This window comes from Tympanuchus pallidicinctus, unplaced genomic scaffold (genome assembly GCF_026119805.1).
Source record: "Tympanuchus pallidicinctus isolate F22 unplaced genomic scaffold, pur_lepc_1.0 scaffold5, whole genome shotgun sequence".
NCBI lineage: Eukaryota > Metazoa > Chordata > Aves > Galliformes > Phasianidae > Tympanuchus > Tympanuchus pallidicinctus.
Genome location: NW_026294769.1, coordinates 51,923,838 through 51,995,506, shown reverse-complemented (window position 1 = coordinate 51,995,506; position 71,669 = coordinate 51,923,838). Strand labels below are relative to the sequence as shown.

Sequence of the window (71,669 nt, the reverse complement as noted above, 5' to 3'; positions counted from 1 at the left end):
TGTTGACCAAGCCATGGCTTGTCAATGAAAGAGAAAGATGGCATCTGTGTCAGGATTGTAATCTCCATCCAGAATCATACAACAAAAAGAATCAGAAATAATAGTCTTACTAATGACGCATCAGGAAGAGAAATTTTCAAAGCTGTTTTTTAACCACTGTTTTCGTATAATTTCTGCTATAAAATTTAATCTCATGCTTCAGCACACGTTAAAGGCCTCAATTGCTTCTGAATCCGATGACTATCTTACATTTGCAGATTAGTTTATTTTGTTAAAAGTCTAATCTGATAAAGGTAAAGCAGATGCTACCACGTCAAACATCTTTTGTTGACTGTTGTATTGTTTTTAATGAGTAATGGAGAACCACTCCTCAAGTATCTGCTTCCTTGAATAAGCTCCCTGTTTGAAGACGCATATTGGGGATGATTTGCACACATTTTCAAACATTCATTTGGATCCATCGCCTTCACTTTTCACCCTTCTTTAAAGGAAGAAGCAGACATCTGAATTCCAGTATAAATGCATGTCTACAAGCATCATCTTGTGCACAGATGCATTTGTATTCAGCACTGAAGAGAGAAGTAATTTCACAGAGTTGACAGTGTTATAAAAAGGGGATTAGATTAAAGGATCAACAATGATTGTTTCAATGCTACACTACACAAAGGTGGGGAGCTTAAAATAAAAGCTTTCAGATACTCACTATCTACTATATCTGAAAGACTATTTCATTCTCTTTTTCAGTGTATTCCAGACATCAGTTCTGAGCTCCCCAGAAAACAATGATTTAAATGTTAACGAGGTCAGACATTCCTCCTGGGGAGGGTCAGACTCCTTAAATAGAATGGTAACTGCCACAAGTCAAAGAAGGAACTCAGTAGAGAACAATATGGAGAGATGAAGAGATGACATTTGGTGGAACCTACAGGAGTGGCACACAATGGCACACACAGTAGTACCTCAGAAATAGGGACCTGGAAGTGATCGTAGGGTGATGGCTTTTCACTGAAAGGAATGCTCTATCAACCAGATAACATAGACTCCTCTCATATCTTAAATATTTATAATTATACCACCATCTTTTTCTTTCCTCTCCAGGTTCCACAACACCTACAAATAATTCAAATGCCTACTGCCTCCAAAAAATATGGGGAACTGGAAGTCCCCCAAAACCTAAACTTTGTGGAATTGAAACTTTTAAGTATGGTTTTTAGAATAAAATTATGAACTTTAGCCACCATCTTGCCTCATGTAGCCTCAGGAACCTTTATGGCTACAGAGCTTGAATTTAGTTCCTCAATGAATAATCATTGGAAAGGACCTGTTGAACTCTAGGCAGGTACAGCCATTCTTTCTGTGCCTATTAGTAATTCCCACATGTCCCCACAGAGTACTGAGCTAACTACACCAGTGGGTTAATAAAAACCACTCAGCATATTCTCAAGAGGATCAACAATTGCTAAAGACACTAACATATCACAGAAAAAAAAAAAAAAAAAATCCTTCTGATTTCTTAAAATAAGTGCTATTTCTTGCTTTGTTGACTTTTTCTCTACTAATATATATTTTGTGGATTTCAGATTTCAGCCATTAATAAATAGCTGTAATGAGACTCCTTTTGTTTTGAATGATGTACTATGTGAATATACAGAACCATACACCATTCACACATCGGTCTCAAAACCACACAATGCTACATGAAAGCTGCAGAAGTCCCCTGTTGCAGGGGAGCTGTACTAAATGACTCTTAAGGGTCCCTTTCGACTCAAACTATTCTATGATTCTATGATTCTATGAAGTATTTAAAAAACTACAGTCACTGACTATGTGGTGTCATCAGATGTGCCTGAGCGAAGAGTGCCTTGGAGCAAAAAAGAAGTCAAGTGCCTCTGAAAACTGCACTCTAAATCTTCCTTTTTAACAGTGATCAACTTGAGTGCTGTACTCTTCTGAATTTTTCAATGAAACTCAAGAAATCTCATCTCTTATGTTTCCTTAAAATTTAGAACACGTGAAAAAAGAATCTGTATTGCCATGAAAATGCATCAAAAAACTTTTCTAAAGTCAGACTCTTGCTGTAAACCTCAGGGAATTGGTTTCAGATTAGAAGATTCCTTTTGGTAGATCCTATTGGTGTCCTTTCATAGCATATGGTGGACACAACTACCACAGACTTTAGCAGGACCTCTGCTGGCCTGAGGAATCCAGTACCAAATCAGGCAGGTAGAAGTCTCAACCTATTTCACCTTATCTTTAAAAACACAAAAAAGTCAGAATTATTTTGTGGAACTGTGGTTGTTGTTTTTATTATGTCTAGCCAATTCATTGACCAAAGGCACCAGTCTGTGGCCTCTGGGAAACTCAAACTTATTTTCTGTAAGAGGTCATGTTGGATTTTCTGCTCATGCTTTTCATTCTCTGTTCACGTAATCATCTTAACAAATTATTTGGATAACAGCTTTCTTTATCAAGAATGGTGTTAACTGAGTTCATTTGTAATCTGAAACATGCCCACTTAGCAATCATTCCTAAGAATGATGCATTAAAATTCCAAAATATTGTATTCAAAATGACATCCAAAATGAAGCAATCAAATCAACACATTTTGTATTAAAAATCATACAGTCCTCAACACAGATTTCATTATAGACGATCCTAAAAAAAAAAAAAAAAAAAGCAAACAAAACATTAACAAAGTATTGGTATTGGTTCATATCAGGCAACATGACAAAATTTACATTTTCTTTATTAGATAAACTCTATTTTTATATGAGCTCTTTTTAAACAGCATGCACTAAAGCAATCCATGAACACCTATAAAAATACAGCTGCGCTGCCCTCTTTTATGTAACCGAGCCATGGTAACAAATTCCCTGTGGCTTTTGATGGAAAACTCATTAATATTTTTACTTTTTTGCAGGTAGTGTCTGTTCAAACTGTTGTGTCCTAGTGTGGGATCAGATGTCAAGAATGTAAAGCCACGTCTGAGACTCAGTTGGAAACCAGCTGCAGATGCAATGAAAAGAGGGCCTGCAATAAAATATGGTCCCCACCTAATCATCATTTTCTATTCTGAAATTAATTATTAGTAATACTTGCTGGGCAGATTTCTGCATTACACCTTCTGCTGTCTTCATTTTAATGAGCCTGTTGGTATCAACAGAAATTTTCCATAAATAAGCTCTGAGGACTAAAATTCTGAAAAAAATTCTACCACTGGCAGCTTCAGCTAGCAATATTTGTGCAGTTGCCATCTCATCCTTGCTTCTGCCCATGGACAGGTTGAGAAATAATGTATCTATCAGATTATATTTCTTATTTTAAGTATAATTAGGGTCCGTTGATAGGTGTGGACAGTTCACCTGGCTGTGTGTAGCTTCTCCATTACAGCAGTGTGGTGCTCCTGCTAGTAAGTTCTCCCAGAAGGCATTGCTTTCAGAAGTGACCAGACTTAAAGTCTGACAGCACAGACTGTGAGGAGAGCAAACACTCACCAATTTCCCACTGCCTAGCTGGATATATCACTTTATTTGTCTATAGTGACACAAGATGCCTTATACCATGCATGCTTTTTCTTTCCAGGTATTGGCAAAGCATTAAAATTGAGAATGAGTAGAGTAATATTATAGGAGTTTCAATAAGGACATCTTTTGAAAGCCTAATGAAGAGCAAGACTCAGAGGTTGATGAGTCTGAGAATCTTTACAAAAAATGATGTTGCTTAGACCAATACAGTTCTATACGAATGAAGCTTTGGCAGTATTACTCACTAAAACAGTTCTGCAATGGTGACTTAAGCACATATTTTGTATCATGCACATCTGATTTAATTAAACAGGTTATGCTCTATCCTAGAGGTAGTTGGCTTTGTTATGAAGCTGTGATTCACCACTCAGTGTTTTAGCTGCACTTGCACATTATATTTTCCACTGCTCTCTGTTCCAATTTGATAGCTCTCCTCATTGAATACATTTCTAGAAAACTATTGGATTCCTGCCTTTTCTACCAAAGGAAGGTCTGCGTTCAAGGAAAAGAAGTGTTCGCTTAACACCAGTTACTACCAACTGCAGATCTGGTGATTTAAGCTGACCTCGGTTGACTTTCATGAAACAACAAAGGGGCTGACTGGTAGGAAGAGCCTCTCAAAGCTGCTGGCTCCCAAAAGGCTCAAAGCTGCCAGCCAGCAGTTCAGCGGGGTCAGCAGCTTCTTATGTTTCTGCACAGGGGAGCAGGGAAAACGGGGATGCAGACTGGGAGAAGAACTCAGTGAGAGCAGCTCTGTGGAAAAGGAATTGGGGCTTCCTAGTGGATGAAAAACAAGACAGCAGAGCATGATTGCAGTCGGAAGTCCAATAGTATCCTGGGCTGCATGAACAGAGAAGCGGCTAGTAAAGCAGGGAAGGGATTGTCCTCAACAATTCTGCCCTTGTAAGGCTCCATTTGGAGTATTGTGTCCAAGCCTGGGGCCCCCAGCACAAGGAGGATGTGGGGCTGTTGGTGAGGGACCAGAGGAGGGCCATGAGTGTGGTCAGAGAGCTGGAGCACCTCTCCTATGAAGACACACGGAGAGAGTTGCACTTGTTCAGCCTGGAGAATGTCCCATCCATGGAAGCACTCAAAGCCAGGTTGGATGGGGCCCTGGGCAGCTTGGTCTGCTGGGTGGCAAGCTAGGGTTGGAAGTATGTGATCTTTAAGGTTACTTCCAATTCAAGCCATTCCTTGATTCTATGATTTACATACAGAGTAGTAGCAACTGGAGCAAGATGTACTATTTATTTGTAAATTATTAGGAAAGTATGTAATATGAACCTGTTTGAGCAATCTGCACTGCTCAAAAGTAATCTAACAATTTTGGCAACTAGTATATTTTTTGGCTAAAGTAACTAATGGAGCACTTAATCAGCAAGTACAGACAGTGTTATAATGCTATAAGAATAACTTCTTTTATTATCAATTTGAATGATACATATTATTTAACTTTTCTTTTCCAGGCTAAACATCTTTTTACTTATGAGGAGAGAGAGCAATACTGTCAGACTAGTCAGTTGAAAAGCCCTGTGATTACAAGACTATGAGATTTTCCAGTTACTTGAGTCATATTAATCATAGCTCAGCTGATTAGCAATTTTAAAAGGATCATCCCGCTAACAATTTAAAAGAAATACCTATGCACAAAGAAATAGTGTTCTGTTTGGCTCCAGTCTTGATAGTAAGAAATAAAAGCATCTATTGTGTGAAGGTGGGGAAATGTCTCATCTGTAGTGATAGATTTGTTTCGGAGTGACACAGGCACAGTTTCTGTTTTCTCAGTGTATTGCAGGGAACATTTGGTTTTCTGTTTATGGAGAGTGAAATTGAAGGTTAGAGCCTAAATTATGTCAAAATGCCTTTTGATCATCTGATGTGACAAGGCAGCTGAGCTGTTCGGGGATGTGTCCCAAATGCCAAGAATAGATGGTTTTTAAGGGAATGATGTTGGTGCACTTTTTGTTTCAGTTTACAGCTCAGATTTCAAAAATAAAATGACCAAGCAGCACAACTTTGAAAATATTGCAATATTTTTCTAACATGAGAAATGCTGTTACACTAGCACATATAGATTGCCATAGAAAAAAGTGATTTAGAAGGTGCTGGCTTGATGCCTCATTGCCCCAAGCACTGTGATGGCTTTTATAGATGCTATGAAGCATTTCAGTTTGCCTTGGATAAGGACACTGGCAGTGCAGATCTTGTGATACCAGCCTCAGCAAAACATTCTTTCTCTTTGGGATACAGCTATGGAGTGATTTTTCCTAGGAGATTTGATGAATCTAGCCTGGGCATCTGCAACACCTTTTTTCCTCTCACATAATAGAATGCTTTTAATCAGAAATGCAAACCAAGCTAGTAACAGGGGCCCCTACTGGCTTTCTCAAATCAAAAATAGAGAAATCAAAGCAAACAAAAAATTCCAAAGAGCCTAAACTGGCTCTCTGTGTATAACTCAAAGAGAAAGAGCTCTATGTGCCAAAAAGAGATTGTAATCACATGTTCAACAATGATTCTAAAAGCAACTAAACCAAACAGTTGCTGTTGTAATGCTATCCCAATATCACTGCTGAATACTTGTTAACCTAACTTCAGAACCACTAGTTTGCAACCAGCAGCACTACAAGCACAGCTCCTGGCTTCCAGGGAGCAGGGATCAGGCACTGTGAAGCAGTGAATGACGAAACCCTCAGCTCCTTGGTCCTTAAGCAATCCCAGGCAATTGTGAAGTTAGTAGACTTTGTAAGTGAATGCCAGAACAAGATATACAAATAATATCTCGGCAACTTCTAAGAGGAAGATTTTGGAAATAAATTGCTTTTCCTGTTAATACAGTGAGAAATATATACCTATATGAAAATATATGCATGTATGATTTTTGTTTGTTTGTTTGTTTGTTTGTTTCCCCAAAAGCTCTGTCATTATCTGCCATTACCTGTGATAAGACCTCTCTGTCATACTGAGCATGATACCTGTTACTGATGTTGGTAATACCATGGTATTAGAGGCAACATTTGGGCTGGGGGGTCTGCCAAAAATAATGAAGAGTGCTGTTGGTTTTTATTCTAGTTGAAATGACATGCACAATTACATTCTACTAAGATAAAAAGATAATTTCCTAACTTGATTAAATTCTCTTGTTCCCAGCTGAAGCATTTCTAAACCGTACGTTAGATAGATCATGATGAATAAAGGCAGTGAATTAGCACAAACAATAGGAAAAAGAATTCATGTAGGAAAGAATTAAACAAAAGAATTTAGTAAGAATAGAGGTGATCTGAACACAGCTTTCACATGCCAGGGGTCTGAAGGAAGAAGGGTCAGAGAAGAGGATCTGCAGGGATGGAACAAGATTTGAAATCATAGAGGAGGAAAAGAGTATAATTGACTTCTAAAATTAAAGCAGTATCATAATTATCTTCAAGCATTTAAACCAAAGTTATGAACAGCTGAGGGTAAGTGGGAACTATTTTTTATGAAGAACATAGCTTAGGAGCAACAACAAATTAGACCAGATTAGATGAAGCAACTTTTGGAAAACAAAGATATAAGTACTCATTAGCTACTAAATGCAATACGAAATCTGCTTTTCATGCTAAGAATTAACAAGATGACTAATTTTAACTGTAACTAGTGATTCAAACTCAGAGAAAAAGTAGTCACAGAAACAAAACTCAAATCAAGCATTGCTTTTTCTCCCTATCCAGGTTATGATTTATTTTATACCATCTTTAAGTGCAGAATTTACAAGCATGAGCCATTCAGGAATCCACGGTGACCATCAGTACAAATAAACAGTATGAGAAACAATCTCATCAGTCTCACCCAAATATATGAAAGCAAAACTGAAATTTCTGCAATTTGTATTTTTTCAAGATGAGGTTGCTACTATGGACTAAAGGAATGTCCATGTCTGCCATTCCACAAACAGTGTGGAAGCACCAGGGATATATATTCACATCCTGCATCCCTGAGTAGCTTTAGCTTATATGTCCTGAAATGCTAAATGCCTGCAATTGTTTCCTGTAGACCAGTTGGCCAGCCTGTAGAACAGTTAAGCCTTTATTGTTACTAGACTTAACATTTTCAGCAAGGTTGAATAAAGCTATTATCAGGGAGTCTTTTGCCTGTTGTTTCAGTATTGTAACATGGGGCTTTTCAAGCAAATGCAGAGACCTGTACATATTACTGAGCACTGATCCCAAAACAAAGTTGCACCAGAAAAGCTAAGCCACTTAAGAACACACAGAATTACAAGCCATGCTTGCCTCTCTGCCAGTTACTCACCTTAACTTGTCCCAGTAAATTTGATTTTCATGCAATCACACTGAGGAGCACGATGACTTTCTTTCCATCGAGTGTTCATACAAAAATATACTTTGAAGATTCAGATCAGTCCATTCAGTCACTAGCAAACTATGTTTGACTCCTGAGATAAATACAGTCTGGGGACATAATGGCAGCTGTTCTCATCTAGAACTGAATGCTGCTTGTTCATTTAAAAGATTACTATAAACACGTCCCTGTATTGCAGTGTTCCCCAGGATTATAATCCAGACTCAAGTGTAACAGTACCATATGCTGTACAAAACAAGAAGAAAATACTACCACTCCCTCAAACTGCAGAATTCAGTACTTGACTGACATGACGAAGGATAGAGTGATGAAATTCATTTTATAAGTACTGGAATAAATCATATTTCTCATGAGAATTTTTGAAGTGTTATTATTGAATATCCACTACATTTGGATTCTGTACTTTTTCCAACAATAGACTTGTCTTCTGTTAGACAAAGCTGATAAGGTGAAGCAAGTCTTACTGTTGTGTGGATTCATTTTGCCAAGTTTGATTTGTATATCTGATTTCACCATTGCTGTGTTACTACAAAATGCAGAATTATACAGTCCAGTTGAGGCAGGGTTTATTTCACTTCCATGGTTGAATAAAGCAGGAAAAACTACATAAATGAAATCACAGGTTTTAGTCACAAAAAAAAAAGGAATAGGAGGTGGCCAAATGTTTAATTTTTCTTTTTGTTCTGCCAAAAAAAAAAAAAAAAAAAAAAGCCCACAAGATTTCTGTTGTTGAAACAGCTAATTTTGGCAGATTGCAGTGCTTTTTGAGAAATATTTTTATGCATTACTGACCTCAAGGCTTCTAAAGAACAGCATTTTCAAGCTTTCTGCATGGAATTGATCATTGCTATCGCAGATGGTCTGGTGCCCTGGTCTGTCTTCATTTTATAAAACATGCAAGCCAGCAGATACTGTCTGAGTTTCCATTGTCTTAACAACAATGTGGTTTAGGTGCATTCACTACTACTCATGTTCGATATACATATTATAACATATTGATTACTACATATTATAACATATTTGGTATTACATACTATCATACTGGGTAGAGTAATTTGGTTTTAACAGGCTTTGTAATGCAAAAGCATGAAGGAGACTATGGACCTGAGCCAAACGTTTGTATTTACCCTGAAAACATGTCCTTGAAGTCATAATACATTATATGTTATAATGTGATTATGGGTTTTGTCTCACATGAAGTAAAGATTAACACCTGCATTACAATGCAGTAAATACAGCACATCCTATACAAACTGCCATTGGATTTACAGCAATGATAGGATAATCACACATTCAGATAAATAATCTTTTAGCCCATGTACAAGAAGTCAAACAGGACAAGAAACAAGAATAAAATAAAAAAAAGCATAATGTACCTCAGTGGCTTGTGGAATAATTTATTTATTCTCAGATAGAAAAGCATGGAGGTAGCGTTTATTTATGTGCTTCCAGCTACATGTTTTCTCAAATTGGCCCTTAAAAATGCCCATCTAGGACACCACATACATTTTAAGTAAAAACAAACAAGCTACAAGTACAATCAGTACTGGCAAATGCTTCCAAAAATGCTGTCCAGTTACCTCAAGTCAAATCCCATTCTGTCTTCAAACACACGTGAAACTAAGGGCAAGCTGCACACCATTTCTGTGGTCTGAAAAACAACACGGGACACAAAACAAAAGCTTAAGTGTCAAAAAAGAGTGAGAAATGTCATGATCAAGCAATGTTATAAGAGGTACGATAATACACCTGAGACACAACATTAACTGACATTGTTCTTTCTAAAGCTTTCTGCAGTACTTCTTCACTGACCAGCTTGATTATTTTGACCAGATTTTGTCTTTTTCAGGACACACTTGTCTCATTTGTAACACACATACTATGACTAATCTCATGCTTTGTTTCAGTATATAAATCCCACAGTTCTTGCAGGATTCTGTCTTTTACAGATATGAAATGGTTAATAACTATGACAATTAAAAAAAAAAAGTGGTTTATAAATTGGAATTCATATACAACCACAAAGTTTGGTCAAAGCGTAGTTGCTAAGGGGGTGTAGCTGTAACCAAGCTGTCATTGGGTACTGTGCTATTCTTAAATTTTAGAGATCTAACATTTAAATGATTAAAACCTTTTGTATAGTCATTTTTGGGGGTTTCCTTTGATATCTACTGAAAAGCAGGAAGTGTGATAAAAGCGTATGATGTATTTTGGATAGTGTGAAAAACGACTTCTGCTGATTTTCAGCAACTGCATCTCCCATTCTGTGACATAGCTGTAAGTCACTGGCAACACAGTGAGAAAAATGCATTTGTGACTATCAAATATTTTTGGTCAGCTTTAGGAAATGAGGGTGTCAGATTAAAAATAGAGACCGATGTCACAATCATCCTGCAGCAGAATCAAAGAAGTACTGACAGTCTTATCCACACTAACTGTGAGATTTACCCCATGCAAGTGATTAAGAAGATAACTGAAAAGCCAAACCAGTTGTAAGTATATTTTTCACCAAAGTATTCTGGTCATACAGTCTCTTCTTTCATTCTCACTTACTGACTTTGGGTTACAGAACAAGCTGAAAGCCCTAATCAGAGCCAAGGCTCCAGCATGGAAAGAGCTGCCCAAACACACTGGCACGTGTTGTTCTCCTAAGAATGCAATCAGAAATAAAACGCTACAAATAGCTGTGGTGGATAACAAGAGAAACAGAAAAAAAATCAATGCCAATTCTAAAACCCTATGCATAATTACATTGCTCAGTTCAGTGACTGAAAGCTTACACTTTCCTTTTTTTTCCAAATACCTTTAAGAGCTATTCCTGAACACCAATTTTTCAGTACTTAACACCATTGTTTTGATGTTTCTCACCCACTCCCCCCTTCACTTCCCATTTGGGCAACACAAGAAAAGTGTGATTCAAAGAAATGTGTGAAACAGCAGAAGTATTAGGACGCTTATGGCAGCTGCCTTTTGAATAGATTAAAGGGGGAAGGAATATAGAAGTCACAGCAAAAAGAAACAGGTTGGAGGACATTATGTTGCCGCCTTTTGCAACTGAAGAATTTCAGCTTTTTTAAATAATGTGTTTTTGTCTGTTTGAAAACCATCTTCATTTATATTATGCTCCAGATACCTCGCAGCTCCATGCACGGCAGCCCTGACCAGTGTGCTTCTCTCACAAGTTTCTCCTAGCCCTTGTAGAACATCAGTGCTGGTGCACGTCAGTGCCCCCCCCAAGGATTCAGCACTGCTCCTGAGAGGTGCAATGTGACTTTCACAAGATGCAGGTGCAACCTCTATTTCGTAAGAGAAGAATGGAAAAACGTTAAGCTCATGATGAATTCAATTGCAATTTTGACATCTTTACAAGCATGCTATTGTTTCCCCAGCTTCCCCCACAACAAGCTTCAGGGTGTGCTGCTGACTGAGAAGGTGGCATGAGACATGCACTGGATACTGTCAGGAACAAGCAGAATGCTGTCACATTTATATAAAAATGCTGTTTGCATCATGATGCTATGTCTAAAAGAAATTAAAGCAATGCAATAGGAAGCTAACTTGAATTATATAAGAAATTATGAGGAAGACAAAATATACAGAGTCAAAATTCATTTATCTTAAAGAAGTTACATTTGATAAAGTTTTGGTTTTGTTTGTATTAGATGTGATTGCGTTACATTTTTCAACTATATATATGTGTATTTTTTCAGGAAAGAGGATTAGAAGCAACCATCAAAATAATTTGTGTCCAGGAGCAGGACACTGGTAAAATAACAAGCACAGAGAAAGACCTGGCAGAACTATGAGGTGGGAAGTTCTAGTTTACTAAAAAAAAACAACAACAACAACAACAAAAAAAACTTATTTATAAATGAAAACCCATGTTCTAAAAAAAAGTCTGAGGTAACAGGAAGTCTTTCCTAATTAAAAAACACAGAACTGCTTCCCCAAAATGTGTGTGCATCTGGATATATGATAGACAGTGGATATATGACAAAAAGTAGCATTACTATTAACATTACCTTTAAGCTTAGAGGGGATTTCTTCCAGAATAAGACTTTCAAAATAAACAAAATAAGAACTATCAATTGTAGGTGGAGTGTAGCTTTGCTGAAAGGCTGCCTAAGACTGGAAGCACAGCTGCATTGCATGCAGGTCAGTGCTGAGCTCCATCCAGGGCTTCCACAGATCGGCAGGACAGCGGGCACGGGCATCACAGCAGGATTGCACCAGTGGGCTCAGTAATGGCAGCTTCCAGTACTGGGAGTCCAGCCTATTGAATATTTTGATTTCTCTTCATGGAGAATCTCGTTGTTACAGAATGGCCATTTGGTATCACATTCCCTTTTAGGACAAAATAAAACATACTGTGTGCTACCACAGAGAAGAAGGATAAATAACTAATGCGGACCAAATACTTATTCTCCATAATACCTACCTGAAGAACAGTAATGCAAACTTCTCAGGAGAGTGACACTACCAGAAGACTGTTTCACTTTGCTGAAGTGACCAAGGAGCTTCACAATTCTGGCACAAACACGTTTTAAAGATTGTTTGATAGCAACATGATTCAAAGCAAGTCACTGATCCAAATTTTAAATAGCAGGGACCCGCAGTCATTTCCACTCCAATGTTTCCAAACCTGCTCCCACACCACAGCATTTTGTGTTTCAGATGAGCTACATGAAGTGTTTGAATTTTTGTATTTTTTTGTGCAGAATGCTTAGTCATTGCTATTTTTCCTCAATGTAAAACAAAAATAACCTAAAATTGGAAGGGCAGATGTTCATTTGTGTAGATGAACACTGAAAAGGCTCTATTCTTTTTTCTTACAAACAGAAAACAAACAGCAAGCACACTTTGTGCTTGCTATCAAAAGCATTTAAAGTTATAGCGACATCCAGGAAAGAGTCAGAGCTGTCTGACTGCTTGGACAGAAACAGTGCACTTGTATTAGTAGAAGAAGCCACATAACGAATATTTTCTATGAACTCTTCTTTAGCCAGCTAGGCCTAGTTTTATGTCAGAACAATTAAAAACATAAATCAAATATATCCAGGCATGATAGCTCCTATAACGAACACAAAAGACAAACAGGGTGATACAAGAACAAAGGTATGAACTGGTAATTTATTATACTTTAGGCTTAGAACATACATTTGGCCTGGTCCTGGTCAAATAAATAAAATAGATGCAATAATATGCAACAAACAGTCAATGTTTTTTGTGGAGCAATTGAAAATAACTTTCACATACATTCCATTCGTGTTTGTTACTACACACAGAAGGCTCTTTCAAAGTCATAGCAGACAACTGTAGAACTGCAAAAGGAAACAGAGCTTCCAGACTAATTATATTTACAAAATACCACTGGCATATTTTATCAACATCTGTTTATTATTATAGAGAAGAGTCAACAGTTTAGTTGAGAAAGAGAAAAAATTCTAAATAAAACCTCATATTCATTACGGATAAAATGTACTAGATAATGTGCTAGTTAAATATACACATCCATTAGAGACACAGCAGGACACAATCTTTACTTTGCGGGATACTTACTCTTACTCACATTACTTTACCACAGATAATGTGGTACACTACAACCAGAGCAGTTCACGAATCCAAAATGCAATACAACCTTGGTTTATCTGTTCTAATACTGAAACAGTTGCCTCAGGGGTTAAATTGATTAATTGCACAGAACATGTCTGGAACATGCCATAGGACATGTCCTTGGTCAGAGCTTCCCACACATACAAACATACTCTTGCAAACAAATCTACAGCAATTTTGAATATTTTGCCTTAGTTAGAGATATGCTTTAAAACTTGTTGCACACCTTTCAAGATGCTTACTTCCGTACATTTGTTCTAATCACCAACTTCTACAGTTCTCAAAGCTTTTAAATTCTAGTCCTACCACTTTCACTAGTCTGGATGATGCCTGCTCCTTTCTACAACTTTTTTTTTTTTGTATCAAACTCCTTCCCAGACTCACCTAATGGTAACCAAAAGCCTTCTGGCTATTCTCCCTCCTAATGATGTCATTCTGAAACCTATCTGAGATGAACCATTGTGGCAAAGCCATTAACAAATTCCTCCGAAGACTGAAAGATGATAAAGAACATCCATTTTCCTGAGACTGTGGTTTCATCGGTAGCCCAGAGTGGCTCATCTCCAGCGCTCGGTACAAGTGCGTGCAGCTGCCCATTCATATCAGCCATGGCTGTGAGAACAAGACAATAGCTGCCAGTTGGGCCTTTGCAAGAGACTAAATAGGTTGTACCATCTGTAACTGGAAAATCTGACATTATCTTCATAATTAAATGCTTTTTTTGTTTTGTTTTGGTTTGGTTTTTTTGCATTTTTCTTCATCCTTCCCTTTAAGTACATGTAATCTGATTTCTTTTTTCCTAATTTACCAAGTTTTTACAAGTTTTTCTATTAGTAGGTTTTTTCAAGCATTCATGCTTTAGGAAGCTGATTTTCAGCAAACTCCCTAACAGTAAAGCAATTTGAAGAAGATTCTGCAACATTCCTATTTCTTCTAAAGTAGCAAAACCCGTAATTACTTTGCTACTATCTAATAATGTCTGCTTAGAATTATCGTGCAAAAGATCACCTTCATTTTCTCCAAAAATATACAGAAGGAGAAGTTAACTGCTACCATGGAGGTTTGGATCTATGAGTTCTTATCCTAAGTATCGACAAGACTGATGCCACCAGCAGACCCCGCGCGGTTAATTTCTTCCAAGTGTTCTATTTTCCAGAGATCGTTTAGGCTTCTCATGTTATGATCTTACAGGCTTTTCCAATCTCACTTTGTCCATCTTCCAAAGCAGCCCAGTGCTGCATTATGAAATACTATTCAGTGTGCATATGACACTGTCACAGCTAAGTAGTCTACCACTGGCTGAGAGTTTTTGACCTTATACCATCAGAATTCTCATATCCTGATATATCCCAGAATAATATACTGGCTCCTTTTGAGATGTTCAGCCACATTTCTCTCTGAAAAGAAAAAAAAAGGCCATTAAAGACGCTCATGTCATTTTCTTTGTGTTATTAATTCTTTGACACACAACTTACTGCGCCTGTATTCTCCAAGCAAGTACTACTTTATGAGTACTGGGAAACTTCTGAAGAAAACCAGGCTGCGAAAAGATCCCAGGAAGCTGTCAGACCTGTTCTTTTAAGCTCCATGTCTCGTATTTGTCCCTCTTAGTAAGTACTAGGTTTTTTGGAAGGATCTGTCCTATTTGCAACATAGCTTCTTGATTGAGACTCCTCTTTATTTTTCCCCGGCCATGCAGAGACTTGTCTTACAGCTAGATTTCTCAGTTGCTATCTTGTTTAATAATATAAAAGCAAACAACCTGAAGCCTTCCTAATCTCTTCACAACTTTCTTCAGGACTTGGTGCATCAGGCTGAGTAGAAATTTTGCTACAGACTTGCAGCAAAACTTGTTTGCTTGTCTCTGAAAATGTTTCATTACACAGTAGCTTACTGGGCCTTGCAGTTCATACATTTTTCAGTCATTTGATGTTACAGGGAACAGGTTTGTCATCAATGAGACATCTGCCCTGAGTAAGCTCTGCACTGAGATACTGCATTATTTATCAGGACAGGGTTGATCATTCTCCTATAGTGACATTGGAAGCTTTACAGCTCTATTTTCTACTCCATTTATACTTTAATCTCATATTGCACTGGGTGGAGGCACAGAAATCTTACCAACATATTGTTTTCCATGCTGTGTTACAACCAGCAGGTTGCCTTCTTCAGTTACTCCCTGATCTTACTGCTTTTGCCACAGAGGACAAAGCCCTCTTGTTCCAGGTCATGTGTCTCATGTTCCACTGAGATACCAGTCCCATGCTCTGATGCTTCCATCTTGTGGGCCCAAAGGATTTTCAGGAATATAGCAGTGTCAAGCTGGTACTACATGTACACAACAAGAAGATTTGGGTTAAAAAAAAAAATAATGTTGAAAATAACCTTGTGATTAACAAAAAGTGATATTCCACACACTGATAATGACTTACTGATCACTTGGGGGAACGATCTTCTAATACTCTAAAAATTATGTATTGAGCAAATGCACAATTTTATTGAGTGTTAATGACATACAGGAACTTCAAGTTGGTTAACATGATTTAAGATGTAGAGAATTGTAATACAACTAGTACACAGTAACTGCCTGAGTGCATTAACAGAAATGAGCAGAACAGGACATGTAAATCCCCTTGAAGTGTGATTACTGGTTGTATATGGGAGGATATTTTCTATGGCTTGGCATGTTTTATTCCACTCTCACTTGTTGTTTCCTTAGTTTTTAATTGTGTTTCACTTTGACAAAGTCACATCTGAAGGAAACATACCTTATCCTGATGCAATCACAGATTTAAAATAAATCACCACCAAAAAAAACCAAGACATTTGAGACAGCCATATTAAAATTCAGAATTTCAAGGAAACATAAAATTTTATTTCTGGGAAAATCATGTAATTAATTATAACTGTCAATGCAGAATACTATTTCCAGAGAAGATCTATGAGTTTTTGATGGGTTTATAAAATGCTGCTTATCCAATCTACCTCTTTTGTATTAAAAACTGAAGGTCCAGCAAAACATTTTCCATTTCAAATGTAAAAGTGTGCTGGGAAAACACGTATCTGTAGGTGTGGACACAGGGGCGGCTGTTTTTCTCCTCTACTCAAAATCATTTCCACAAGGAGAAGGGCAAAAATTAATAATAATGCCAGTCTAGCTGAAATTGTGAGTTATATTCTAGATGGCCAGATCTGCTGATGGGCAGAAATGACAGAGGAGGCTGTGACCAAAGGCTGTGTGATGCCTAAAGCTGAGTACGTCCTTCATGTGTCAGCTTCAAAATCAATGTCATCTGACCCTACTGTCAGATGGCGTAGAGACACTTGAAAAACTTTCTGCTATAGCTAATTTTCTCAAAACATGAGGTTTCTGTTGTATATTTTCTCTAATTTGTTGCAATGAAGGACACAATGTTAATAAAACAAGATGAATTATTCAAGTGGGTGTTATCTGGTAAACCAGTGAGTTCTTCATGTACTCTCCTGAACTGAAAACACTGTGTTTTTAAAGGTAGTTTCTGTTTAAAATCCTTTGAGGAAAAAAAAAAAGAAAAAAAAAAAAAGAAAAAAAAGCTAAAAGCAGCTTCATCTTCTTAATTCTGGTCTAAAGATGCATGACAAGCACTGTTAAGTAAATGTGAAGAGCAGTGCGTTTCATTGGATGTGTTTTGTACTTGCTAAAAAGAGATTTTACATCAAGATTTTCTATCTCCTCAAAACACAGGAAATTAAACTAGCACAGAAGGAAGCACATTTCATTGTGAGGTTGGTCAACACCCAGGGAGGTTGCTCAGAGATGCTGTCAAGTCTCTGCCCTCGGAGACCTTCAAAAATTTGCCTGTGCTGTCAATTTTTTGAGACACCAGCTGGATGTGGTCCCGGGCTGCAGGTAACCTTGCTCTGAGCAGGGACTGGGCATGGGGAACTCCCAACATCCCACTGACCTCAAATACTCTGTGATTAGAGGAGGAGAAATATACGACTTCTCCCAACCATGCACACCTGTGAAACATTTACAATGACAAAAATACAGTTTAGCTACCATTAAATATATGAAGCATTCAGATGTAGATGGACATTAGCCAAACGGTGCCTACAAAGTTTGTAATATAATTAGATTATATTCTGTTAGATTTCTGTTCTGCTAATACCCACATGTACATTTGCACAGAATCATAGAATGGCTTGGGTTAGAAGGGACCTTAAAGCCCATCCAGTTCCAATCCACTGCTGCTTTGCAGGGCTGCCACCCACCAGCTCAGGCTGCCCAGAGCCCTATCCAACCTAATCCCAAATGCCTCCAGGGATGGGACATCTGCAGCTTCTTTGGGTAACCTGTGCCAGTGCTTCACTGCCTTCTGCATAAATGATTTCTGCTTAACATCTAACCTAAGTCTCCCCTCTTAGTTTAAAGCTATTTCCCCAGGTCCTATCGCTATCTTCTTATGCAAAAAGTAGGACTCCCTCCTGTTTACAAGTTCCCTTAAAGGCTGCAATGAGGTCTCCCCTCAGCCTTTCCTCCAGGCTGAAGTAGCGCAGGTGAAACCTGACTTTACCACAGAAGGAAATACAGGACAGGACACGGGGCTGTAAGATCACTGTGACAGCTGTTGGCATGGCAGCACTGGGTCAATTCAGCAACAGGAAAGCACTTCCTTCTCCAAACACAACTGCTGTGGCTCTTGACTCAAAAACTGAGCACGAAGATGGGAAACTTCTCTCAAGTTTCCTGCGGAACCACAACAGCGGTTCCCGCGATACAACAAAAGGCCTAACGGGTTCAAGCGCCAGGCCCGGGGCATCGGGAACGCACCGCGCTCCGCACCTCAACGCTTCCTCGCGGCGGCCACAGGTGTGCCCGCGCCGGCGGAGGAGGTGGCGCGGCCTGCAGGGAGGGCGGGGACATCCGCGGCAGGGGAGGGGCTGCGGGCGGCTGTATGGCCGCGGTGGGGAGCGGGCCTCATCTTTTTCTGGGGGCTCGCTGGAGGACGATTCTCCCCGTCCCCCGCGGGGCGCTGAACGCGTCCTTCTTCCCCCACCGTTGGGCGAAGGGTTCCGGCCGCTCCCTCAGCGGGCGGCCGTGGCGGCGCATCCCCCTGCGGGGCGGGCAGGAGGAAGCGCGCCCTCCTCCTCGCTCTCCTCCCGCTCCTCCCTCCCGGTGCTGGCGGCGGCTCCTCCTTCCGCGTGTGACCCGCGGCCGCCTGCGAGCGGGGAGGAGGCGCGGCGCGGCCCCAGTGTGGCGACGGCGGGAGGAGGAGGAGCGGGAGCCGAGAAGCGACGTCCCCCAGCAGCCCCGCCGCCGGGCCCCGCCGGCGCCCCGAGCCCGACGGAGCCCCCCATGCCCGTGTGGTGCTGCCGCTGCTCCTTGGCCGGTCCCGTTAGGTGAGGGGCGGCGCGGCGCCGGGGCCGCGGCCTCCGCGGGAGACGTGTGGAGCGAGGGGCGGGATGGAGGGGCGCCCCAGCCGCGCGGTCACCTTGGGCAGCGCCGAGCCGGGCAGCGCCGAGCCGGGCAGCGCCGAGCCGGGCAGCGCCGCCGCCGCGCGGGGCCGTGCGCCGTTCCTCCTCCGTCGGCGCTCACGGTGCCGCTCCGGGCACCGCGCGACCCCGCCGGGAGATAAGAGCAGCCCGCCGGCGGGATGTGCGCTTGGCACCGGGTATCAGCCGTGTGTGCGTGACGAGATGTCCGTCAGCCGCGCGCTGCGGTCAGCCTGCTGCTATGCACAGCGTTGCAGGGGCTTTGGGAACTGCTCCGTAAGAAAGGCTCCTCCGTTAGTAACTTGGAGGGAAATAACGGCAGCTGTTGCGAACGGTTTGTTCTCTTCCCGGGGAAGATAGCGTTTACGTATGGTATGTGTTTTCCTGCTCTTTTCCCACGCTTCCTTTAGAAATATAATTAATTGCGAATAACTGATAATCAAGAGCGAAGCGCCAGCACCGGGTCTGGCAGCCTCGCGTCGCTGCGGATCCCCGGCTGGGGGCTGAGCGCAGGCCCTGGGCCGGGCTGCTGATACCGGTCCCCGCCATGCAGAGCTGGATGCGAAACCTGGTGCTTGTTGCTGGGCCGTTGCTCGCGGCTCAGGGGCGGCCACCTCCGCCATCCTAATTCAGGACCTTCCCGAGCTTTGCCGCGCTGTTCCTAAGAAGCAAGGACGCGCGTCTGATGCGCACTGCTTCTGCTTCGTGCACGTGATAGCTGAGGAGCTGCTTGTGTGTGCAGGCAGATCTGCACAGTTCTGTGCTGCGCAAGAGAGATTTTCAGCCGGTTTCAGCCTTCCATCCTGCGAGGAGGGTGTGTTGAACCCCCTTGCTCTCTGCCAGTCCACCTGCAAAGCACAGAGCACTGCTGCCGTAGTGAGCTCGGAGTGCAGGCTGGCAGGTAGCGGAGCCTACCTGTACCTGCCTAAAAAAGCAGTGTGGTGGTTAAATACCCTCTCTATTCACTTCAGCTTGCAGTTTGGGCTTTAATGCACACCTATTGTGACAAGCCAGCGCACAGCTGTAATTCAGTGAAGTCACTGATTTCCAACTTTTTTTTTTCCTGTAATACAGGAAATGCACATGTGAAGTTCTCACTTCCAGAAGTAAATACAATTTCAGAATGGCTTCCCCCTTTTTAACCAAGAAGTGACTGTCACGGGGCTGGGTGACAGTGCTGGTACTGCTGTGCAGCTCAGTCTTCAGTTTTCTGTCAGGCTTTGGGAGCATCCAGCAGACCCCTCAGGCCAAGGGAGCTGATAGGTTGGGACGTTTTTAATTGAGGAGTTGAGCATTTTAAAGATTTAATAAAAGCAGATTTTTAATTTGCCATTGCCTTTTAAGCTAAGCTGATGAAATGTTTGCTTCTTCAGTGACCTGGAAAACTTGAGTAGGTGCTCATAAATAATTAAGAGGCAAGCAGTTTAAAACATGTCTTTAGCATAGATGTATATGTAGAGCATGAAGAACTGTGAGAGGAAGCTAGCTTGGTGTTGCAGAGAGAAAGCTGACAAATTAAGGAGATGACAAGTGGTGGGAGCAGTCTGCAATGCAGCAGCTAACCTATTGGTGCACAGTAATTACTTGCATTAAGTTTGTTGTTTGATTCCTTTTGTAAAAGACTTCCTTAATGTGGTTAAAACCACCATAGGATGCACCTAGGGTTACTAGAAATTGCAGTCTCTCAATTTTTCACACCACTGCTGACTTTTAGGTTTGCATCTACCTGATCAAGAAAGTGTTGGTGTAAAGTCTTGTGTGCTGTTCGGCAGGTAGGAAAGTATGTAAGGGGCTGCTGATACATCTTAGCTTCTCACTCAGTTTTTGGTTGGTCTCATTGTTGTTTGTGGGCTAGGTGGGGGGTGTCTCCACTTCTGATGGGGGTAATGAAAAGTGAGCTTTTCTGTGTGGTGGATCAAAATAATGCTCGTTGGTTATACGTTGGTTTTGTATAAACTGAATTGGAAATCTGTGTCTCTGTGGAGCCATCTGTCCCTTTTTATTATCTTGCTATAGACTTCCTAGGAGAAAATGGACTTGGATTTACTGTTAGAAAACTGTTCTGGAGAGTAAAATTCTGTAGACTGGATGAAACATATCTATTTTAGTCTATTTTTTGTTAATTTTGTAGCTCTTCAAATAAAGCATTAGAAGCAACTTTATTTTGACAAGATTGTTTTGACTCCAGTACAACTGTTATATTTTCAGTTTTCTTCCATCTGTCCTTCTCAATTAGGAATTACAACAGCTCTGAAACTGAAGGACAGCTTCTGAATTCCTTTGGCCAGTATTTTGGTGACAGCCTTGGGAAGAAGATAAAAAGAATGCCTTTATTAGAAGAAACTGTTCTGCCTGGAGACTCTCTTCTTACTCTGCCTGTGGTAATAATAGGTGAGTTTTTTGACTCAAAATTCTCCACTGCTACCATTCCCTTTATAGGCTTGCTGTGTGAAGTCATTTATCGCTAAATGAATAATGCTTAACATCCTTACAGTGAAGGTGCTTATTACAAAAAGAGTTATTATGATTAACAACAGTGCCATCAGATTATATTGAAGTTCTTGCAACCAGAGTACATTTGAATTGAAATGATGATCTGGCAAATGGAGCTGCATTACTTGGCAGCAGATAGATGAGTCTTAGCAGCACTGCTTGGATTCAAGCATTGATCTCAAAGGGCTTGATTAACATGGTGCTGTGTCTTCATCAGTTTGCATGGAGGTTGTTGATGCTGTGGCACTAAAAATTTGTGGAGTCATGCAGGATGGTGAAAAGCATAATATAAAGTGTGTGCTATGTGTATTGGCCAGACGTTAACCTGGTTTATTAATTGGTTTCTCCGTTGCATCTGTCACTAATATCTGAATGTTGTCCCATCTTTTACTAAATCAATCCATGCCAGTTCAGCCAGTTGAGAACAATGCGTTGTAGTCTTGATGAAACAGTTAAAGGATTGTAATTGTAAAATCTTGCTGAATGACAAGATGGCTCCCAGGGTACACAGCATAAATTGGTTTGTATTGGGCCAAGGCTCTTGAGCAACAGCTATTCACTAGCTCCTTACTGCCGTGAGTTGATGAAGGGTTAAAGAAAAGATCTGAAATAAAAGAGGCTTTCAGAAACCTCCGAAGTCCAAAGCTGTTAGGACTATAGCAAATCAACACCTTTAATTGTGCATGTAAACAGGCAGAGAAATTCCAAAGAACGATATTTCAACATACATTCATGTTAAATCTCCACAACTCAGAAAGATCAGTGTTTGTACAGTGCACGTTCTCAAAGCTTTCTTCACAATGGCTTAAAATAGTGGTCGTGGAATGTATTTTATATGAATGTGACAGACGTGAATCACTTGCTAAATTCTGCATCACAGTTGAAGAGCAACAGCTTCCTGGCATTTCATCAACCTTCGTTTAAGTTTACCATATGGCTAATGACTCAGTTTTCACTGTTTAGCTTTGCAAATATGTGTTATGCAAATACCTGTGCTCAATACTTACTTTGTCTACAGTGCCTTCCTCTGTGCTGATACCAAACACAGCTGCTTTGAGTATTTCTACTTGGGAGGGGGAAAAGTTACCCGAAAGTTATTTCACACACACATCTGAGAAATGTCTCAAGTTTATCTTCCTCAGCTGCATGTTATCTCTAATTCGTTTGCTGCCTTAAAAGATATCTACGTTGATCTGTAATGTTATGGAACACCACTGTTTTTCCCTCATACATGTGTATGCACAAATAGAATCTCTACTGGCTTAATCTTGTGTGCTATTCCTGTGTAAGTGGAGTTTAACATCTTTAAGTTTCCTAGAGCTGTCTTTTCATTGCACTGTTCTAACAATGGGGAGGAAAAATATGGCATAGTTCATTAGTGACTTCATAATGGAGTAGCAACTTCTTTTGCCTTCTCTTTAGCTTCACCATTCCATTTCTCCCCTGTATGATGCCCAATTTAAGATCAGATTCTTAGGTTTGTGCTGTGCAGTGTACTCTAATACTTCAGGGTGTACAAAACTACTCTGATAATATTAAGTAACTGCTGTGTTGTTCTTGTTTTGCTCAAGAGAATGGGAAGAAACTGTTAAATTCTGTTTGAATGAGGTAAAATTGGTAAATTTTGTGGTAGAGAACATCTAGAGAATGTTCTGTGCTAAGCTTTATCATGTGCACTGGTTTTGATCTTAACATGTAAACACAGTGTGGTCCTATTTTCATCCAAATAACAGAGCTTTGCAGGGATCTTTGAAGTTGGTTATCCACTTCATATTTAGGTACAGAAAGGTGAACTTCATCTAGAAGATGTCTGTGGTGGGAACTCGCCCTCTTTCTCTCATTCTTTCCAGTGCTTTATGGTTTTACAATGCTCAGGCATTTTAACACTTTTTTTGATGTCCATATATTCACACAAAAGCTGCGTTAAGAGCCCTTGAGGCACTCTGCAGCCTGGGTTATTTACTCAGGTTCTAGACCTGGGAGTGAATAGGAAGGATGAGGTCTGAGCAAACTTGTTGGGAAATATGGAGCCAAAAAATCCAGCAAGTGGGAAGAGGAGACATGCACTGCCGGAGTGAGATTGGAAATACAAGATACAAATGGGTGTGTGAAGATAATGAGGAATAAGAAGCAAAGGATGAACTCTTGAGATCAGGAGTTAAAATAATACAAAGATCTAGCATCTTAATGATGAGTGCTACGTAGAACCATGAATAAATTGGTAACTTCAGCATCAGATCTAAAGTGTGTAGTAAATGCTACGTGTGCCCCTCTGGAAGAAAATAAAGACACAATACTGAGTAATGTCTCAGTGGGAGAACACTGCTCACTACTTTTTGTTCAGTTAATGAGGAAAACCTATCGAAATAACTGCACATAGTCACATGTTTACAGTCTGTAGAAAAGCACATACTTTTCTGATATTAACTTTCCTTGGATTTTTATATTTGACTTCACAACATTAGTACTACTTCTATACTCATATGTTATTGTGATCCTGTACTTAATTTAATGCTAATCAAACACTTTCCTTACAGTAATGTCTTGGCCCCATCCATTTTGCACCTTTTATAAAATAAGTTCATCTATTAATGGCAATGATTTGTGTAAATTATAGAAAGCCATAAAACAAAAAGATGCTTGAGTTGATACTGTTGCAGTAAAGCATAATGCTGAATGTGGTTTGATGCAAGTTTTTTGTACAGTGCTACATATGTACTATGTGTGTCAGCATCTACTTTGTTGTGCTGTGTGTGTGATATTTCATTGTCTTGGATCATTTTAGCTTTCTGCTCATCTTTTTTCTTTTATAAGACCTAAAGAGCATATTCCCCAGCTTGTTTCTGTTCTGTGTTTTACAGTACTTAGTTCAAGTGTGAATGCAAAAATGCAAGATGGAAATATTCGGGTATTTCTGTGATTGACAAGTAGAGCAGATCTTATCCATCAGATCATTTGCATGAGAACAGTGAACTTGACGTGCTGAAATATGAAATCCCTTTATGTACTTTGTTTCATAGTGCTAATTGTCACACACATTTTTTCTTACCTGAAAACTGTGCTTGGCTCATCTGGAAGAAGTTTTAGGGTAGATGTTATTTTACTCTGATAATTATAAGTTGCTTTGAATTGGGATGGTAATGCATTATGCCACTTCACTGTAACTTTATTGCTGCTTGTTTAATTACTTAGTAGAAGTAACCTAAAGTTTCTAAAGCAGTTTCCTCTTTCTTTAATAGGAAATGGACCTTCAGGAATTTGTCTTTCATATCTACTGTCTGGATACAGGCCGTATTTGTCTCCTGAAGCTGTACATCCAAACCCCATTCTCCACACAAAATTAGAGGAAGCCCGGCATCTTTCCATTGTTGATCAGGTAAGCCTGTTTTGCAGTCTTGTCCAGCTCTTTTCCTACAAACTACATTATGAAACAGTTGTCTTTAGTGAGCCGATCTGAAATGCTTTTGTAACTTACGTAAGTAGTGTGTAGATGAAAAAAGGGCTTAATGTTCTTATCCTGCAAAGAATGAGACCACAGTACAGCTCAAGTAGCTGTGTGGCCTCAGCCAACTAGCTTTACCACTTGACCTATGCTCTTCTTACCTGCAAACTGAAGGGCAGCGCATACCTTCTTCAGTGTCTCATTAGCAGATTATATATTTGGCTCTTCCAGATGAAAAATGGTACGTTCTGAGAACTGCTTATCTTAAATGTAAGTTAATTATCTTAAATATAAATAAATAAATAGCAGATTGCAGAAAAATATGTAGAAGTAGCCTGCTTAGCTAATCATGTTTCCAGTGCAGTGATAACATGCTTCTGTTGATTTAAATGATCTGAGGCTCATGATCCAAGGCTGCTATGTTTGTGAAGGTGGTTTGTTTTGTGGCTCTAGAGATCTTTTTGTTTGTGGTATTTTGGGGTTTTACAATCTGCCTTTTGTAATGATATTATCGCTTGCCAGAAGCGTCAAAAGCACCACTATGTCAGTGAGGAGCTGATGCAGGCCTTCCAGCTCTCGTGTCCTAGAATGTTTGGGTGCAGCTGTGTGGTGGTTTAAGGCTGAACACCACATGCTGATAACATGCTTCAGATATGTGTTGAAGTTACATGACTGGAAACACTAGTGATTCTCTGTTAAAAGCAGTGCAGTATCAGTAAGTATAAATGTTACCAGGTTGCTCTGTTCTCTTTGTCCCAATTTTTAAAACACCACCTAGCCCTGCATTAGTAGTATGTTATTTTCAAATGAGGCATGTGTACTATATTCAGAGTTACAGGAGTAAATCATAGCAGTTATTTCTAAACTGTTTTGATTGTGTTTATCTATAAAATACTTAAAATGCAACTTCCACTGACTGTATTTTCTGCGTATCAAATTCAATGTCTGTACATCAGAACAGTATGATAAACAGTAAAAGTTAGGTAAATATATAAAATTTAACTTTCTTGCTTCAGGATCTAGAGTACCTGTCTGAAGGCCTGGAGGGACGCTCTTCAAACCCAGTTGCAGTGCTCTTTGATACACTCCTTCATCCTGAAGCTGACTTTGGGTATGACTACCCATCTGTTTTGCACTGGAAGCTGGAACAGCATAATTATATTCCCCATGTAGTGCTTGGTAAAGGACCACCTGGTGGGGCTTGGCATGTGAGTAAACATTTCATATCATGACAATTTTGTGGTTTGGGACTTTTCTTCGAACGGCTGTTTTAAATGTCAATGATGGCAATTGCAGTTTCCATTATCAAAGGTCAAGTATGTTAAAGATTGGCAGAGGGATAAGTTATTCTTTAATTTTGGGGATTGTGGCCATAACTGCTGTCTTTATTATTATTTTAAATTATAACAAAGGTTATTCTCTAACTTTTCTCATGTTGTTTTCAGGTGCAATTATACAAAATCTTAAATCTTTAAGATTTTGGCTGCATCCTTTGCTTTAATCTTTTTTTCTTGTTTCAAATAACAATATTTTTAAGTAACCTTTATTTTCCCTTTTGCTTGTCCTCTCTTTCTACTTTTTTAGATCACATAGTTGCTCATTAAAACATCTAACTGTAGGGCAAAAATATTTCTTCAGATGTATTATGCTCTATTTTTATGTCGGTCTGAAGGAATACAGTGAGAAGAACTTTGCTGTTTCACATAAAAGTATCTATTAGGAATGTATCTGGTCATCTTGTTTTTTTGTTTTTTTCCTCCACCCTAGGCCATGGAAGGCTCTATGCTAACAATCAGTTTTGGAGACTGGATGGAACTGCCTGGACTCACTTTCAAGGAGTGGGCAGCTAGCAAGCGCAGGTAAAGATACTGCCTAAAGTACTGGGAAATAAGTTGTAAGAATGCAGGTAACTGTTTTAAGAACTGGAAAATATTTGAGCTTCATTCTTTACAGGAAAACTTCTTTCGTTTATTAAATTGCCTAATGGCACTGGAAATGATTTATGTACTCTGGTGGAAGAAAATTGACAGCAGTTGGCCAGAACGATGGCTTTCAGTGCATCAAAATATGTATGTGTTCTAACAGTGATGTGTTTGAACATTTCTCAAATAAGTGCTGTTACTGTAAGCTGATTCAGTCATTCAAAACCTACCAAAGTATACCAGAAGTTCCTCTTTCAATGTGGATGTTAACTTGAGTAACTTAAGTTGCTGTGGATACTCACTTGCAATTCAGGAAGTCCGTACCTCTCAGTATTTACTTCACAGACAAAGCTGTAGCATCTGAAATGTTACAGTCTATGAACTGTACTTTTAAGAGAATAATTCATTGCTTCCCAAAGTTACTTTCTTGTACTAAGTTCCTTGGAAGGCAAGTTAAAGCAAAAACACTGTTTTGTACAATCTGTTGGCTTTTACTTTGAAGCTGCGATTAGTTCCCAAAGATCTGTGTCAACAGATGCGCTCTGCTTAAGCCTGTTCTAAAACAATTTTTCCTAACTTTGTTCTAGCAAAATGAAAGGAAGTTGTTTTGACACATAGGGCAAAAAAGTAGAAGGATTTCTTGGGCATATGTCTTTAAGAGCAGTGTTACTCATTTCAGGACAACACTTAAAATGAAGAAACTGTACCTTTGTTCTGTAATAGCTTTCTTAGATAATAAGGAGACAAGATTACTGTCATTAACTGAAATCCCATAAGCTACTTATTATCTGGAGCTAATTTGTTTATATTATAATTTTCAACAATACTATAAAAAGAAATGCTGAACTGTTTCACTACAGTTAAACAGGCATAATTAGAAATATCAGTGATAATTAATGCTTACAGTCATATGAAATGGTGTTGTTATAGCAGGTGTCACACTGACATTCATCCTATCCATTAAATACCTCATTAGGATTTTCAGAGTAGTAACCTAAACTGAAAGCACGTATACTATCTTTTTAACCATTGAGAATAAGCAACCCAGTCTCATGTAAACACGCTTCTCAGCTTAGTTCAGTGGATAACCTGTTATTTGCTACTGTTTCTTTTGGCTTTTCCTGGAGCTTTTTTCTAAAGAAGCAAACAGATTCATTCAATTTCTCAGACAGTTTAAATTTTTTGTAAATAGGTCAAACATAAGATAGTATCAGGATTCCAGTGCAAGAATGCTTTTTCTTGGACATCTGGTCATTGTAATCCTGTTCAAATGTGTATTAAGGTTCAGTGTGATACTTTATTCACTCAGGTAGGATTTAATTCTCTGTTACAGAGCTACTTAATTTGAAACTTACTGAGCTTATCTGTACTCACAGGACAGTGATTTGTTTGAGTTAAGCCCTTTTCTTCATTGCACTTTACAATATACCGAACCTACAGTTTCAAATTTGGCTCTTAGCAATTATGATATTTATTTACTTTATTTTAGTGGTCATTGAGTGCTGTTTTAGCTGGTGTTCTACTGTAGATGGTCATGATGTTAAAGTGAGTTGTAAAACACTTCCATATAGACCGAAGTAATACTGCAGTTTTCTTTTTGATTTGTTCATCACCTTAGCACTTATTATAACTAAATATTTACATTGTTTTTAAAAAGAGATAGCTTGTCTCTTATGTCAGGAATCAAGAGAGCAAATAAAGCAAATTGAGTGAGTTTAAATATACTGAACTCCATATCAGTTACACTGGGCAGATTCAGTGCTCTTAAATCTGACTGTTGTGTCGTAGATCATAGTTGGATGTTGAAAATATTGATAAGGTCTTTATATTAACTGGAAACATTCAATTTTGTTTCAGAAATATAAAGAGTGACCGAGTAATGCCGGAGGAAATAGCTTGTTACTATAAACACTACGTTAAAGTCATGGGCCTCCAAAAAAACTTCAGGGACAATGTTTACATAACATCAGTATCCAGACTTTACCGAGGAGATGATGAAGATAGAAGTCAGCTGAATGAAAATATTCCAACGCAGCATTTGGAAATGGAAGATGGACAGAAACCACTGATGAAGCGAAACTGGGAAGTCAGAGGTTATCAGCGAGCAACAGATGGTTCTCATGTGCCCTTCTGCCTCTTTGCTGAGAACGTGGCTCTTGCCACGGGAACCTTTGACTCTCCTGGCCGACTGCACATTGAAGGTGAAGATTTTCCTTTTGTCCTTCATTCCATGTCTGACTTCGGAGCTGCTGTAAGCAAAGGAAAGCTACGTGGGAAAGCAGACCCTGTGTTAATTGTGGGTGCTGGACTTACTGCAGCTGATGCAGTACTGTGTGCCTACAATAACAACATCCCAGTAATTCATGTGTTTCGTAGAAGAGTTACTGATTCGAGTCTGATTTTCAAACAATTGCCTAAAAAGCTTTACCCTGAGTACCATAAGGTCTATCATATGATGTGCACTCAGTCACATACTGGGGACTCTCATCTGCATTCTCCTTACACTAGTTTCCCTGAACACAATGTACTTTCCTTTAAGCCTGAAATGAAATGTGTTCTTCAGAGTGCCTCTGGACTGAAGAAAATCTTGAAGTTTTCTGTAGCCTTAGTTCTGATAGGTTCTCACCCAAATCTCTTCTTTTTAAAGGACCAAGGACATAGCATAGGACATCACTTAAATCAGCCCATCACGTGCAAAGGGAATCCTATTGAGATAGATCCATATACATACGAATGCACTAAAGAAGCAAACCTCTTTGCTTTAGGTCCCCTGGTGGGAGACAACTTTGTACGGTTTCTGAAAGGAGGTGCATTGGGCATTGCACGATGCTTGGCAATAAGACAAAAGAAGAAACATGAATTGATGGGAAGTGAGGATGGAGGAGGTGATGGGGTACCATAAATAAGGCATTAGAAACTTTTCACATATGGAACTAGACTTAGTCTAACAAAACACTCACTGACAGCAAAAGTTGTTAGCAGTCATATTTCTGTATACAAGTAACCTGTGCTTGTATTGTTTGATAAAGGATGCTGATACCATAATACTTCCTTTTCAAAATGCAAAGATTTGATCTGCTGTTACAACTGATCTCTATCTACTGGAATTAATTCCAGAGAAACAGAAAATGAGACTAACTCTTACTGACCTGCCTGTCATCTCTTGCTCAGCTGAAAGAGCAGACTTCCTCTGGGAAAAGCAATGCCTGCCAGTGTGGGTTCATCTTTCAGTGTCAAGCTTGACAAAATATTCCTATCCTGAAATTAACTTCAAAAAGCAGAAGGCTGTTAGTAGAAAGTGATGCTTGGTCCCAGAGCAAATTTGGAGCCTTTTGAAGTGGGAATTTTATTTATTTGCCATAGTAATACTTGGAATGAGCACTTACAAAATGGTCTTTACTATACAAAGGATATTCCGTAAGCAGAGAGAGTCCCAAGAGAGTCCCAAGTGACCCAATTTGGTAATTAGAATAAAAGAATAGGCATTCGTGTTTAATCTTCAGTGCATGATTTGACAATCCATTAATGTTTTTTTCATGCAATGCCTAGATTTTGGTGAGTAGAGAAAGACGTGACGTGAGATGTTCCCCTGCGGTGATATGTACGTTCTGAGAGAACTCACCAACATAAACAAAAATAAAGTACTGATGTAAGTGCTCTTATTACAGTGTCAGTATAATGAATATTTAGTGTACCGCTGCAAAAGACTACATGAGAAAGCTTTTCAGCTTTTTGCCTCCTAGCTCAGGAAGACTGGGATCACTTGAGTGACGAAGGTGGGTGATAGGTGGTAGTATTTCCCATTTGGCCAAATACTGGTTATTTGCAGCCTGCATATTTTTAAAATGTCATGGGAAAGGATTATATCCTATAGCCAGCATAACAACAACAAAAAACAAACAACGACCATACTTTGTACGAAGGCTTACAGTTTGCTGTAAGATATAAATATTTAACGTGTAACTACCTCTGAAGTTTTACATTTATCCTCCATAACATAAGGTCTAGATTTCATTTGTTGGATTTTTGTTTGAACTTGCTCTAGAATTATTGGCTATAGTAAGCATCAGCTCACTGTTATTCCAGAACTCACAAATCCAGTGCTTCAGTTCATTACCAAACACTTAGAACGGGTTAATTCGCAGAATAACCTGGGTAGACTCTTAGTTTATCATTAGCCCTTTTCTGTGTTAAAGAATGTCATGTTCATGTAAGGTATTGTATTTGCGTGATTGAAATCTTCATATCAGAACTTAAGTAGATTTTAAAACTGAAACGAGGTTTAGACTTGGTCTGAAACTATCAGTGCTTGCTGGTATCCCAGCTCACTTTCCCAAGTTATAGATACCTATAGTGACAAATGCCTGTTTCTGTGCCAGCTGAATTACTGAGTTCTGTGCCTACCGTCAGCCTTTATGTACCTGAGGAAGGTAATCAGGCTTGGATCACAGAAGTTAAAGTCAAAAAGGCTGAAGTATGTGAGGATTAAAGTGAGTTTTTTTTTCAATGGAAATCCAAAATTATTTATGAAGTGATGCTACTACTGACAAATTTTAGAGATAATTGCTGAAGTATAAGGAGGGCAGACTTTGTATTTGCTTTATTGCCTACACAATTGAATTCAGCTGTACGTTTTCAGTGGTGGAGGTATTTTTAATAGTGACATTTGGACTGGTTTTAATTATTCTAGGTTTATTTTGTTGATAATTCAATTGAGATTCTATAATTAGCCTTCATTAGTGAGAACTGTATATATACATCTATCCTAAATCTGTGCTACCCAATAATTTAACTATGAATTAGCATTGAAGTGCTAGATTTTAGGCTGCAGGTAATAGAACTGGATATTTTAGAACTGCTTAATACTTGCTTACAAAATCTTATTGCAATTAACATATTGAGAATATTTCTACACTGTGATTAAATTCCTTCAGTTTTGTATAAGTGGCCAAGCAGAGCATATTGCAGCACATCAGAGTACTTGCCTTCATTACATGAAACAAAATGCCATCAAAACACAGGAAACAATATACTTAAAAACTTGGCCAGAAGGATAAAAGCTCTTGACTGGCCGAATCTCCATCCTCAGCTGCTGCATCTGCTAATTGGCTGTGTTTGTAGTGAGGGAAATATGGTCAGAGGTATTTGTTCTATTCTTTGTACAGGTGTATTTCACAACAGCATTTACAACATCTTGAGCCTTAGCTGCTTTTCTGTTTTCCTTAGTATTTCTAAGATGAAAATTCAGGAGATCCTTTAGTTTGGCAGAGGAGTTTATTCGGTGGTAACTCTTGTTAGGCTGTCAGTAGAAGAAGAAAAATAATAATAAAAGCCTTTAACTGAAGGTGTTCCAAAAAGGCACCCTGTTTTTTGTTTGTTTGTTTTCTTTTTCTAGAAATTGCCAGTTCTGAAGTTTCAGCCAGACATTTGGGTTTCTGACTTTGGCTGCTTGGTGAGGTTTCCGTTTCTCTCCTAGATACGCTGTGAGAAAAAGATATGCAGAAGTTGATGCAGTTAGGATAGCTTTTCCGTAGGACAGCTTTCCCTAAAGAATTGGATCACGCTGCATTTGTGGTGGATTAGATGGGAGCACCGAATAGGTACCTTTGGGGGAAACATGTTGTCTCTCAGTTCTCAAATATATACACATTTAATATATGTGTTTAAATTTCCTTTCTTCATAATAGTTCCCAAAGGGAAACTTTGCTTCCTTCAGCATTTCTTTCAGTGAGGAAGGCAAGTTTTCAAATACTGTACATTAAAAAAAGGTTGCTTATTACTGAAGCTTTATTACTAATATGCAGAAAGATCATAACTGTTAGCTGAAGAAATTTTATTTAGATTTATAGAACTTCTAATGGTGCAATAACCATGCTAAGTGTTTTCTAATAGGCTGGTGGGAAAATGTCTTTTGTAGTTGTTCTGGGTTCTTTAATGCTGAATACATCTCCAAAACTATTGCTAAGATTAATTAGTTTCCAACTGTGTTGAACTGGGACTAAGATGTGTCATAGTAGGTTTCCTAGTATGTGATTATTTAATGATAGGCAGTTCTGAATGAAGGTACCTAGGTGGATGGTAACAAATGGCATGGTTTCTGTTGGCTTCCAGTGGCTGATGGATGAACTTCTGCTTAATTTGCCAGGATTGGCTTCATTTTACCTTGGCAAGTGCAGAAATCCACAGTAACATCAGGCTGTTCTACCTCAAGAGGAAGCACTGCCTGGAGCTAGCAGCCTTGGTTTTCTGCTGAACATATGGAGAGAGTGTTGGACCCAGATGCATAGGTTGCAAACAGGGCCTATATGCTGAGTAAAGGACACCAGAGAGCATCCCACAGCTATGGGTCCCTGATCCCCAATGCTGCAGGGGTTGTTGGGAGGTGTCATGTTATCCTTGCGGCCTCTTGTGTAGGCACTCTTCAATTAATTTCTTTGTGATGGTTGCCTAATGAAAAATAACAGTCTGGTAGAAGGAGATGGCTGTAGCTTTTCTCTTGCAACATTTAAACTGGGAAAAAGATGATAGACAGAAAAATGGAGCACTTGGTTTAATTTCCTACAGCATTGAACAGACCTAGACTTTGAGGCAGGCCTGTCTTGCACAGGCAGTTGGAGAGAGAAGGAATTTACCTTGTTTTTAGGTAACTTGCTCTTGAGAGACAAAGAAAGGGTGTGAAATCTTTCAGCTCCCAATGATTTCATGCTAATTAACAAGTAATGACCAGTAAGTAACAATAGAAGAAAGCAGTAAAGAATCTGAGCAACGTAAACTTAAAAGCCTATAGGTGCAAAAAGAGCCCACACGGTGTTAGAGCGTAGTGGGCTCCCATCCTCTGTAAGGTTTATGCTGTTACATTTTTCACTTGGCTAATATTTTAGAACCATTTGGCTCTGATTTTCTGTTACCAGTGTGGATTATTTGGTGAGGGTTAGAGCCAGATGGGAGCATAGTAGCCACACTGGCGGAAGAACTTTCTGGATATTCATTTTCCTTGCACAACCTGGAAGAGAATGCATGAATGCATGCTTTGTTTGAGGTTACCACAATGCCTGGTCTGTTGAGCAGAAACAAAGGAATCTGAAATGCCATTGACAGAGGAAGGCTTTGGTGACACCGGGTGACAAAGTTAGACACTGCTTTACAAACAGCTCTTTCTGCAAGACAGTACTGTCTTTGGGGGGTAATATGGTACACTTGTAAGATGTCTGAGCTAATCCTCAAAGCCTGAATTGCACTAGGAAATGTGAAATCACACATTCGGTGTAAGGAACAAGGATTGGGTTGAAGTAGTGATTGCAGTAAGGCTAAGCACTCTTCCAGGGATGGTTTTGTCAATGCAGATTGAAATGTTTCAGGCTTAGTGCCCTGATATCATGTTGCACCTGTCTGCATGCTAGTGACTTTATAGCAGTGATAATTTCTTACTTAAAGGGCATATTAAGCCCAACTCTTACTGGAAATTCAATAAATTTACATTTTCCTCCCCCATCTCTTCATGATGAGATCAGTGGCAATGTGCATGTATACAACCATACTGCCTGTGGTGGATGCTTCAACCAACTAAAATTTAGCATAGTTCCTGGATGCCCCTGTGGACTTGCATCTATTTAAAAAAACAGTACAGAATCCTGGCATTTTTTTTTTTTAAAACTTGGTATATAAATTAGAATGTTGTCCACAATTCTAGAGGAAAGGAAGTGAAAGATTTGTAGACTTTCAAGGGGATGACCTGAGCAAAAGGAAGAGTTTCATGTTTAATGGTAGGACCAGCTGTATGAACGCTGAGGTGCTCCTTTTCAAAATCCTGTCGCCTCACATCTGTTTGGCAAAATTTTGGAAAGTCATTGCTCTGGTATTGCCCATTCCTGTTAGATCTGATGCTCTGGTTGTGGATTTCCTGTTCTAAATGAGCTGAAGATTTATATTCACTCACCCACGCTTCCTGCTCTCATGCAAGGCAGCTGGAGCTTGAGGTACCAAGTAAACATTACAGTGCGTCAGGCTTCACTATTTCTGCTTTTGCTGAAGTACGTTTAGGTCATATCCTTTTTTAGAAGTTCAGTGTAAACATAACACATAGATGGTATCTGCTGTCAGCTGAACTAGATTCTCCTTTGAGTTGTGAGTAAAACCTCAGTTTTGATGAGATGATAAACTTTCCCAAGGCTTGCATACAAACCTTGTTTCATCTTCAGGTGTGAAAACTGATGGCAGATGAGGGTTCTCCACTTCCTTTGGTCTTTCAAGTCAAATTATATGTGGTGAGGCAAAATTGTATGGTGTTCAGGAGGAGGAAATTATATTGATCTGGTGCTGCAACTAATGCTTGAGAAAGAGAGATTCTGAGGGTCAGAGATGAGGTGGAATGGTGCAAACAGTGTTAAAGCAAATGGTGGGGCATGCTGCTGGCTGGGGAGATACAGAAATGGTAGGGATATTGGAATGTAGTGATGGTGGTCATCAAAACTTGTTAAGAGGAGGTGTGAGGGGTATAACAGTAAGGAAGATGATACACGTGTGTTGCTGTTTGGTTTAGGAATGAAGATACTAGAATGAGCAGAGTGCAGTCAGATGAGGCCAATTTGTGATTCAAATACAGGGTATGGCCAAATGACTGGGGATTCCACACACTGAATGAAGCAAGAGAAGGGCAAGGTGTATGGGGGGGAAGTAAGGGGGAGAAGATGAATTTTCTGTACAAAAGAACTGATGTTAGGAGAGCTGGTTGTGGTGTAGGTAGGCCTCAGAGCTGCCTTTGACTGGTATGCCAGCTATGAGCTGAAGCTTGGTGTGAAATGTGATTTGATTCCTCTGACTGAGGAATGGTGGTCAGCAGACGAATGTGAAATTGATGGGAAACACATTTTCAGACCACAGGAATTAGCGCAGTGCCGCAGGAGAAGCCTGCCCTGCCCTCACCCCCTGCTGCATCAGCCCTGAGAGATGGAAAGTAAGGGCAGGAGTGAGATGTGGGTTGTCACTGGTGGAAAGAAATGGAACACGAATCTCAACAGTCTGAGGGAAAAAGTCCCGGTAGCTTTGCCCAGGGCAGTGGCTTCCCAAACAGACATGGGAAAGGCAGGAAGTCAGTGGAAACTGAGATGCTCCAGGGGTGTGTGAGTTAATTCAGCCTGTGTGGAACCATGCTCAGTGAAGCTGCTGGATGCAAGACTGTACTCTAAAAGCCTTGCTAATAAAAAGTATATTTAGTCTGTACACTGTGTGCATCTCCTTCCTGTGAGCAATGTGAACAAAGATGGTTCTAAAAAAAGCAGACCCACAGCCCCTCGGTGTTTGTTACTCAGAAAAATGAAAGTGCTGTAGATTAAGGTGCTGCTTTTTTATCAAAAAAATACAGCTATAAGCAGAGTTTAGTCAAGTGTGCTATGCTTTTAGGTTGTGATTTGGATTAGAGAAAGCTCAAAGGTCCAAGTCAGGTTAGTAAATGTTTTTTTAGTTGCAGATGCTAAGTTAACCCCATACAAGTTCACTAAGAGAAAAAAAAAAAAGTTCATCTGAATCTTGAAACCAAAGAGCAGAAACCATCTGTAAAACCAAAGCATACAGCAGCAGTTGTTCTGAACTACACAATGCTCAGTAAAAGGCTACCGTTCATGAAAAGTCACTCTGTACAGAGATGTGATACAGGGAAATTAAATGTGTGAGTACAAATCTCCCCATGGAGAGAGTTGCAGCCCCAAAGCAGGAGCAGTAATTTCTAATACGGTGGGAGAAAATAGGAAACCACCTTCCCTAGTAAAGTAGTTTCACAGCTGCCTGTGAGAGAATGCAGAAAAACATCACTAGATTTACGAAGAACCCTCCAAGGGCTTCTATTTAGGTGCTCACCTAATTGCATTATGGGTGAGTCTATCAGTTCTATGATGCTAAACTGAAAAAAAAGAATCAAGGCTGCTAAATCAACTATGTGGGGAACTGGATGTGAGAAGCCCTAACTGCTACAACTTGGGCACAAGAGTGGTCTCAGCTGTGCCTCTGGGGCTGCTCAAGTTGCAGTCTGAGTAGCAGAAGACTTGGCTTTTATGTTCTTTTACAAGGCCCATGGTATGTTCTGTTACGAGTTTTTCAAGAAAGAAGAGTTTTTTTCTATCAATTATATACAAAGGTAAACAGAAGCTTTCTGAAGGATCTTGTCCACTGATATTCTGCTTAGTAACTACCATCAAAAAGGTCATCCTCAGCAGTCTGCAAGGACTCAGATCTATTAGAACAGAGAGCTTTAAACATAAAAACATGGGAATTTTGAGATGAGAAAAATTCACGTTGAGTACAACGAGTAATACTAAGTACATCTCTTCCAGCAAATACTGCAATAGCTGAAGAACCACTAAAGGTGGTGGGTGGATGAGATCTGCCCCTGCTGTGATGTAAGTTACAGTACCAACGTACCTTATGGCCATCTGCTGCATTCAGAGTTATTGATCTTCCAATCTGTGTATTTCGGCCATCCCTGAGCAGTCAAGGATCCATAAAGAAAAAAAATGAGGAACAACTGTTTTTTGAACACAAAATATTTTTTTGTCTGAGACCATGTAACCGGTTTGACTTCAGGATAATTGCTACTGACATACATAGATCTTGGGGCACTGCTCTTCGGAGTTGAAACATGACACAGTGGTTTGAAATAGCCTAGTTCACCTTGACTGCTGTGTTAAAGATTCAGTCACATCACATAAGAAAAGCGATCCTACCATCTTATAAACAGTGATAGAACTACTGTCCATCTTCATCACAGCTTTGTGTATGTGAACAACTTCAGGGCTTTTTGAGCTGAACTTCAGTATGACGAAGAAAAGCTGTTTTATTTCCATCTCCAAAATCTTTTAGAACAGTACCACTAGTGCTTGCTCTACTTAATGAGCCACTGAGAAGGCTACCATCATTAGGCATTAGCTATGCTTAAATCTCTTAATAGATTCCTAACTCTTAAGACAATATCCCTGAAAAAGAGCTCAAGAATTCAATTAACGTCCTTTTCTCCCTCGTGAGACCAGTTCCTTCGATTTCTCTTGGCCTGAATCTTCAAGACTGGAAAATGACCTTATTTCAAAAAGGAGCAGCGTTTATTTGGCTTCCCTGCCACAACTTGATCTTGAATTTTCAACTTTTTTCTTCTTTCATTTGATGGAAAAGCTCCTACAATGCTAAAAATCAGGGACAAGTCTCTACAAGCAGTATTGGGACAGCTGTTATCTACTGACATAAAAGGAGGATGGAGTAAAGCTAAATCCTCTATTCTATTGAAAATAATGAGTAGTAACTGTCAGCTCAAAGAGGGGAGTGGTTCACGCTTCTCAACCTGAAGCACACTTCTTTTCTGTTAAATGAATTTTATTTAAAAAAAATTCTGAGTAGCTCAGAAAGTAGAACTGATCACGTCCCTTGAAAGGAACAGCACTCTGTATTTATCAGCTAGCACACGACTTACATTCAATTCCCTTAACTACAGTGTTCTATTGAATTAAGAAAAAAAAAAAATGAACACAGGTCTCCTCATTGTACTTGTGAAAATCATCAAATCTCGTCTTCCTCCCCATCTGTCTTAAGTTCTACTGCAAATGAAAACAATTTACAAATTTATACTCTGGAGAAATTAATAAGGCTGATTTGGCCACTCTGTACATAGCAGGGGGGTTGAAACTCGATCACTCTGGTCCTTTTCAACCCATGCCATTCTGTGATGATTCTATGATGATTTTCACGTGATACTATAGGAAAGTATATAAACTCTTGTACAATGATTGTCGTCGTGTAACTTTTTAAGAACAATGTGTATGAGGAAGAAACAGCAGCCATTTTCAAACACACTTCTTTCCTATTTGCAAAGGAAAGAGAATAGGTGGAAAAAAACACAATCTTTGCCTCTCTTCCCTCTCAAAGAAAAAAAACCACATAACTGAACTGCTTGTTGCTGTTGCAAAATTTTCCTGAGTTTACAGGGCTGTTTCTAACCCAGCTGTAAGATGTTCAAACAAATACTGACAATTTGAATACTGAGAATGAGGCAAGAGCTCTCATTTTTTAATACAAAGATTTGTTTAAATATTTGCCATCACAAAAAATTGGTGTTCATGTATAAATAATCTGTTGTTACCAACTTCAAGAACAGGAAGAAGCTGGAGTTGATTAGTATTCAATTTGTGCCTGAGTAAATAAGAAATAATTAAGGTTTGGTGTAACTTCTTTGTCTTGATTATGCCCTCTTCAAAAACTTTCACAAGGCAAATGTGATAATAGACAAAAAGCTAATTAACTAACAAGGCCTGATCCTAGCTTCCTTTCTTCTCCCTCTTGTTCACCCCCTCCAATAGTATTGACAAGTGAACATTAGAAAGAAGCTGCCTGAAATTAAATCCTAAATACATGCAGTATTTTCCTAAGCATTACTCTGAAACAAAAACATTAAGGTCTTGAATGTACAATCCTTGAAAGAAAATTCTCTTTTTCTGTATTAAAAGCAAGATTTAAAAACAAGTCATACAGTAGCAGATAGCTCAGATAGTCATACATGTGTATATATATTACATGCTGTAACCAGCAAACACATCAGTGGAGCAGAAAGCATATTTTGATACAGAACTGCTGTAAATTCAGGTCACAATTTATCTTCTCCTTTTCACGTTAGGATCATACCTGCAACAAAAAAAGAAGTTGTCACAAATAAGCATGGCTCCATGATATTTAAATTTAAGAATGTAACGCAAATAATTTTATTATACAATTATAACAAGGGATTAGGCAACGTTCAGTCCTTTCCCAGACTGCACCTCTGTGATTAATTATTGTTGCTACAATTTGACTGAAGAATGGAGAAGTTAAACCTGTGCATGAACTGAAGGTAACACTCTTCCCTGGCTCCTTTCCTAGCTACTCAAAATCTTTCTGTCTATCCCACCCATAAGCAAGATTCTCCAAGCCTGTAAGTATCCATATATAACTGAGACACCCTGCAAAAAAAGTCCAGGGGCCAGGGGTAGAAGAGTACTGTACATTCACAGCAATCTACATTTGGCCAAAACTCATTCAGCAAAAATCCTTCTATTGCCTCCTACACCCAGACAGCAATTCCCTGTTTTATCTTCTTTATACAGCTTCTGATTGACTTCTAGTTACTAGTATCTACTTTCTGGAAAAAAATTAGATTTCTGAGTTACAGCAATATATTTATGATTTTCCTGTGCTACACCCCTTGGCCTTCTTTTTCTTCATTTGTGCTTCACTTCCCCAAATCCCATGTCCCTTCTTTGAAATTCTGATATGCTTTGTACTCACACGTGGATAACTTATGGACACAACAAATGATCAGGCAGTTTTACTTCCACTCATTCCGAGCTCATTCATCAGGACTTTTTTTTGCTTAGGCAGGAAAATGTCACAACTTCTGAGCCAAATTACATCACCATATGATTACAAAGCTATTATAGAATTTACTGCTCTAACACATGAAACGTGTATCCTTTGAAAGCAACGCTCTATTATTAACTATTAATGAACAACACAAGCTGTTAATACAGTAAGCTTTTCTGAATGGCTTGTACACATGTTGATACTCAGTATGATGTCATTTTGACAGTCATTTGGACAAACACCACTTTCTTCACAATCTACACTTTTCTACCAAAATGTACAGTTTTTAGAATTTGTCAAATGCATGTCAGGTCAGAAGACACACAGTGGTTTTTTGCTTCTTCACATAAAAATGAGAGAATAATTAATCTTTGCTGACCAAAATGAGACCCTTATACTCAATCTCATTTGACTTCATTGCTAGAACATTGTTACAAATGAATTGTAACATTTAAGGATGTCCTGGACACCAAAACACATTCAGAGATCTCGAAGAACTGATAAAATCAGAGGAGACATTTCATGGTGTCCTGATGGCAGGGTTCCAGCTTCAACTCCATCTGAGACTGTCTATGGAGAAGATGACACTGACCATCACGAACACCTTTCTATTTAATCCTCCATCTCACCTTCAGTCATTTTTCATGCTAAACGAATCCTGGATGATGTTTTCCAAACAGAATGAAATCAAACAGTATCTGAGAAAGGAAACTCTACAGTGACTGTGGCTTGGACCAGAAAGAAAGCTACAGAGATTCCATCGCTGGCATAAATGTACAAAGAAACAAAAGGCTTTGCTGGGAAAAGGGAATGAAGGGCACAAAGGAGTGTTACTAAGCATAATCAATTTATTTGTAGTCTTAGCAGAAAGATATTTCCTTCCCTTCTGTCTTGTTTCTCTCTGTACCGAATCAAAAGTAGATGAAGGTATGGATTTTCTTTCCAACTCATCTTTACCTTGGAGCATGAGTGTTGCTAATTTCATTTTCAAATGCAATTTTCAGGGGAAATTGCAGCTGTTAAAATTAGCATCACACCAACCAGTTTTGCTCAGGATTAAGGACAAAATTAGAAGTAGGTTACGATCTGCTGAACATTAAATTACGTGTTTGAGTATTTTTGGAAACTTCGGGACATGCCACTATCCCAAATAAATTGGCACTAAGGTCAAAACTGTTCTAAGCATGAATGCACGTGAATTATCTAAGCTTCCACTGCTTTTGAAAGGTTCAAATTAATCAAGATACTTCAGATCAGTTAATTTTCCAGCACAGCAATCAAGCTGCACCATGTATTTGTATAAATGTATTCGTAATTGTCATGCATTTAAATGTACTGCAAACATAAAACCTGGATAAGATAGCAAACTTGGCATAGAACATCTGGAAAGCAGTTATAGAGCACTGAAATTTAAGACTGGAGTTGAAAGTGGCCAGACAAGAAATCAATTGAATAAGATGATTTTCCATACTCTTTCAAAAGAGAGATGAGGAAAAGTAGTAAGCATCTGAAACAAGGGAAAATGGAAGAAAACCACTACTACAATGAATTATGCCAAAAAGCATAGGAAATGTAACATTTAGGTGTATTTATACATTGTTAAGTTTTTGGGAGTCATTACCTCAAAGGTTAAAAAAGATCATTCTGATGATCCCTTCTTTCACAGAAATATCATTCCTTGCTTTAGGCCCCTCAGCACAAGACAGACAAGTACCACAGCTAGCACTAAAGTCACAAACTCCAGAACTGTTCCTTAGGAATTCAGATGACCGGCTTAAATCTAACACCAAACTGTTTCATCAGGCAAACGCTAATGGCACTGAGCTTGACTCTGGAAATCTCTTCCAGTCTTTGTGAATAATCAGCCAGAGAATCACGCAGTGTCCTGAGGAGCTGAAAGGGACCCGAAAGGAACACCAGAATTTCAACTTCTGGCTCCACACAGAACTAAGACAAGAGACAGGAAATGGCAACATTCTCGTTTGAGAATGTTCTTTTAAAATCATTAGGGTAATTCTGAAGTGGAAGTTTAAAGCAAAAACAAACAAACAAACAAACAACAACTGAGAGTTGTAATTGAAAGTTACCTTGAGTATAATTCCATACATGGAAATACAAGAGACTTTGAAAAGAATAGGCAAAGAAACAGCCTTTGCAGAACTGGCATTTGTCCAAAAAAAAAAAAGAGACATGATGAAAGATGCATCTTTTATAAACATAAACCTCTTACCTAAAGAGATCATCAGCAAGCGATTCTTCTCTGGCACGTCGATTCTGTTCCTGAAAAAACAGGATTTTTCAACACTGTATATTAAGAACTAACATACTTTCTCCATGCAAGTTCATGATGGATAATATATTTCATTAGTCAAGGCTGGCTACTGATGCCAACTAGCAGATCAGTTTGTGAATTGGTCAGAAATTAGCTTTCTGTTTTTCAAGGCAGTGTAGAAACAGGGGAAATTTTGTCCGATTATAGGGAAATCTTAATTAGCATTATCTACATCCAGGAACTAAAAAAAAAAGAGATAACAATGGGATTTGATCAGGCGATGGAAACAAAGTATGGATCATCAGCAAGTACTTTTGAAGAAAGTACTGGAAAATGAAAGTGCTGGTGAGTGCTGTCATAAAGTTCTATGTAAAAAGAGAAAAAAAGCATAAAACTTCCCAGTGCATTTCTTAGTATATTGCAACAGAATTTTACTCAGGTATTTTCTGTTCTGTTCAAGAGAACACAGAGTATCAACTGCACATTGTAACAATTTAAACAAAGATTTCTACACAAAAGTTCTTCCTGCCTCTCTGTCACATCTGTAGGAACCTCAATTTATCATCCTGCTTATTTCAGTTACTAAAAAAAAAAAACAAAAAACCAAAACTCTTTCATGTTACTGATTTTGATTTAAATCATTATTACTGACTATATGAATTCTTAATGTAAAATGAATTCAAATTATCAGCAAAAAAGAAAAACCAAAACTCAAGCCTTATATCTGTCTTCTGGTGTTCAGTAATGTTTCTAATGCACGTGTAACAGCTCATTTGCTGAGCTTTATTTCAAAAGTAAAATTTCCAAGTATTTCAGAAATGACCACAGGTCAGTATGGCCATTTTCAGGAGTGAAGTTTTGGTTTTGCTCATCTTTGAGAAAAAATTCCTTACCTCCAATTCTTCTCTTAACCATTCTTCCAGTTCTGAATTCTTTCTGGTTTGGTGAGCAACCAAATCTGATCCTCCAATAATGTATGGAAGTTGCCCAGCCCCTGGATAAGGGACCTGGAGACAATAAATTCTTAAAGTTACAATGCAAGGCAAGCATAATGCAGGAAAAAGTTCAGCAATGAAAGTCAGTCTTTCTCTGAATGACATTTATCAGACATTGCACTTAAAAGAGACTGAAGGGAAAAAAGTATTTACTGCAAGCTACTGATTCCCTCCTTTTGCCAAAGGAAACAAAAAATAGCTAATAAATATGATATACACTAAATGAAATCTGAAAACATGATAAACTGATTTTTACAGATAGAATCTATTTTACATCAAAATACATAAACCTCTATTACAGAAGGATGGCAACTAAAATACTATCAGAAATTTTAAATATTTTCTAAAATGACTACTTACAGATAGCTGGAAGCTTCATTATTTGATGAACATTATTATATTTTAGTGAAATGCATTTGCAGTGATCTTAAGCCATATATCCTCACTAGAAATATTTATGGCATATATACAAATATATTTGCACTTGTTTTTAATATAAATAGGTACTTTTACACTAAACACTAAGAATTTTCTTAAAGTTATCCTCAGGAGCCAAGCAAGCAATAGTCTTACCAAAGTAAGATATTAATTTCAGTTCCATTTAATTATTCAGATGTTATTTTCTAAAATGCAAGATTCAGAATCAGCATATTCTCTTTGGAGAAGTTTAATTGCAAACTTCTGGAGGTACAACCTGAAGTTATGCTTTTACTAAGGTTATGCTGGGCATCACTTAGCAACTTAGAATAAGTAGCAGCTTGGAAGAAATTACGAGGATGTAAAGAATCTTTATCAACCCAGTACTTTCTGGTGAGATAGAAAAATACTTGTTAATAATATGTATGACACTGAAACTGTTTAGTTTTCTATGGTTATTATCAATTTAAAAATATTCAGAATATTTTTTTCTACTGTACTAAGGAACATTTCTACAGCACTAAGGAAGTACTTCCTAACATTTTAAACAGTTCCATCTTGTGACCATTTCAAATACACACCTTTCTGAACGTTTTGAAATTGTTCTGTCCCCTGCATTTGGTATTTCTAATAGTCGGGCTGTTTGGTCTTGGACAGCTGACAACCAGTGATCGAAACTCAGTCAACAGAAGTTTGCTAGGAAGATGGCTGGAGTCATCTTCAAGTTTGTTGTGGTTCTTATATGGGAAGAAAAAGAACGGAGCACTTTAAGTGTATGAAATGACATAAAATGTATCTCTCACAGCCTTCTCGTATACTACCATCAGAGATTGATGCTACACAAATTCATTTCTCCCATATTTACATCTGCTGAAAGCACAGGTTATTAAAAACTGCAGTCATAATCATGAGGTTAGTGCACCTCATTTCACTAGGATATCACAGAATGGCCAGGATTGGAAGGGACCTCAAGGATCATGAATCTCCAACCCCCCTGCCACATGCAGGGCCACCAACCTCCACATTTAATACCAGACCAGGCTGCCCAGGGCCTCATCCAATTTGGCCTTGCACACCTCCAGGGATGGGGCACATCCACAACCTCTGGGCAGCCTCTTCCAGCACCTCATCACTCTCCCTGTAAAGAACTTAATATACATATATTATATAGTATAATATATATACTTTTCTTTCAAGCTATTATCTAAGAATTACTTCTCTCCTCCACTCTGCCTCTAACCTGGACTAATTTAATTGTTTAATCTAACAGAATAAACATTGTTTATTCTAACAGAAGCTCCAAGGAAGAATATGCTGAATGTCTTCGGCTCAATTCTAGCCTACAGATTTAATTTTAGACCAACTTTGTCATGATAAACTGAATCTGATAAATGAAACAACTTTATCTTGTACATGCAAACACTCATCTGTCAGCTAGTCTGCACGACTACTTTGCACCTTGGGATCTGATCTATGTAGATTAAGAACGAAGTCTGGGTGGAAGACAAGTAACAGACAATATCTTCAGGGACAGGTCTAGACCAGGTACAGCACTGCTATTTCATTGTAATATAATCTAAGATGACCCTGCACTTTGGTATACTTGCACTTCCCTTTTCTTGAATTGTACTGCATACCCGTGCTAAATGAAGAATAAAATAAAATCCTGCTGCTTCTGGACTAGCTGCACTCTTCTCTCTACAGAATCTTTCCATTTCTGATGCACTGCCATTCCCACCTATTCTCTTTCATTAATTCATCCTCCCACAGTAATCTCACCTATAACAGTATGCTATTTACTATTAAGCACCATAGGTTACATTAGTTTTCCCAATGGTCCATCTGTTTCATTTCCCAATGAACCTCCTTAGAGCAGCCAAGGAGATCTCATTCTTGTCTGTCTTTAAGTAGTTACCTAATATAAACATCTGTACCAGTATTAACGACACTGAAAAGTGAATACAATTACACTAAGTTCCTGCAATCTCACATACCCATAAAAAACAACTCTGTGTAAACATAAACAACAGTTCGGCCTTTACAGAGTAAGTAATTGGCCCATACTATTCAAATTTAAGTGTGATTACTTTCAGGAGTTCTATTTCCAGAGTTCCTTACCCTGAATTATGATTTCCCAGTATTACGTTCTTAACAGCAAAATTTTTGTGTATTTTCTTAACAATTCTCAAAGTTACAAAACTTACAATAAATTTGTTTCTTACTGAGACCGATGACTCTTCCTTGATCTCACTTTTCTCTTCCAGAGTCAGAACTGATCCAACTTCATCTTTTCTCTATTGATTAAATGTTGAAATTAAACATAAATTACAGAGCTATAAATTAGGTAAAATCACTTTCTGCCTTTTATTGTGGAATAAGCATGTTTAGATCAATATAAATACATAGAAAATAAATTGTAATGAGGCACGCTTGTACTTAGAAAATCATACGGTTTTATGTACACTGCAGTAAATCTGGTTTGGGATAGAAATGAGGATTTTTTGCTGGCATGTTTTTTTCTTACACAAGTAGCAAATGTTTTGTGCACGTTTTCAAAGTCCTGCCGTGTTCTATAAAATACTTTGAAAGCTTATGAATATAATAAACAGTACAATTTTCAATTTCATTAAAGTGTGCGTGCGTAGAATGTAAATTTCATTCCCAGGACAGGAAAGCATTTTGATGGCTGCTTTCATCTCGAAGGTTAAATCTGTTTTGCTTCTTCTAAATGGCTTTCAGTGGTTGAAGACAATCAGGTCAGCTTTATGTACCCCATAGATTTTAAGCCAGTTATCCACATCATCTGTCTTATCAGACAAGCAAAGTGTTTCTATGCTTAAAGAAAACAGGTAATGTGCCTGCGGGGCTTTATCATGAACCCCTTCCTATTTCAGATACAAACATGAGTCACACCTCACCCCCCGACTCTTCTTTCAAGTGATATGTTTTCAAAACTTCTGAACTACTTTCTAAAACGTGACACTGAGTCTGTCAATACTTTACCAGACATTCTGCATGTACTGCTTAGTGGCACTATTTATTTTAAATGGGCATGAAGGGTTTGAATTGCCTCATGCTGGAATTCTAATGATCTCTTACATGTCACATGTAGAGATTCCCAGTTGAAAGGTGTTGGATGCTATTGGTGTTCAACAGAAGAGGTCACCATAAAGTTTCTTCAGGAAATTCTTTATATAATTGCATATTATTTATTATATTAGCATTACAATTAATACAACAATGCATGCCATGAGAAGTTATTGAACCACTGACATATTCTGCCATTCTGCTTGCACTGCTTCGAGCAAAGAGAGGAAAAACTTCAGAATATGAGCAGTTTTCAATTCACAAGGAAACAGTGTTAAAATTAAAAATAAAAATAAAAAAAAGAGTAGATGAGTGTAAAGCTGTAATGTATGAACAACCTTTCTTATCCTTAAAGAAGCCGTTTGCTTCCTTCAAACACAGTCATAAACTTCAAGATCAGGCATGTAAAAAGAATGTAACTTACCAACATTTCATTCTCCTCTCTCTGCTTTGTATTTCCTTCTTCTGTTCTGCTGCCTTTGGTTTCCAGACATCTCCTCTTTCGTTTATTGCTTTGAGCTTCCTGGTCACCATTTGCTGTTTGCTCTTCCCAGTCTAAGTTTCTGCTTTCAAACACCATCTCTAGTGTCTCTAAATCTTCAGATACATCATCTAACTCCTTTCTTTTCTTTGGTGCAGGATTTTCACTAAAAGTAATTTTAGTGTCAGTTTTATCACTTGCTATTTCACTAGTTTCCCTTCCAAGCTGGATGTTATTTCCCTTTCGATGCTGCTCTTTTTCACTGTCCCACGTTGATGAAGCTGAGGATTCAGTGCACTTGGAAACAAGCAACGGCCTTTTCTCCAGTTTTGCTAGTTTGGGTACAGATGTTTCTTCTTCTTCAGCTCTTTCCCTTAGCCATAAAGTAATTACAAAATAAAAAATAAATTACAAAAATGTCTTTGAATATGATTAGCTGGATCTGCAACATAACAGCTTCCTGAGGTTTCAATGATGGCACTGTGAAGTTTGAGTGTAAATACTCTTGAGAAATAGCTTTCCCTTTTCAGAAGCTTTTCATTAACTCTGTTTTGAATAAAACTTACACCACTTGAGCTATGCAGCAACAGCAATAACATAACAATAACAAAAGTAATATCAAAAACCTACCTTTTCCTAGCAACATGGAAGTAATTTGTAATTGAATTAGACTGTTGACGTGGAGTGCACTCTCTAGGTTTATCTCCTTCCAAAATTTTAGATGGAGATGCTGGATGATTTTTTTGACTAAACCCAGATGTTCTGTTCACTTTAGATATCAATGTTCCTGTATTTGCAGTGCCACTTGTGCTAGGGTTCTCCTTTACAGAAGTTTGCTGGAAAGCCACTTTTTCCCTCCTCTTTGTCTGGGAAGTCTTATTTTCTATCTCCATACTATAGCAGAAAGAAAAAACAAGTGCATTAGGTGAACACAAAAAGTTACCACTGCTATACATGTTGCATAATACTGCTCTTTAAAAAAACTCACTTGTTCTTTGAATATAAACAATGTATTTATGCTAACAACTGATACTGTAAAATCTGCTAAAATATTTACCTTACATTGGTAATGAAATTGGTTCATGGCTTAAAAACTCTGAATACAATTAAGATAGTCAGATAGGCAACACCTACATTCCTATTTATTAATCTGTATTGTTACTTATCACTTGAAAGCAGAAATCAGCTCACTGCAGACAACTGACAGCAATTTACTAAGTGCCATTTTGAACACTGTGTGCCTTTGTCCACGGCGCTGATGAAGTCCCTCTACCACAAGAGTGCATTATTTGCAAGTTTTAGCTCAGAAACTATTTTCATGCATACTTTACCATGTCTGCTCTTCAATTTCTGTATCAGCTACATATAATGCACTGTTATCTGCAGCAGCTGTTGGCATTATTGTTTCATCCACAGCCAAGCTCTGAGAAATGGCTGGCCCCGCTCCTGATGCAGCATTTGCAGTTACTGCAAGATCAACACAAGAGAAGAATCAAAAGATTAATATCCAATGTTTTTCTTTGCATGTAACATCACACAACCTCCTTACCTAATGAGGTAAGACTTTTGGAAAACGGCATTCACAGAATCATAGAATTGCTCAGGTTGAAAAAGACTTTCAAGATCAAGTCCAACCACAGCCTAACCTTACTATCCTAACAACCCACTGCTAAATCATGTCTCTGAGCACCACAACCAAATGGTTTTTAAACACATTCAGGTATGGTGACTCAACCACGTCCCTGGGGAGCCTATGCACGCAGTTCTGATTTTAAAAAATCATGTAGATTTTAAAAAATCATGCAGATCAAACAAGTAAACAAACAAAAACCCAACTAGAAGAAACCAGATTCTAAATGACTAAATTTTAGGGTTTGGTTTTGGTTAAATATTCTGCTGAATTAAGAAACAGAATTTTGCTTAAATAAGAATGAAGTGCTATGGAAAACTACTTAATTTTATGGTCATGATATATAAATCTGCCACTGCCAGAGCACGAAGTCCAACATCTGTTTACATTTACTTTTGTATAATCATCTGTTAACAACAATCATCATCCTAGGGATTATCCCTAAAAATACTGAACTCCTGTTTGTTATCAAAATATCTCACAATAAATGTCTTCTTTGGCCAACTGGCCATAAGGTCATCAAAGGAGTGCCATAAAAAACTGCTTGCTGCTCTGTTTACTTACTTGCATTACTTTCTATAGGACCAAAAGAAATGTATACATACCATCTTTTATATTGTTTGCCCTTTCACTTCTCTTTGTCTTCTCTAAGACAAAGGATACTAAGGTCAACTATTTTAATATGTATGTCACATCATTGTCCTTCCAAATATTTTTTATTTATTTTTATTTATTTTTTTTTACAACATACCACTCAGTCCCTTACAGTTTTCCTGCATCTCATTCTGTTAAGTCTGTGCCAGCATTATCCCTTCTTTCAGATGACACGTTTTATACATGTATTTTCTCCTGTCACTGTAACTCACAGAGGAATAACCTACAGAAACATCTCGGCCTCTTTCTCGAGCTTCCACATCTTAAATGCTTTTACATGATTACTATAAAGTTAGGTGAGCAAGGTACCAGTATCTTGACATTCATTGTTGAGCCACAAAACTGGTGAGGGCTCAGGAGCACAGGTCTTATGAGGAGCAGCTGAGGGAGCTGGGATTGTTTAGTCTGGAGAAGAGGAGGCTCAGAGGAGACCTTATTGCACTGCACAACTTCCTGAAGAAAGGTTGTGATGAGGAGGGGCAATTTATTTAATTTATTTAATTGTCTGATGTGTTAATAGCATTAAATTTAATGTGAGAATCCATTTATTTTCTGTTGTTTTCTAAACTTCACTGGACAGACAACAGACTACATATAAACCATTCATACAAGAACTCTAGTCAATCAAAACATTTATCAGGCCTCTGCCAGTACTGCTGCAGTATCTTTCTCTCTTCAAAATACATTTCAGAATAAGAAATGCTCTTATATGTAAAGTTAAAAAAGTAAAAGTTGAGTTAAACAACAACAACAAAAAACCAAAATCCTACATTTAAGTTGTAGGATTTACTACCTGATCTATCACTTTGTAGAAAAGAACAGAACCTAAAATTATTCTAAGAAATTGTCAGAATTACGTGTAACAAACTGCCCTCTAGCAATTTTGGAAGCAGCATGAAAAGAAAATTAGACCAATACATAACCTGACTCTCAAAGACTTTCACTGCTGCTCTATTGGCAAATATAACTTATGTTTCAAGACAAAAAATGAAATGTACATTCTCCATACTGTCACTTCAGCAAATGTGGCAATGCTGCCTCACTGTCTTGACTTGTTACTTTAAGATTAGGTTTGATTTTTAATTGGAAGTGGGGGTGGAGGGGATTTCCCTAAAGAAAATTCTTCTGAGTGCAAAAGAAAGCAAGCCTTTACAAATTAATTTAATTCTTATTCTCTAGGTTTTGAACTATGAGTTATAACTATGAGTTATAACTCATTACTCCAGTCTCTTCATTAAAGAATTGAATAGCTTGGAATTCACAACTACTATACACATTGATTTAGCAGCTACTAAAACTACCAACTTCAGAATGTTGTCTTGAAGTATTTTTCCTTGAAATGTCAAATAACTGCATCTGTTTTTCACTTTAACTTTAGAAGTTAGGTCTTTTTAATATTAAATCTACACCTGTAGGTCACATCATTTTCAATGTAGCTTATAGCAAGCTGTTGAGAAAACATTTATCTTTTCAGATTAGCATACATTTTTCATGCAGTGTCATTCTATTTTGGTAGTACTGCAAAATAAAGGAACCTTGGCATTACCACCTGATGCCCTGTACAAAAAGAAATGCTACTTCTTTACTGCTGTTAAACTGTGCTACTTAGCACTACCCTTCTTCCAGTTACCTTTGTTATCAGGCTGCCTCTGAGGGTTGCAGTATCTTTCTGTAGACATGAAGATAACTGCCAATCCAATTTCTGCTTCAGGAATAGCCCTGAGATTGTTGCTGTTAACATACAGAAAGTCAACACATAAAAATAAGCTTCTCAGTTCAGGTTCAAAGCTGAAGAGGCAAAGAAGCACATATGTCAAGATTCAAAATGCTCATCACTACAGCCATGAGAAGAGCTTGAATATAAATGTTTTCTCTGTTTAGCAGGGCAATTCACGGTGACGAGACTTAACTATTAGGTTAAGATTTGGGATTATGTTTTCTTTGATTGTTTATTATAGTACTACAAAAGTACTAACATCTACAAAACAGGTAACCTGCTCTCTGAAAAAAAAATATATATATATATATATATATATATATATATATATATATAATTTATATATATCTATACAGAACACAAGTGGCCTTTCACAGTCAATATATGCGAGTAGATAGACAGCAAGGAGCCACATGGCCTCAAAGTGCCCCGGATTTCATGGAAAACATGAAATATGTATGACTATTGAAAAAAGAATAAAAAAATGATATATTCCCCCATTTTTAGAATACATTCATTTTTAACTTTCTCTAAACAACAGAAAAGGAGCTTGCCTTCTCTAATTTCAAACCAACTCAATGAGTAGAAAAGCCTCCAAAAAACCACCCGAATTTATAACTGCCAAATCCTTTCTTTCCTGCTTCAAGAAATTTTAGTTACTGTGCTACGTATTAAAACAATGCCCATCTAAGTATACTAGTGTATTCATACATATGCAAATACAGTGACTAAAATAATTGCAGAAATTCTAAACAATCCCCTTCTTGCGCAAGACAACAACTATTCACCTTTCCAAGACAGTCAGAATGGAATCAGTCCAGTTTCTCATGGACTCAGATCCTAGGATCTGAGAGTTTGTCATCCCAACATCAACAACACAAACTTCAGGAGAAACCAGTAAAGAAGTTTCTTTTCTTCCCTCCGTCATCAGTTTTGCTTCTCCTCCTCCAAGAACAACTGCTGGACCCAGTTTCTTGTGCTAAGAAAAGAACACAATTAAAACAACCTTAAAATACAGTCCGTTGAGAAGTATGCTAACCTACCAGCACAAATCTCATTGCTCATGTATTAATGCAGAAGTGATGTGTTCTGTTTCTCCTCCTGCATTTGATCTTAATTAGGCTGTTGTCTTGTAAAAAGATAAAATACACAGAAATCTTTCCTGATGGCCCCAGATTGAGTCTGGATCCAGAGAAAACAGAATATATGCTTAGCTGTCCCCCAACATCTCTGCAGTGTAAAGCCCAGTTACCTGCTTGGCAGTCAGAAATACAAAAGTTTTTCCACTGAATATTTTTTTCCTTTCAGGACGTCCAGTTAAATCCATGTTATCAATACCAATGGAAGGCTCATCAACTGAAGGATAAAAGCTGTAAAAACCAAACATTAAAGTTACAAAATTGAGATTTTTTATCAGTACTGATCGATAGTCCCTTCTGTTTTAGCTTTAAGCTGGGAAGTTAAAATACTTCACTGCTTTGTTTCTGTTAAAGCTATTTATAGAAATATTTCTTCAAGGGATTAAGAGAAAACAGAACCTCTCATTTCTCAATATCTAAACTTAGACCAACACTTACTTCAGTAAAAAAACAATTTTTGGAAAGTACTCAACCTTCCAATCTTAAAACATCAACTACATCTACATTCTCCACTAACAACACTGACAAACTAGACTGCCATCTCATTCTGTGCTTGCCCAAACATATTGCTTCCACTACCCTCCACTTGCAACAGCCACTCCTGTTTCTCTTGTATCGGACAGAGAACATCGTGTTCTACCACGCTGTGTGACAGCCTATTAACGTGACAGAAAATAAGCACACTTTTTTTCCTGGGGGCATAGAGAACTGAACTGATCAACTCTGCAGCTTCTTGGTGTTTGTCCAGTACAAGGAAAATGATACTGTGCTTGGGGCTCAGATTAGGTGGAAGAGAAACTCTAATCTGACATTTTAACTTTTGTGATCTGTGATCTCAGCTCCAGTTAATGACACCATGCACTCATCATAAAAAAAAACACCTCTAGAATAAAGACAAGCATTTTACTGATAATGCAACAGTACTTACATGCTCCCAGAGCCACACGTTCTCTGCTACAGCAGACTCAACACACCACGGTGAAGATTAATTTTAAATGACCCTCTTATGTTCTTCCAAATAACTCCTCAAGCTTCACGTACACAATTAACAAACACATACCTTTTCAAGGTACAAATAATAGCAATACAGACTCAGATGAAAGTGTCTCGTACAATAAAGGGATTATTTTATGCTTTTCTACATGGACCACAGAATGACCAAATGGCTATTATGATCTTTTGTACCTTTGGAATAAATAGAGTGACCAAAATAACAATTATTTATTCCGTAGTAAAAATACACTTATCAAATTATTTTAACAGTATTTGATTCTCACATTAGTCTCACTTTCTCAAAAGAAAAGAAAAGAAAAATCTGTTATTTTGGTCAAGTTAACCTGCTTTGATCAAAATTTACAAGCTCTTTTCTCATGTGACAAGTGACAGAATGCAAAAAAATGATCTCAAGATGTGCCAAGGGAAGTTTATGTTGGACATTAGAAGTAATTTTTTTCACTGAGAGAGTGGTCAAGCATTGCCACAGGTAGCCCAGCAAAGAGGTGGAACTCCCAACTCTGGGGGTATTCAACAGACAGGTAGATGCAGCGCTGAGGAACACGTTTTAGTGAAGGAAGTGTGGAAGGTCAGGTAAGATTAATGGTTGGACTTCATAATCTTGAAGGTCTTTTCCAATCTAAAGAATTTTACAATTCTATGACTAAACTCATAATCTAACTGTTTACTGGACAAAATATTTTTTTTTTATAATGAAACAGGGTCAACATGGTGTCTTTCACACAAATCTAATTTTCTTCATTTTAATCTATCAACTCCCAAAAGAGCTTCTGTGGTGCTTGAAACACATCACCATAGAGATTGCTATAGCAACCTTTCTGAAAACAAGTTCCTGTCTAGAGCTAGTAACATCTCTAAGCATATAATCAAACCCAAGAGCTCACCTTGTAAGTCTAGATATGAGAAGAAAATTGCCTAAAGATTAAAACGGTAGGCATTCTTCCACAAACAAAGCTACTATAATTCACATATTCTGCCAAATATCAGCAGGTAAGTGTGCAATTACTTGATAATCTAACTCACATAAAATTAATTCTGTAACATTGAAAGCGATACTTACTTTTCAGGAGTTGGCAATTGTTGCCTGGACTGAACAGCTTTCATTAATTCATTAAAAAACTCTGGTTTTACAATTGGTCGTCCACAAATCAAAGCACATATTGTCTGAGAAGAGAGAAGACACGTATTTAACATACAGAAAAAGCCTAACTAGAATATGGTTCAAATGACTGTAGCTTTGTAATATCTTGGATCACACAGACATCTGTACACACCAAATCACATCTGTGAGATATGAACAGCTTCGCACAGATATAACTGTACTTGATTTTGCTATGGTAAAAAAGTGTCAATTTTACCTCTAACAGCACACCTTTCAGCTGCTGTCACTGAAATTATATATGGCAACTAATGAAAAATCAGCAACAGTCTTCAAGAGAACTAAAGCCCCAGTACACGAAGCAGTCATAGTATATTGTTGCTGTTGTTGTTTGGTTGGTTTATTGTCTTTTTGATTCTTTTTGTCTACAAAGTGACTAAATAAACATTAATACTCAATTTGTACAGTTATCCTGGATATAATCAGTGAAATTGTAAAGGCTAAGCATTCTCCTCAAATGCAGTGCACTTCTATGAAACTACCTGAAAGTTAACATAAAAAAATAAAAGAAAGATGATGATAAGCAAGATGAATACTAAAAACTCTGTCCTTCATTTAAAAGTACAAAACATCAGTAACAATGAAAAAAAAACCCACAAAATCAACAGCACATACCAAACCCCAACCCTCTACCTTAGGCAAATACTTAAAATGATTAAAATCTAAGCAAATACTGTCTGATTAGACAGATTTATCTTACACAACTAGAATAATGTAAACTTTAATGTTTCTATTAATTTAGAAAGAAAAAAAAATGCAAAGGTTGTTGTTCTTTTTTAACCATCCCAATACCCCCAGTAGGCTGATGTTAGCTTTTCCTCCAAGTGAGCTCTCCGATCCTAATTACTGTACCGCTGTATGAAAGGCACAGTCAGGAGAGGGAGCTACAGCACAGTGGGAGGAGACTCAATATATTCATGCACTGTGGAACTGGATCGGTGAGAAATTTAACAAAGTGGTGAAAGAAAGACCAGAAAAAACAAACAAATGAAGAGAACATCTGCATACACGAAAGAACCAACCAATCAACAAGGTCACCTTTTTTTTAATGACAGATAGGATTTCCCACAAATGCTACAGCAACACTGAGAGGGAAGAAAAAAGATTTTTCTTCATTTCTCTAAATTTCTTAATTTTCAAATACAACTTTTTTCTCCTGTTCCATTTATATTTCATTTTAAAATGGCATTTAGGCCAGAGAGACACCTTTCTGTCCCCATCCTCTTCTCACTCCCTTAGTTAACCTTTTTTTAATTTTTTTTCCATTTTCTTTCCCTCCAACACGCATCTCTTCATGAAGTTGGAAGAACTGACTTCACAGAGGAAAATGCTGTCTAACTAAAATAAAACAAAGCTTTGCCACAATCTTGAGCAGGTCTAGATTTCACATTAACAAGAAAACTAAACATACCTTAACAGTAACTTTTACTGATGCCATTATAAGGTGAGTGCATTCTTTTGTCCATTCATTCACAACAAGACCTCCAAGCTGCTGGATGGCTTCATTTAAAGCAGTTTTCTGAGCAACATCTAAACATGAGGAGCAGACAACTAAAGATTCATATTCCACTCTGCAAAGAACAAGTAAAAGAGAAATGCTTTAGTAATTTAGTAGCACTGTGATAAACAAAGCTGTCTTACGAATCACTTCTGTCTCACACAGAATTCCAACAAATAAATAGAGACCCCTGTGATTCTTACACTGTGCTTTAAATTGTCCTGATGAAAGTAAATAACTGATTTTTATAGAGAAAAATAAGCAGAATTTTGATTTGATGTTGCAAATGTTTATTCTTGAGACTTTTGATCTCAAGAAAGAACACACACCCTTATCAGAATCAGAGCTTGAAGAACACTGCAAGGTTTGAGAACCAGAAACACTGGATGAAATCCAGCACATATTCCCAAAAGCAAGAAGTAAGCTCAACAGAACAGTTCATTAACAGATTAGCATGTGAAAGACATGAGTTTTGTAGAATGCAAGTTCAAGAAACTTTTTTTCTGAGACTGCTCTTACACTTGAACATACACCTGTTGTTATTTGTAGATCATCCATTTAGAATTACAGAATATCCAACTCTGTGATTTGATTTGGTGTAGGCTACAAAGGAGAAAATATTTTTATAATCATATCAATCATGGAAGTCATGATGTGACACATCTTTTAAAACACCAATGACAAATAAACTACATAATAAATAAACTACTTCATAAATTAAAATAATTTCAAAATGAATTATTATAAAAATATGTACTAAAAGAGGGTTTCAGAAGCAGGATGCAGAACACAGGAAAGTATTATTTGTTCCCTCTGCTTTCTAAAAACTCAAGAGGTAAATTCCGTTAGTGTTCTATCACTCATCAAGTTGTATGATGTGCTAAAACACTTTTTGAAAGCTGTTATTTTCCACTTAGTAGTTTATTGTCAGTCTGAGTACCTCTTACCTAAATTTGCTCTCAAAGACTCCAAAATTTACTCTGTCACCAGACTGCAAAGTCCTTGAAGTGCCACTCAATTTTGAGCCATTAACAGAAGTACCATACTTGGAGGTGTCTTTGATTGTTAACACAGGGACTGAAACAGACTGGCTCTGAAAATAAACATAAATAAGCCTTGGTAGTTCATCAGAAACAGGTTACATAAAAGAGATTCTGGTTGATTGGCTTCAAAATATCCAGAGAAATTGCAATATGTAATCAATACTGAAGTGCTGCCTGCCGATTCTCCTTGGAACATTTTTCTTTTCCACATTCCCCTAAACAAATACAGAATTAATGATGTGGAGTGAAACACGCACAACAGAATCAAGTCCACAATAATAAAATGGAAGCACTTTCCAGAACCAAATTCTAAAGTTCTTCTACAAACTGAAATGTAATTGCATGATGTTCCCGCTGTGGTTACTTTAATACAAATTTCTAATCAATTTTCACTCTGAGAAAAATGCCCAAATAGGACCTTGGATCATTAGAACTATGCCAATGGATTTATCAGTATGGATTTATCAGTACAGACAAGCAACCCAGGGGAAAAAAAAAAAAATAAAATCAAGACTAAGAAAAGGCAGATGTTCAATGGTTCTACTCCAGCTGTACTGTCATGGTATTCTGAGTTAACAATGCTGTGCATTTTCAATGCAGTAAAATGCTGGTTACTTACATGGGTTGTTTCAGGACGACTTACTGTCAGAACTGCATGACTTCGACTGATTGATTGATCATCCTGAATTAAAATAGCACAATTTTTGCGTCCAACAACATATTCGGTACCAACTAAAAGTCGAAATGGCTCTCCTAAAAATAAACAAGAGATAGAAAAATATCAATTTACAAGAAACTCCAAAACACTCAAAGTTCTTAGGATCAATTCAGAAGTTTGTAAAGTATCCAATCCTTGTCTATACCTTGTCATGTATCATTTATTAGCCTGATCACAATCATGCATTTAATTTTTAGACTAAACCTGTTTCTTCCTCTGTCTGATATGAAAGGATAGGATTTCGTAATTAAAACAAACAAAAAAAGCAGCAGTAACAAAACCAATGGTATTACATATTACCTTACATAATACCTTATTTCTTTTATCTCGCATTATTTCTTCACAGAAGTACAAAAACACAAATTTTACAGGTACATAACTTCCTAGCAGTATATAACTTAGGGACTAATTTAAGTGTTTCAGACAAAAATGCCGCCCTAAAGGATGCTGAAAGACCTGCATTGTAAATCAGATAGATACTTAGGAAGTTAGGTCTCTGACCTATGATGTAGCTTTTGTCATCTAGATCATTTAAGAGTGCATGGCTCGAAGACATCCAAAAGGCATGGGTCACCTATGAGCAGTGATTCAGAAGCTTTTCTTGATAACAATGAATGAATTAGAGACGATATTCTAATACAGATAACTGTCCAAATAAGAACAGTGCAGAACTCATCATCCTGACTACAATGACTATACCAATGTGGTTTCCACACAGTAAGAGATCAAACTCTGTTCATTTCAGTACAAATAGATACTGCTCTCACTAAGATGCACCCCAAGCATCCTTAAGTCACTCCCAATGAAGCAAGCAAGAAAAAAGAGATACAGCGGTGTTGTGACTGCCTTTTATAAGAAAGAGAAAGCATTCAAGTGAAAAAGCTGCTTTTGCATTATGAAACAATAGTCTTCAAAGTTGGTCAATAAATCAAAACTATGGATAAAGCTATGGATAAAGAAACTGAGGAACAACGGTGCAGTGATGACTGTCTGAAAACTGCATTCAAAAAACAACACAAAGTTTCAAGTTCAACACTGGGTCCCTGAAACATCAAGTAAAAAAATAAAAGTCTGTACAAAGTCAGCCATCGTCCCTGGAAGAAGAGACTGAGAGACCTCTGCCTCTGGGCTCAGCGAGGAAGCACCTCGCCGACCCCGCTGGCTGCAGCAAAGCTGGGACTCATCGCCAGCAAAGGTAACGGCACGTCTGCACTGTCGCCAGCAACGGTAACAGGACATGGCCTCCGCGATCAGGGTTTCAGTGAGAAAGGGAGCCCTACCGGTTTCTAGAATGGAAAGCGAAAGTGGAGCCTCTAGGCGAGCAGCTTCCCAAGCAGGAGGTGGTAAGGGCCGGCCCGAGCCCAGGCGCGGGAGAGGCGCGGAAGGGCCCCAGACCCGCAGTGCCCTCACCTGGTCCTGCGGCGGGCACCAGCTTCCACATCCTGAGACCGGCGGGAGCTCCGCGGTGAGGAGCTGCGGTTCCCCGCGGAGCTGCGGTTCCCGGTGCTCTCCGCCCTGCCGGCGGCCGGGCCGGTAACCGAGAGCCAGTGTTTCTTTGCCGTCCACCCGGCTATCGCGCCCGGCCGTGCAGCGAGAGCAGGGAGCGCCGCATGGCGGCGGGCGGGCGGCACAGCCGATGCTGCCACTACAGCCGGCACCAGCAGGCATGCGCGGCGACACGAGGAGGGCTCGGCCCGTCGCAGCGAGGGGTGCGCTGCTCGGCCTGGGGCTGAGCCCTCCTATCGGAGATGTGAATCAGGAATGTTATTTTGGTGGAATCTTAATTTGTGTGATAGAATCATAGAATGGTTTGGGTCGGAAGGGACCTTTAAGATCACGTAGTTCCAACCCCCTGCTATAGGCAGGGACACCTCCCTCTACACCAGGTTGCTCGCTGCTCCATCCAGCCGGGCCTTGAATGCTTCCAGGAAAGGGGCACATCCACAGCCTCACTGGGCAACCTGTTCCAGTGTCTCACCACCCTCACAGTAAAGAATTTCTTCCTAACATGTAGCCTAAATCTACTCTTTTTCCAGTTTAAAGCCACTTCCCCTTGTCCTGGTGCTGCCTGCCCATATAAGATATCCTCGAGCCTTTTGGCAGATCCCCTTCAGGTACTGGAAGGCTGCTATAAGGTCCCCCAGAGCCCCAGCTCTCTCAGCCTGTCCTCACAGGGGAGGTGCTTCAGTCCTCTGATCATCTTTGCAGCCCTAACCTCCATATATGATGACTTTAAGTATTCTTTGTCCTTAAATGTTCCCTTTTAATATTTTCTCTCCTGCATTTCCTCTGAAATTAATAACCCCAGTTCCTTAATACTTTTTGGAACACGTTTTCTTCATTGCCCTTACTCATTTTTTCAGTCCCTCATAATTTTGCAACTTCCATTTTGCACTAGGGCAACCAAAAATCTATGGTGTATCATAGATGAGGCAATATTTCAGCTTTGTATAATGGTACTTCAATATTCTCTGTACAGTTCATTATCATTTTTCTGGCTTATTTATCCTTTTGGCTTGGCTTTTGTGATAACAATCTCATATGACAAATGATCATCATAAGAAACTGTATGAATCCTGTAAACCATATTATAATATTTGTACCCTCAATTTCCCTGCATTTATCCAATTTTATCTTCCGCTATCATTTTCCCATTGATTCCAATATACTTTCTAGACTTCTTGACTTTCTCACTGCTCTCCAATCCTGATTGATCAAAGGAATGCTTGTTCTTTAAATTTTTGGTTCTCCACATATTCCTTTATTTTCCTCAGGGTTCAAAACTTAATTTCCTCAGTGACGACCAGCACAGAAAGAGGCCTTTCAGATACCCATATAGGCAACCAGCTTAACTCAATATATTAATTTGTGAATTAGCACCAAAGTCCATCAAACCCAGTGAAACAGTATCTAAATAGAACTTTGAGGTGATCCACCATTCATCTTTTACCCTGAACAGAAACACAGACCTTCACCATCACCACGTCTTCACTGCACTTGCTTTCTCCTTGATACTCACACTCGGCTGGGGATTTTTTTTCTTAGTACCCTTTTGTATCAACAGCTTCTTGGACTATTGATAAACTTTATCATGAGGGGCTGTTTCTTTCACTGGGGTACTTTGAACAGCAGAAACTACAGGAATCCAAGTTTACAACCACTGTCACACCTGGCCAGGACCTTGAAAACCTGAATCATTGCCAACACTTACTGATTTTCTCATGGCCTTTCTGCAACACATTATTGAGGCAATTATCCCTGCAGAAGACTAGTGCTGGTTAGATGCTTTCAGACAATGCTTTAACTGTTACTGCTTTTAATGACTTGTTTTTCACCTACAGATGTTACATTTACATTCTTACAATTGCTCAGGTTACCCCACAAAATTAAAAATAAAAAAATGGGTATTTTCTGCCCTGTAAACCTCCCAACTTGTTCTCAACCAGAGACTGGGTGCTTGAATGTAAGTATTCTTAAATCCTTCCTATACTCCGAAGCAGCACCCAAACCGAAGATTATTCATAAAGCGTCAGTATCTTTCTAACAGCACGTATTTCGAGGCGACGGCAGAAGCCCAGGCCGGAGGGGCGCTGCAGACCCGGACTCGCCGCCCCGCCCGCTCCAGCTGCAGAGGCAGAAGCGCCCCTCCCGCGGCCGGGCAGGGCTGAGAGGAGCCGGGAGACGGCCGCTCCGCACCGCCCTACCGCACACCCCCACCTCCGGAGCACAAGATGGCGGCGGCAGTGATCGGCCGGACCGCTCTCCGCGGCAATGGCTCGATCCGCTTCTCCGGCACGAGACGGGTAAGGCGCCGCCCGCTCTCATAGAGCTGAGGGTGGGCCGAGACATTCTCAGGGCTGTGGTACCCCCATACCCTCCCGTGCTCCCGGGTCGCGCCTCCTGCCTGTTTCTCCCCGCTCCCCTTCGGGCACTCCGGTATCTGCTGCAGGAGCGCACCATGCCATCTGGGTGAAAGGTCGGAGCGGTGCCACCGCCGCTTTGTGGGGCGTGCCTTCTTAGGAAAGACTTCCTCCGGGGGAGCCTTTTGTGCTAACTTAGTGATTTATTTCCACCACCTGGGTACGGGGGAGTTTGTTTTTTCTCCTGTTCACGTTGCCTGGTTTCTTTATGCTTCTCTTTATGCCTGTAGTTTAATTTAGAATCTTGGCATTAAGTGCTGGAATGATTACTTGGAACAAATCTTCTCAAGGAAGCCTTTTGTGCAAAGTAGTGACGAGTCCCCCAGCAGACTGCTTTAACACGTGGCTCGATGCTTTCAGAGTCGTTTATTAACTGTGGTGCAATACCCCGTGCTCCCTGGCCTGCTTTCTATCTGCCTCCTTCAGCAGGAGCTGCTTGCGAAATCTCTGTGGTGGTGAGCAAAGGAGGGGGCTGTGTCCATCGCTACCAAACCCCTTTGGAGAGTTTATCCATTGACCTGATGGAAAGAGAGTCCCAGTGGCACCTCGACCCCAGCTAATAGACTATTCGGCTGTTGCTGAGAGCGTCACCTGTTAATTTCAGTGTTGCAAAGGGGAGTTTGTACATGCTACAAGCTATTTATTGTTCTATTTGTACTGTTTTAAAGTAGCCTTTTCTCCTTCAACACATTTCCTGTTGGCATAACAATGTTATGTTTTTATGAGCAGTGACGTATAAAAGTAAACACGAAGTTTTCCTAAAATTATACTACAAGCTTGTGTAGTCAAAAGGATGCATTAAAGATTCAATTACAAATTAGTATTGGAAAAGATAAATATAGCTGAAGTTCTTCTAATTTTTCTCACTTAAACAAATAACCAAACTTTGTTGTATTTAGAAATGTTTTCAGTTCCAGATTGAGATAACTTTCATATTCCAAGTAATTTGTGAATTTCCTAACTGTTTACGTAATGCTGCTGTGCCAAGTCATGTCATTCAGTTTGAGGATGTACTCCAGTATTTGAGGATTACAGAAATGCCCTCTTGACTATTTTTCTTGGTGACGCTACAGATTACTTACTGCTTACACTAGAGTTGTGTAACTTATTGCATATACTGGTATTGTGGGATTGTATTGCATACTGTTTTCTTAGAAAATGTATTACTGAATGTAATAATGAATTTTCTTCTCTGGTGTTGTTTCGTGGGTTTTTTTTTTTTTTTTTTTTTTTGTTGGATTTTTGTTGTTGTTGTTTTTAGCAAGTACAAACCACACATTTGCTTGCAAAAATTAGCTAATCTAGGGCTAACTTGCTGTAAGTGGTATTCAGTATGTATATGAATGTGAATCTCAAATCTTACTGTAAATCTAGTAATTAGCTGGTAAGGTGTTTCCGCGTACATGAACAAAACAGACAGCCATAAGGATAGCTAACATTTGAAATAACCAACACTGTGATTAAAATGTGTTCTCGGTATTTTTGTAGTTGGAATGGAATGCCTAAAAGTGGCCTAGTTACTTTACCAGTTTAGGATTTGTTTTATGCTATGGTGAGCTTTTAGTAACTTCAACATAAATGCAAGCTAATCATTTTTGTATTCAGTTTGTGTAACAGGAAGATAGCTATAACGTTGTTACTTTCACGAGCAAATCTAATCTTTATTAGCGGTCCTGTAAATGGAAATGGATTTTTTTTTTCTTTCTTTCAGTTCTTCAGCCATGGACCAAATGTGTTGCTGCAAGAGAGCAAAGCTCCGCAGGCTGCATTCTTTTCACCTCTTCAAAAAGTGATGTTGCCACCAAATTCCTTTGAAGGGAAGGTGGCATTTATAACTGGTGGAGGTACTGGGATTGGCAAAGGCATGACAACAGCTTTATCCAGTTTGGGTGCCACGTGTGTCATAGCAAGCCGGTAAATATTAATGAACACATTTTAGAGCTTTTAGTGTTGAGTGCTGAATGGATCTGGTTTCTTTTCTTCGCAAGCTGGATAAACTCTGTTAATTTATTTACTCTGGTTAATTTATTTACACTGTTCACTTTTAAATTAGAGTGTAGCATGGGAAATACTGAAGACCTGATGAGAAGACTTTGAAAAATCTTGTGTGTTGGGGCAGAAAAATAAACAAGCCAGAATATTAGACATAAATCCCACTAAAGTGTAAAAAAGAGCACAAAGTTGAAATGGATGTTATTGATCACTTCTGTATTAACATGGGTGTTTGTAATACAGATTTTAATAGCAATAAAGAATTAAAATAATTCCTCTTAACAAAGATAATATTTATACAGTTCTGTTAGTGATATAATAAAAACAAGAAAAGCAGTTTCATTGTGGAAACAAAATTAGTGTTCTGACATTCTTCCAAGTAGCAATTTAGATACTTGAAACCTGGCCCTTGCAAAGTATTAGCAGAGCAGTAGATAAAGCTGGGTTTATTATCATGATGTACTGAATAGGAAAGTACTTAAACTAATCAAATGTAGTAAGTTAGCTAAGATTGTTCTTCCTTTGTCGTTTCTTAGTTACTTTTAAGTAGTAATGAACAGAAGGTACTTAGATTTTTGGTTAACTTTCAGAAAATTAGTAACTAAATATTTTCATTTTGAAGCTGTTTTCATGAAAACTTTCACTATGCACAAACACATACGCATCACTTTTTAAAACTTACCTGATGTCTGCTAAGAAAGGATTCATCAGCTTTTTATTTTTCTGAATTGTAATTGCATTTAATTGAAATTCACTGATATATGATTATTTCTAGAAAGCTTGATGTTTTGAAAGGAACGGCGGAAGAAATTTCTTCTAAAACAGGGAATAAGGTAAATTTTATAGAACTGGGAATTTTAATTACACATTAAATGGGTATAGTTTTTTGGTTTTTTTTTTTAATGCATTTATATGGTTCTGGGGGATTGTTTAATTTGTGGGATAAGCATTTGAAGTCTTAAGGCTGCCCTTCTATTGTTATACAGGTCCATGCCATCCAGTGTGATGTGAGAGATCCAGCTTCTGTTAAGAATGCTGTTGCTGAATTAATTCAAGTGGCAGGACATCCTAGTGTAAGTGTTGTAGAGAAAGTGAACAACTTCTGTTTTTGAAAATGCTCTGAGTAAGTACGAAGGAAATGACTGTAATGGAAAATGTATCTAATCTAGAGAGACCTTCTCTAAGGAAGGGTTATTTTTAATTAACTCCTTGTGTTTCAGGTTGTGATAAACAACGCAGCAGGGAACTTTATTTCCCCTTCTGAACGACTTTCTGCTAATGCATGGAAAACTATAACTGATATTGTACTTAACGGTACCGCCTTTGTAACTTTGGAAATTGGAAAGGAACTCATTAAAGCACAGAAAGGTATCTTCAATTTACATTAAGTAGTACCTAAGCCTTGTAGCATACTGTTACTTGTTTTCCTTCCCTTACAGTGCTTATGTGTAATAGCCAGTTTTGTGAGTATGAAAGAAGCAACGCTTAAAAATCAAACAGCAGGACTGGTTAGCAATTATTTTACCACTGAGTCTGCTCTTAAGGTTGGACCCAGAATATAGAGGCTGTGTTTGAAAATCTGTTTGCAGAATTTACAGTAATTGTAAAACATTTGTAAGACTGAAGAAACCTTGTTTAAAGCATATGTTATTTCTCCCAGGTCTTCTCTATCTGTGTTGGTTTCGTTAAGAAGCTCAGCATGTGACATTTATTTATTTAAATGAACAACAAAAGAAAGAAAGAAAGAATATCACTTAACATTTTCCTCCTAGACTTGTACATATATAAATAATAAAAATTCACAACTGTAGTATTGGGCTAATGGAGCTAGAGAATACTACCTTTGAGGCTTTTTTTTTTTTTTTAAATTGGTGTCATATAATCATAGAATGGCTTGGGTTGAAAGGGACCTTAAAGATCATCTAATATGGTACCATCAAATAGTATTTCAAGTGGTAAGGCAGGTTGTGATTTTTCATATGGCCCTACAAATGATGTTCTCTAGGTACATCCACTGTGCTGAATTAAACCTTTAGTATTTGCACTGTATTCTTCTAACTCCAGAGTAAACTCTCAAAATGTACTCAGTGCTTTATACTTCCTATAAAGTTTGTACTGTATTAATAGTAACAATATAAACTTAATGTTGTATGTGTATTTCTGCAAGTCTGTAGTAGTTTTGGTCATTTGATGAGGTATTTCATTCTTACTTAATGTTCCCTCCCTAGCTCTGCTTCATTGCATCATTCTAGCAAATATGTTCATAGTTTGTTCTGTGGCCTAATGGATGCTTACAGCATATTCTTATAGTAATGTAAAATATAGCTTTAAAAGTGTGTCTCTTTTGCTCTTGAATTAAAACTACTTTTGTTACTTCTGCCTTCAAATTCTGCAAGCTATAGAAATTCATTCACTTTCATGCTGTCTCTCTTTACTTCTCTACTAAGCTTACAAAACACAGAAATTTCTCTTGCTGTTTCTTGCATGCCTTCTTTCTAGGGGATCTTGTATGTAAGCATCTTTTATACAAAGATGTTTGTTTGTTTGTTTGTAGATACACACCTGATTTACTTGCAAAAATGTATCTGTTTGTCCTTTCATTATCTGCTTTCATTTTCTTGTTTCTTGTTTGCTTTTTTATTTTTTTTAATTTGAGCAGAGACCTTAATATCTGAAGTGATAGAAATTCTACCCAATGCAAATATTTTAAGACTCTCTATCAGAATGCTATACATCTGGTATTTACAAAGCACATACTGCAGGACTGCAGGGTGACCTGTATTAAATGTTCTTTAATAAATAATAGAAGAGCTCTGTTTTTGGACTGTAAGTTTGCAGTGACATGTAGAAGAGGTTTGTAATCTGCTAGTGTATTATTTACGCATTCTCACTCACAAAGTGAGAAGAGTAAATTGCTTAGATTTTTCCTTTTTATGAGTGTAAACTTTGGAAATAAAATATATGTGTGAATTGAAGTATACTTCAAACTTATGGGCTGTAATTTTATTTCCTTGCTTCTGTGTTAGGTTCATTCAATACAACTCTGTTTAGCCTGAGCCCATTATCAACAGAAGTCTGAAGTTAGGCTTTAGTAGCCTAAAATAGGCCCGTTTTCATGTCTGTGGAACAACTAACATTCAGAATAGGGGAAACTGAAGGGGGAATAAGACCAGTTCTTCTGAAAGTCTTTTTTCAACTCAGCAGATGGCATCCCTTACACTGAAACTGCAAACTTCTATACCACTGAGCTTGCTTTTTAACTTATTATCTAAGTTTGATCTTTGTGTGTGTTGTTTTTTGTTTATTAATATTGTTGCAACTTCCAGGAGCCGCATTCCTTTCTATTACAACCATTTATGCAGAGAGTGGTTCAGGATTTGTGTTGCCAAGTGCCTCTGCCAAAGCTGGTGTAGAAGCACTGAGCAAGTGAGTAATAGACAAAAAGTTGCTTTACACATCCATGCGATAGGATAATATAAAAACAGAGCTAGTTGGTACAATTAATGTAGTCCTCCCATGCAGTGTGATGAGAGAACCTTCCAGCCTCTATTATCTTTGCAACAAAATGATATACTGACAGCTTCTTTCAGAATGAGGTGGTAACTGCTATTATTGTGATAATTTTTATCATGACAAAAAAGTGAAAATGTGAGTGCATGTATTTTGTGGAAGCAAATGTTATCATTAGGAGTTTTTATGGTGAGTGTTTTTTTCTTTTTTCCCCCCTCTATTACTTTTGAATGGAACAAAATCAGCCAAAAGCCATTTTATGTGGTTAGAAAAAGAGAATAACAGTGGAGTCAGTGTTTCTTTGGTTGAAGTAGTTCTATTTGCAATGGCTCTGGAAAGCATCTGATGCATTTGGGAATAAGTTATAGTTTTATAACATGTTATGTCAATTGCTACTATAGGAGCAGCATTCCCACTGGGGTGCATTTTTTTTCCTCATCACCTGCATATATTTCCCACTTCTTTGCCCACTCCTCTCCACTGGTTGCTCAATTTGTCTCTCTTAGAGTTGGCTGTTATGAAACTTTTTTGTGTTTGGCAGAGCTGTTCTTTATGACTGCCTACTTTTGCCCCTTAACTTGCATGGACTGTGGTACTTAGCCAGTATAGTGAGCCTGTTAAGCGTGTAAATTTGCTTTAAAACAACACTATGACTAAAGATGTATTTTTTTCCTGCGGGTTTGTGAGTTGGAAAAACTCTCATAGAACCCAGAAGTGTTAGAGGCAATACAAGAAAGTTAAACTGCATCTCCTAAATCAGTGTTCTTGTGTTTCTGATTGTGGTTTTGTTTTGTTACTTCTGAAATGTTGTTGTTCTTAAGAAAAACATCAGAACCCCTTAAGTGGAAATGCCTGTTTGAGGACTCAAATTTTAGTATTCGCACATAAGATTTGGTTGTTTATTTATTAATAGCATTATTAAAATAATGTATTTAAAATATTGATGCATTTTTTTAATGCATTTTTAGGTCTCTTGCAGCCGAGTGGGGTAAATATGGCATGAGATTCAATGTGATTCAACCAGGTCCAATAAAAACGAAGGTACATAGCATGAAGTGAAACACAGCCTTCAATATGCTTTGTAGTACAGGCTTGCACTTAAGATAGTCTAATCTTTTCTATAACCTCCAAATTGGAGTATAAGTTCTTTGGAAGTCCAAGGTTGTGCTGGAATAATGGTAAATATCTTGTTCAATAATTAGTTTATAAAATAGAATGTTACTATACTAATATAACACAAACTTTTTTTTTTTTGAATGCTTCAAAGAAGTACATGCCAAAATATTTTAATTTATTTTCTTCTGTATGCATTTGAGACTATACATTATTTCTCAAGTGAAGCGGGTTCTTGATGGAGTACAAGTGCCTATTTCTATTTGAACTCCTGATTCTTTAAACGAAGTATCTCAATTCCAAAATTTCAGAGTCTTTTTTGGGTGTTTGAGAACAGAAACTCACTAGTTTTGTTGAAAACCACATAACCAGAAAGAGGAAAACATAAGGCATCAAGGACACGTGAAGCTTTGATATGAGTGAAAAGGAGGACTGGAGGGTTTAAAGGAATTAATCTAGACCATCTGGAGCAGGAAGAAGAAGGGATGAGTGCTGCAAGAAGAGAGAGTTGAATCCCTTTCAGAGTCCAAATATTACAGTTATGAGCAGTAACAGCTAATAATCATATTTCAACTATCTGTATAGTGCGTTTGATTTTTATTTATTTATTTATTTATTTTTATTTTTTTTACTGTTGTTTTGGGGGCGCATGTGCAAAAATGTGCATTGCTACATTTCTGTCAGTCTTCTGTTTTGTCAGTTTTCCATGCTATTCCAGATAGCTCATCTTTAGCTTTCTTGACTGCAAGGATAGATAAGTGACAGTATCAGCAATGTTCTTAAAATGACATTACAGGATCAGACTGAAAGCTCTCCAGGCCTTGTACCCGGTAGACTTGTGGCCAAAGGTATAAGAAAAACATGTAATGATAATTATTCTTTTGTTTCCAGCCTCTGGTAGTCTGTGGCACGAAGAGTTTGATATATACAACTCTTCATAATGTAGTTATCTTGATGGATTATTTTTTTTTAATCCTATTCCTCTGTCCTATTCCTTTTTGAATCTGTATAAACTTTCAGCATCTGCTATATCATATAGCAAGATGAGTTTGTTTTATAGATTCTCAGAATTTTTGGCAAGTTAAATACTTGAAACGTCCAGATTGCTACTTCCCGTTAATGCTTCTGATTTAATAGCATATTTCCCCTCGATAAGCTCTGTTTTCTCTATAAAGCATTGCATTTGTCATACTAGTTCCAAGTTAAAATTTCTCTGGAAGCTAAAACTATGAACTGGCTTTACTTAAAAATCATATTGCAAAATCAAGACTTTCTGCTTTATGGGTTACTTCTGTGTCTTTAGAAAACGCTGCTGGAAATCAGAGGGAAAGGGAAGAAGCATACGAGAGCAATACTACTAAGTTTATAAACTGCCATTTAAAAACATGGCCATTGAGGGCTTAAATGGCATGAGTGGAGCTGTAATTAGTTGAATTAGAGTACACTTTAACAACTGCAGTAACCTAAGATAAATGTTCCTGATGCTGCTTGAGGAATTGTTTCTTTGGCTAGGAGCTGGGAAGAGTCAGAAAACTTCATTTCCCATGCTGTTCTAAACTATTCAGATATTAGAAGCATAGAGAAACTTAGTTTAATTCGTTAGCCAATGCAACAATTTGGGTGTTTTTTCCTTTTTGCTTTTCAGTTGTCCTTTATGTTGCGTGTTATTTTTTTTTTTCTGTAACTTTGCTACTCTTTCTCTCCCTTTTACGAATAGCATATTATTGTACTAAAGGTGTTTTGAGAAAGTAACCACTTTTGTTTGTGTGCCTCTCCCAAACAGGTGTTAAATTCCAGCTGGCCACCCAGTGTAGATGCATACTGGTGCAATAGAAGTAAATTGTTTTTTCTTTTGTACTTTTTTAAAAATCCTGCTGACAAAGATGATGTAGGCTGTTTGCTCACAAACATTAACTTCCATGTTAAGCTTAAATCTCTCTATGGTTTTGATGTCTGATGTAGTTAAAACTCTTCATCTGTTTCTCTTAATTCTCAGGGTGCTTTTAGCCGCCTTGACCCAACTGGCATGTTTGAGAAGAAAATGATTGAGAGGATTCCCTGTGGCCGCCTGGGAACTGTTGAAGAAATTGCAAATCTTGCTGCCTATTTCTGCAGTGACTATGCAAGCTGGGTTAATGGAGCAGTAAGTTACAGTTGATTCCATTTATACAGCCAACCTGATGATGGTCTGGGGTTTTCTGATTTTTTTTCAAGTGTCTGTTACATTACAGTATTTCAGAAATGAAACAAGTAAATTACTTTGAAATTTGAAATCATGATTAATCTTCTAATTATTAACCTTTCTAAGCACCTTCAAAAACTTGGAAAAAAAAGAAAGATTGAATTGCACCATTTTGAGTGTGTTTGGAATTTGCTTGATCTAAATCATTACAAATGTTTAGAACATGGGAACGCAACAGAAAAAATGCTGTTGCTAAATACACCTCTTATGCTTTCTCTAGGTTATTAGAATGGATGGCGGAGAATATGTTTCTATGGCAGGAGAATTCAATGATTTGAAAAAGGTACTAAACTTCTTGCCTGCTATTTTCTGCTCAAGTATTTGGATGTGTAATTATTATATGAAATCCCAATAAAATGCTGTTTTCTTTTTATTAGGTTACCAAGGAGCAGTGGGATGTGATGGAAGCAATGATCAGGAAAACAAAAGGCTCTTAAAGTGCCTAACTGTGTGATGTTGACTTCTGGAAATAAACCACTACTAATTCATAAATACTTAGAAATAACCAAATGAGAAAGTGGACTTCAAAATCTTTGTATGTTGATTGCAGTAAAATATTTCCAAGTCTTCATATTTGGAATATAACTTGTCTTTTTCCATCTGCAGTCTAACCTTATAAATAGCAAACAACAGTTTTCTAAAATTTTGTTTTACTTTAATTAAAAGAAAAAAACCACAAAAAACAACAAAACAAACAAACAAAAAATGTTCAACACTGCAGCCTGGGAGAAGGGCCTCGCTTTTAGAGTCTTTTGCAAAAAACTTCAGAGGAGACTTGGTTGACTTCATGAGTTTTGGAGTCGAGGATGTAGAGGATCCAAAGGGTGCTACAGTGCAACTGAAAAAGAGGTATTTGCAGCGTACATGGG

The 71,669-nt window shown here is 38.2% G+C and overlaps 3 protein-coding genes across 4 annotated transcripts; 2 read left to right on the top strand and 1 right to left on the bottom strand.

Moving 5' to 3' along the window:
* Positions 1-18,670: 18,670 nt before the first annotated feature.
* Positions 18,671-34,473, top strand: OSGIN2 (oxidative stress induced growth inhibitor family member 2). Of its 2 annotated transcripts, none has more exons than XM_052703364.1 (6): positions 18,671-18,878; positions 21,208-21,362; positions 24,704-24,840; positions 25,923-26,114; positions 26,674-26,765; positions 28,686-34,473. In XM_052703364.1, exons 1-6 carry the CDS (start codon positions 18,835-18,837, stop codon positions 29,728-29,730), a joined length of 1,665 nt encoding a protein of 554 aa, XP_052559324.1. In that variant the 5' UTR covers positions 18,671-18,834; the 3' UTR covers positions 29,731-34,473. The 2 variants fall into 2 exon arrangements, with proteins under 2 accessions (XP_052559324.1, XP_052559325.1); XM_052703365.1 differs by lacking the exon at positions 18,671-18,878 and adding an exon at positions 19,243-19,343.
* Positions 34,474-38,162: 3,689 nt separating this feature from the next.
* NBN (nibrin) lies at positions 38,163-59,664 on the bottom strand. The gene is made up of 17 exons (XM_052703390.1): positions 59,434-59,664; positions 57,925-58,058; positions 57,210-57,355; positions 56,176-56,335; positions 54,666-54,769; positions 52,705-52,822; positions 52,241-52,431; positions 51,348-51,466; positions 50,045-50,050; positions 48,783-48,918; positions 48,082-48,345; positions 47,395-47,824; positions 46,088-46,177; positions 44,465-44,620; positions 43,365-43,478; positions 42,430-42,479; positions 38,163-39,485 (listed from the first exon to the last, which is right to left on the bottom strand). The coding sequence occupies exons 1-17, from the start codon at positions 59,462-59,464 to the stop codon at positions 39,455-39,457; spliced, it is 2,280 nt and encodes a 759-aa protein (XP_052559350.1). The 5' UTR covers positions 59,465-59,664; the 3' UTR covers positions 38,163-39,454.
* A 1,997-nt stretch (positions 59,665-61,661) lies between these two features.
* On the top strand, positions 61,662-71,371 carry DECR1 (2,4-dienoyl-CoA reductase 1). Its single transcript, XM_052703374.1, has 10 exons — positions 61,662-61,826; positions 63,655-63,857; positions 64,711-64,768; positions 64,922-65,008; positions 65,156-65,303; positions 67,262-67,361; positions 68,414-68,486; positions 70,555-70,701; positions 71,021-71,083; positions 71,178-71,371. Exons 1-10 carry the CDS (start codon positions 61,755-61,757, stop codon positions 71,235-71,237), a joined length of 1,011 nt encoding a protein of 336 aa, XP_052559334.1. The 5' UTR covers positions 61,662-61,754; the 3' UTR covers positions 71,238-71,371.
* The last annotated feature ends 298 nt before the right edge of the window (positions 71,372-71,669 follow it).

What these genes read in the sequence shown, in the direction of transcription:
- OSGIN2 (XM_052703364.1), top strand. Translation starts at nt 18,835, where the DNA reads ATGCCCGTGTGGTGCTGCCGCTGCTCCTTGGCCGGTCCCGTTAG. An exon ending in TCTGCCTGTGGTAATAATAG is followed by an intron (nt 21,363 to 24,703) that starts GTGAGTTTTTTG and finishes TTTCTTTAATAG; the next exon opens with GAAATGGACCTTCAGGAATT. An exon ending in CACCTGGTGGGGCTTGGCAT is followed by an intron (nt 26,115 to 26,673) that starts GTGAGTAAACAT and finishes CCTCCACCCTAG; the next exon opens with GCCATGGAAGGCTCTATGCT.
- NBN (XM_052703390.1), bottom strand. Translation starts at nt 59,464, where the DNA reads ATGTGGAAGCTGGTGCCCGCCGCAGGACCAG. An exon ending in CAGTAAAAGTTACTGTTAAG is followed by an intron (nt 54,770 to 56,175) that starts GTATGTTTAGTT and finishes CTCTCTTCTCAG; the next exon opens with ACAATATGTGCTTTGATTTG. An exon ending in CTTGCTGATGATCTCTTTAG is followed by an intron (nt 39,486 to 42,429) that starts GTAAGAGGTTTA and finishes TTTTTGTTGCAG; the next exon opens with GTATGATCCTAACGTGAAAA.
- DECR1 (XM_052703374.1), top strand. Translation starts at nt 61,755, where the DNA reads ATGGCGGCGGCAGTGATCGGCCGGACCGCTCTCCGCGGCAATGGCTCG. An exon ending in GCTTCTCCGGCACGAGACGG is followed by an intron (nt 61,827 to 63,654) that starts GTAAGGCGCCGC and finishes TCTTTCTTTCAG; the next exon opens with TTCTTCAGCCATGGACCAAA. An exon ending in CAGGTCCAATAAAAACGAAG is followed by an intron (nt 68,487 to 70,554) that starts GTACATAGCATG and finishes CTTAATTCTCAG; the next exon opens with GGTGCTTTTAGCCGCCTTGA.